Below are 72,089 nucleotides of genomic sequence, written 5' to 3'. Positions count from 1 at the left end.
ATAGATCATACAGAACTTTGTCAACCAGTGACATATAGCATGATCGATCATAAAAAATTAATTGATAAATCATACTTGTTATCCATTGCCATTAGGGATTCTGACCGATCGATCATTCCATACACATTGATCGATCAACTTAACTTGTCAGATCCAACAGAAGAATTTTGATCAATAATGTTATTTTAAGTATTCCATGGTAATTAGATTAACTCGAGGTAATGAAAGACACGAAGAATTGAAGAAGAAGAAGAAGAAGAAGAAGAAGAAGAAGAAGAAGAAGAGGGAGAAGAAAGAAAGAAAAGAGAAGAAAGAAGAAAGAAAGAGGGAAAACTTGCTTGAGAGAAGAGGAATGGACGTTGGGAAATGAGAGGATTATGATTGAGAGAGCATCACGTTAATCCTCCCCCTTAAGCTTTATTTATATTTGTAATGGAATAACAATTGCATCTATGCACTTGACCCTAAATAGGGCAGAATTATGACAAGAAATAAAGAACTTTTACATCAATGCCACTAGAGATAATTTTATCTTCTAACACTCCCCTCAAGCTCGTGTTGAGAAGTTGTCATAGATACCAAGCTCATAGTGGTCTGAGTCTTTGATGTAATCGGCTTTTTGAGAAAATCAACAACTTGCCCCTGAGATTAAACATGTTTGAGACATATAATGCAAACTTTTAATTTTTCCCGTGTTGAATTTAGGATCCATTTTCCATGATCATGAACAAGAGAAAGAAGAAAGAAAAACAAGAAAAGGGGAGGAAAGCTCTCGGTAGAGAAGAGAAAAAAATAAAAAGAGAAGAGTGAGCTGCGCCAAGTAAGGAGAGGGAGAGAGAGAACCAACTCGGGATTGAATGTGTGACTTGATTAATTTTGACTTACAAGACCTCTCTTTATAATAGAGGAGGAGGTTGAGTCCTTATACAACTTATCATTCAATCCTAATTACATTCCAACTCTAGCTCTTCAATATAAGTAAGTCTATTTAAACTAAACAACCAGAAGACCAACTTGTGAGTAGAACTAGGAGTCTTTTATTATTCACGTGAGGGGATTGGTTAAGCCAGCTCGTAGCCTTATCCTTGTGGGCCCCCCATGATCTCCCAGCGCACCTTGATAAGAGTGACAGCTTGTGAGATCTTTGTGGGTCCCACTTGATCTTCAAGTCTTCTAAATCAATTCAACTTTTACTTCTTGCTTCCTTAACTCGTGCTTGCTTTGGGAGAAGACTCTTCTTGGTGTCCCACATCCTCTAGGACTCTTCTTGATTACCTACGTCCTTATGGTGGGTCCTACCAGCTCGAGCACCATGGTGGGTCCCACATTGTAACACTCCCCCTCAAGCTAGGGGTGAGAAGGCATTATAAACGCCCAGCTTGCTGCATATGGTAGACATAATCTTATGAGTGACTGGTTTGGTGAGGATGTTTGCAACTTGATTTTGTCATGAGATGTGCTTCAGGGATAAGAGACCAGCTTGGAATTTTTTTCGTATAAAGTGGCAATCTACCTCAATGTGCTTTGTCCACTCATAGAAGACTGGATTCGATGCAATATGTATTGCTGTTTGATTATCACAGTATAGATCCATTGGAGCTTCTTTATAAAATCCCAATTCAGTGAGAAGAACCCTTGTCCATAAGAGTTTACTTACAGTGTGTGTCATGGCTCTGTATTCTGCATCTGCACTTGACCGTGCTACTACATTTTGTTTTTTGCTTTTCCATGTAACCAGATTTCCTCCAACCATTGTGCAAAAACCAGAAGTACATTTTCTATCATCTGGGGATCCAGCCCAGTCTGCATTCGTGAATCCCTCAATGTTGAAGTGACCATGTTTTTTATAGAGGAGCCACCTTCCAAGAGCCCGTTTTAGATAACGTAGTATCCTCTCAAGTGCTTGCCAATGACTAAGTTGTGGCTTGTGTATGTACTGACTTACCACACTTACTGCATATGAAATGTCTGGCCTCGTTACACATAGGTAAATGAGTCGTCCCACTAACCTTTGATATTTTTCAATATCGACATTTTCTCCAGTGCCTCCACATAATTTTGTATTTGCATCCATAGGAGTGTCTACCAGTTTGCATCCCATCATACATGTTTCTTCTAGTAGATCAAGGGCATATTTTCTTTGGGATAGAATAATCCCATGTCTGGATTGTAAGACCTCAATACCCAAAATGTATTTTAGTAATCCAAGATCCTTTGTCTTGAATTCAGCACATATTCTCTCTTTTATTTTCTAAATGCCCTTAGAATCACTCCCAGTTAAAATAATATAATCAACATAAACAACTAGAATCACCTTACCTCTCGTTGTGTTCTCAATAAATACTGAGTGGTCTGTAGAGCATCTGTAAAAACCTGCCCGTATGATGGCTTGACTACATTTCTCAAACCATGCACGTGGGGATTGCTTCAGACCATATAGAGATTTTTTAAGACTATATACAAACTCCCCTTCAAACACATATCCAGGTGGTTGTTGCATATAAATCTCTTCTTTGATATCACCATTGAGAAATGCGTTTTTCACATCCAGTTGATATATTGGCCATAATGAATTAGTTGCCAAGGATAATAATATACGTACCAAGGTCATTTTTGCTATTGGAGAGAATGTCTCATCATAATCAATGTCATAGCATTGAGTGTATCCTTTTGCAACTAGTCGAGGGGGAATGATTTTTTTGGTTGTTGAAGGGAAAAATATTAAATTCTGGGCGGCGTCTACCCAAAGTATAAGTGTTGCTACTAAGTCATTGCTGCAACCAGTTCTGCCAAAAGTGGCACTACTGAAAACAATGCTCATAGTTCCTGTTGCAGTCAACATAGTGGTCTCCTTTCATCACTTCCCTATGAATTTGGAACTTCATGACCAATTTCATCCGAAATGGATTCAAACAGCAGCGGTAGAGATTTCAACGTATGGGGAGGTGTTTTTTGTACTCCAGGATAGTGATCAGCAGCTTGTGCTGTCTTGATTTTTGAGAAGGAACAACTGGTTGGACTCAGGCAAAGTTGGGTTTTCCGCTGATGATGGTGATGAAGAAAAAACATGCAATGGGCTTCCTAGTGTTGTTCAGTTACCTGACTGCTCGTCTGAATTACAGGAAACATGTGGTCGGGCTAGTTCTACGGGGGAAGTGATCTTGCTCTTGGTACTTCACTATGAAATGGTTCAACCAACCATACATCGTCACCATGTTGATCCTGTTGTCTGTGATGGTTTCAGGCCTTTGAGTGTTTCAAGGTGCAGCAAATGGAGGGGGTTAGTGCTACGAAGTCTTCTCAATCCCAAGGGGCGGGTCATGATGTTGTTGCTACCATGCTAGCAAAGTGTAGGCAGTGCAACCTTGCCAATGGGGGGCCGCCGTGAGGGGTTGTTTCACACCGGTCTAGGACTGATGGAGGGCAGAGATGCTGCTTAGGGAGATGTAGCGATGTTTGGCACACATCCCTAAATTTGACCGTAAAAAACAATTGTTACTGGGGGGAATGCTCCAGTTTTGGGCGTCCATAGGGTTGACATAGCTACCACAGATGCTACTTGGGAACAGGTGGACACGTCGGCATCCAGACCCTGCCTTCGAGCTTGAGGACAAGCTCTTTCTTCCAGGGGGTGTAATATTATGTACGCAATAACATTATTATTATTTTTCTTTAATTTACTTTATTTTATTTCATTTAAAGTATTAATAGGCCACAAGGGGCATTTTTGGAATATTTTATTTATAGGGGTATTTTTTTAATATTTTATCTTAAACCTTGTAAAGGTGAACCCTATTTAAGGGGTAAGAGTAATGAGAAAGAGAAGCATTGAATTTAGGTTAAACAGAGTTTTGAGTTCTCCTCAACGATCTCAGGGTGTGCGTTCTCCTCAACGAACCTAGGGGTTTCAAGCTTCCCTTGAGCTTGATCTTCGTCTTCCTCTTCTTCTTCCCTACGAATCCATGCATCAGATCCGGGACCATAACAACTTGTGGTTATCTTTGTGAGTCCCACTTGATCTTCCAACTTATGTGATAAGGATGTCAGCTCGTGGTAATCATGGTGGATCCTACTTCTTATGGGTTTGGGTCCGTCTTACAATACTCTTAGATATGTCGACCTTCCTTGGTCGTGTAACCCATCTTACAATACTATTAGATATGTGGGATTTCCTTGGTCGTGTGGTTCATTTTACAATACTCTTAGATATGTGGGTCTTCCTTGGTCGTGTGGGCTTGAGCCCATCTTCCAACAAGGAGAGTGAGTAAGTACTCATTTGGTGTGTACTCAACTCACAAACTTAATAATTTAAACTAGAAACGAACTATAAAGAAAGAAACATATGCTTGAGAGAAGAGATGGATGTCCTAATCCATTGTGCCATTGAAGAGCTTTTGCTTGAGAGCTTGATGTAGTAATGAGTGTTGGAAGGTTCATATAGTAAAGTCTCAATTGTTTATGGCCTCCACCAATCACCTATTTCATCTCCAAATCCTTACAGATATAAGAAGCAGGAAAAGATAATGGAATAGCTAAATGTTTTAGTTAACTGACTCACTAACATGAGATTTAAGGAAAGCTAAGGAACAAAGAGGACATCTTGGAGGTGAATGGTAGGTGTAGCATATATGTACCTTGGTTTGGGGTCCATCTATTATAGAAACTAATTTTCCAATCATACAATGAGACAAAGAACTCAAAAGATTAACATTATTTTTCAAATGCTCGAAGGCCCAAGAATCAATGATCCAAGATGAAGAAGGTGAAGTAGTAGAGACCAAACCTGCCACAGTAATTGTTGCAATAGTAGTGGGAGAAGCCTTGTTGGGGGTAGGCACCATCATAATCTTTAATTTTTGAAGTAGTTCAAAGTCTTCATTTCATATGATCTCTTTCCTTTTTTGGGCCTCAAGTTCCCCTTCACCTTTGTCTCCACTATTTACAGACACCTAATTAGTCGTAGCTCAATCTAGTTTACCATGAATTTTCCAACATATGTCAACTTGTTTATTTAATTCCCCACAATAAGTACATAACCAATCTGCATTATCAGTTCTTTGAGAACTTTGACTAGCCCTACCATGTCTTCCTCGGCCACCTTTAGTATTTCTTCCTCGTCCTCTATTATTCAAGTTTCCTCCCTTATTATGTGAGTACATGGTCGATGATACATCAATATGTGAAGTGGAGGATGGATCCAGAATATGTAACATTGTGGCACATATATCATCAAATGAAGGAAGAGCATCTGAGCTAAGAAGTTGAGTCTTAGCCACTTCAAGGTAAAGTTTCATATTAGCAAGGCAAATAGAGGCCGCTGATGCTTCCCGTTGTTTTTCATGAACAGGTTATCTGTGGAATATGATTGTGCAATTTTCCATTCTTATATAAGTCCTCGAAATTGAGCAAAATATTCATAGAAGTTCTCTCCCTATTTGGTATTATACATTATTTTAAAAGCCTCATATAATTTTTGCAAGCAATCAAAACTAGAATATAACTTTACACACATATCTCATACTTGTTTGGTCATCTCAATATGGGCAACATTATTTGCAATGCTTTCTTCCATACTGTTGTTATGGTCCTGGGTTAAGTACTTGGATTTCTGCTACCTACTAGGCCAGTCTTTTGGGTAGTATGTTATGGACTCCATAGCAGATCGAGTGAATGGTCCTGGGTTAAGTACTTGGCTTTCCGCTACCTACCAGGCCAGTCTTTTGGGTAGTTTGTTATGGACTTCATAGCAGATCGAGTGATTAGTAGACGCCAGGGTAAATCATGTAATTTTCTCAGGTTTATGACTTTGCTATTTTAGATGTAATTCCTCTTAATTTTGTGGGCCTTTGCTTGGCCTATGCAGTGTACGACAACCCTAATCCTCTCTTATATGGAGGACGGGTGCGTGAATGAAAAATTAAGTATTGATCATTAGTTTAATCTTGAGATCAGATTCTCTCTTCCAACGAGGTCCAAGGTGCAAGCTTCCTTCAAAAGCTTGGTTGTTCTCTGCAATAGGGCATTCCAAAAATACCAAGTCTTCCTCAAGGTCATCCCAATCTAGAACCAAGAGGAGATCGTCGGGTGACTCGATCCATGGCTAGGGAGCTTAACAACGTGGTATCAGATAGGACCACCGTCGGCGATTCTTCTTCTCCAAATGAATTGTGCAATCAGATGGATGAAGTGCAGATTGAATCACAGACCATCAGAACAGAAGTTACGGAACTTCGGGAGATTGTTCTTCAACTCAGTCAACAAATGCGAGAGAGGATGGCTCGGGATTCATCTCTTCCAGGTAGCGCCAACCGGCCTTCCGACCAACAGCCCCCACCACCTCCATCTACACTGTCTCCTCTGCGTCCAACACATCATAGCCCTGGGGGGTCCACGCGCCTAGCCACTCCACCGTGCCCAGGTATACCAAACTCAATTTTCCATCTTTTGATGGCTTCTCTGACCCTTTAATATGGTTACATCGATGTGACCAATTTTTTTGAAATCAAAGAACACAAGCGGATGACAGGGTTCCTTTAGCTGCCTTCCACATGCTCGACGAAGCGCAACTATGGTACCATCAGTTTGACTCTGAACACCATATCCACGATTGCGATATTTTTAAGGATTATTGCATGTTGAGGTTCGGTCCACCAGCCCGAAGTAATCCTCTTGGAGATTAGGTGAACCTCAAACAACCGGTTCCATAGAGGTTTATCATAAAAAATTTCAAGAACAGCTGGCACGAGCCAATAGGTATGTGCGTCCTACTCAGTATATTCATTTGTTTACTGCTGGCCTAGTGGAAACACATAGCCTGGAAGTGGAATTACATGACCCACCGGACTTAGCACATGCTATGAATCTGGCTCGTACCTTGGACGCCAAGCAGAGGGTCTTGAAAGAATCTTTGGGGCATAGACCCCCATGGCAAGGCCTTGTCATCACTGGTGCACCCCACACCACTACCCTCCCTCTGCGCCAAGGCCAAAACACCTCTCCAACATCGGAAGCACACAAGTTAACACCATTGGCCCAATTCATTCACCGCCTTTCACGGCCAGAACTGGAACAGAGGAAAGAAAAAGGGCTTTGTTTGAATTGTGATGAGCAATACCTTCTGGGGCATCTATGCAAACGTTTGTTTTGGTTAGAGGTGGAGGATCCGGAAGACCCAACACTAGTTGAGGAAGAGGAAGAATCAGTAGTGGTCGAACCAGCAATTTCCCTACATGCCATGACAGGGTTGCAAAGTACAAACACTATGCTGGTTCGCGCCGTACTCCAACACCTCATATTACTGGCCTTAGTTGATTCAGGCAGCACCCAGAACTTCATCACCCAACCAGCAGCACAACAGCTTGGCTTGGCAATTCGGCAGAATTTTGGCACTTCAGTTTCGGTACCCAACGGGGAAAAAATTTCCAGTGCGGGATTTTGTTCAGCAGTCTCTTTTGTTATTGAAGGCCACCCATTTGTGGCGGATTTTTTGGTCATTCCATTAGCAGGATTGACTTGGTTTTGGGTATTAAATGGCTGCAGTGGTTGGGTCCTATTTTATGGGATTTCAAGTCCCTCACTATGAGTTTCACTTCTGCCCAGCAACCCATTATCCTTCATGGGACTCATGCACTGTTCCATTGCACTCTCTAGCATCTCCTAGTTATGGACTCCGAACGTTGTAAGTTAAACTCACTCATTACAGAATTTGCTAATTTATTTCAGGAGCTAGCAACACTCCCACCTATCCGAGCTTGTGATCATCGGATTCGTTTGAAAGTGGGCACTAAACCAGTAGTAGTGCGCCCCTAATGCTATCCCCATTTACAAAAAGATGAAATCGAGCAGCAATGTCAAAACATGTTGGCGCAAAGCATTATTCAGTCCAGGCGGTCACCATTTTTGTCCCCAGTATTATTAGTTAAAAAACTTGACAACACTTGGCATTTTTGTGTGGACTACAAAGAGAATGCACATACAATCAAGGATAAATTTCCAATACCAGTGGTGGATGAATTACATGGGCACAATTCTTTACTAAATTGGATTTGAGATATGGGTACCACCAGATTCGGGTACACCCTGCAAATGTGGAGAAGACTGCCTTCTACACACACCATGGCCACTTTGAATTCCTCGTCATGCCATTTGAGCTATCCAACTCCCCCATCCACATTTCAGGCCCTTATGAAGGAGGTATTTCGCCCTCTCTTAAGGAAGTATGTTCTGGTTTTCTTTGATGACATTTTGATCTATAGCAAGTACTGGGACGAGCATATTCTGCATTTGCACCATGTATTCAACCTCTTGCGTTCACATCATTTATTTCTCAAGCAATCCAAGTGCTCCTTAGGTACCACCGAGGTGGCATATCTAGGACATGTCATATCTGCCTCCGAAGTGAAGGCAGACAACAACAAAATTCAAGCAGTCGTCGACTGGCCCTCTCCACATTCAGTCATTGCTTCATGGGGATTCTTAGGTCTGGCAGGGTACTATCGGAAGTTTATTCGCAACTATGGCCTGCTTGCGGCTCCTCTCAATAGTTTACTAAAGCGGAATGCCTTCACGTGGTCTGAAGCCGCTGCCTCATCCTTTGCTCAATTGAAGCACGCCTTAGCCACAACTCTAGTGCTCCAACTTCCCAATTTTGAAGAGCCATTTATTATAGAATGTGATGCCTTCAGAGGTGGCATTGGTGCGGTCTTACAACAGCAAGGCCATCCCATTGCATATTTCAACAGGCACCTTGCCCCACACCACCACAAATTAGCCGTGTATGAACGCTAACTTATCGGCTTAGCCAAAGCCATTCAACACTGACGGCCCTATCTTTGGGGTCGACACTTCGTTATCCGCATAGACCACTGCAGCTTGAAGTATCTATTGAAGCAACACATCACCACTTCCCCCAGCAGCATTGGCTTAGGAAATTGATGGGCTTCGATTTTCAGGTGGAATATAAACCAAGACTACTCAACAGGGGAGGCGATGCCTTGTCTCGTCGGGAGGTGTCTGAGCCACACCTACATGCCATTAGTCAACCACAATTACTTTTGCTGGATTCCCTTCGGGAAGAAATTCAGCAAACTCCGGAGCTCATTGACCTGTTTCAGAGCATTGAGCAGCACACCATGGACAACAACTGGGCCATTCAAGACCGACTCATTCTTTACATGCATCGGATTTATTTACGTCTTACCTCAACCTTACTCCACACAATCATATCTACATATCATGACAGTACTCATGAAGGCCAGCAAAAGACATATTTCTGGCTTAGCCGTGACTTCTATTAGCAAGGTATGAAACGGATGGTGTCTAAAATATGTATCTGCGTGTCAAGTCTGCCAAAGGAATAAAACTGAGTCATTAAGCCCAGCAGGTCTGCTTCAACCTTTCCAGCTCCCTTCTAAGGTATGGGCGGATGCTTCCATGGATTTTATTGATGGCCTCCCTAAATCCTCCGGTAAATCTATTATCTTGATCGTGGTGGATCGATTTTCAAAATATAGTCACTTCCTTCCTCTATCACATCCTTACACGGTGACCCACATAGCTCAGATTTTTATGGACCAAATTGTCTGCCTTCATGGCTTACCAAAGTCAATTACAAGTGACCGCGACGCAATGTTCACTAGTACTTTTTGGAAGGAGCTTTTCAATTTACATGGCACCAAATTGGCCTTCTCTTCAGCATACCACCCTCAGAAAGATGAACAAACGGAGGTGGTCAATCGGACTGTTGAGATCTATTTGCGTTGCTTCATGGGGGATCATCCCAAAAGTTGGGTCTGTTGGCTCGCTTGGGCAGAGTTTTGTTACAATACCTCTTACCACACAGCACTCCGGACTACACCTTTCAGAGTGGTTTATGGTCGTGAGCCCCCTTGTCTCTTATCTTATGTGGCTGGCTCTTCTCGTATGGCTGCTCTCGACCAGACTTTGGGGGAACGTGATCGTATGCTCTACCAGGTCAAAGCTCACTTGCTGCAAGCTCGGGCTATGATGAAGCGCATCTATGACAAGGGCCATCGTGACCTCTCGTATGCTCCTGGGGACTATGTCTGGCTTCGTCTTCAACCTTACCGCCAGCTTTCAATTACGGCCTCCAAATGTCATAAACTGTCCCCTAAATTCTATGGGCCATTCCAGATTGTTGATCGTATGGGCAGCGTCGCTCATAAATTGCTACTTCCCCCGAATACCAAGATTCATAATGTCTTCCATGTCTCACTGTTGAAGACGTTCAGGGCAACTCACCTATGTTTCACACACCCTAGCCACAGTTAGAGGATGGTCGTGTTCTGCCCACTCCAACTCATGTTTTGCAAACTCGCCGTGTCCAAGGTTCGTGGGAGATTTTAGTCCATTGGGCCGAGACAGACCTTGCTGAAGCCTCCTGGGAACAGTTAGAAGCCTTTTGTTCCCTTTATCCACACTTTGAGCTTGAGAACAAGCTCTTTCTCCAGGAGGGGTGATGTTATGGACTCCATAGCAGATCGAGTGATTAGTAGACGTCGGGGGTAATTCATGTAATTTTTCCAAGTTTATTACTTTGCTGGTTTAGATGTAATTCCTCTTAATTTGGTGGGCCTTTGCTTAGCCTTTACAGTGTAAGTCAACCCTAATCTTCTCTCATATGGAGGACGGGTGCGTGAATGAAAAATTAAGCATTGATCATTAGTTTAATCTTGAGTTCAGATTCTCTCTTCCAACAAGGTCCAAGGTGCAAGCTTTCTTCGAAAGCTTGGTTGTTCTCAGCAATAGGGCGTTCCAAAAATCCTAAGTCTTCCTCAAGGTCGTCTCCCAATCTGGAACCAAGAGGAGATCGTCGGGTGACTCGATCCATGGCTAGGGAGTTTAACATAGTATTAGCTAGGTACTTAACATTTGGTATCAGAGCAGGCGCTACGTTGCGAGTTTGACTCCCGGTGTGGGTGACCACGTCGACCAAGATTTCGGTGACCATGTAACAATGGACCATGTCTCTAGTGTTAAGCCGTCATGGTCGACGGCTCATGAAGGTGGGTGTGATGTTATGGTCCTGGGTTAAGTACTTGGTTTTTCGCTACCTACCAGGCCGGTCTTTTGGGTAGTATTGGCTAGGTACTTTACAACTGTTAATCAATCAATTAACAACAAATGCATGCCACTTTGGGTATAAACTATCTTTTTCATCCACAAGAGAATGTGGCTTAGTCAAATGACCCAATAAGTCTCGTGTTGTAAGGAATCCCTTAATCGATTAAGATCAATTCATATTAGTTCAAATTCTTTCAAGGGAATAGTGGTGATTTTAAGCAAATCACTTTTACTAGCCATGTTAAAGCACAAATCCTCATCCGTGAAGTATTTTGGTAATCAACAACAAAATAGGAGATCAAGTAATTGCAGCACCTTTAACTTGTTTATAAGGTCTAATCAATTATCTCAAGATTGACTAGATGATCTCCAAATCGCTTGAGTGCAAGAATTATAATAAAGAGAAGACGCTGTACCTTCTTAAAGCAGCTTTCCCTTCCACACGAGTGTTGGAAATCAAGGTAGAGAGTAATAGTAACTTGAGTGAGAAAATCTGATTCTTAAAACAAGAGCCACGTTGAACTCACGTCTGCCATGCATGAGAAATCAGTATTCACCAGCCAAATTATAAGAAACCACATGCTGGAGCCTGCAGAATCTCAATGTGTAATTAATGGAAAGTTGCTGAATCAAAAGGAGGAAAGTAGCAGCAGGGGGATATGGACACGATCTCAGACTTGTCTCAGTTTTGGCTAGTTTCCCTTTTTGTTCGGATATCACCTTTTTCATACAAAAACTTATCTTCCAAACTAACTTTTTGAATTCAGATTGAGTTGAGGCAATTTCCTAATCCAGGCTCACATTTCCAATAGCAACTCAATGGCTGGAAACCTTTCTAATTGGAATACCAATTGCTGAACTTGAAACAGCAACGTCTGAAAACAGCAACTTCAAACCCAGAGTTCTTCCTAGATTAAACTCTACATCCAGGTAGATTTCTGAATTTCAGAACTCGAAAAAGGAAGGGAAACTGCTGCAACAATGAGGGAGAACCAAGGCCAAGCAAGAGAATCACCGGAATTTTTTTTGCTGTTGTTGCTTTCCTGGTTTCGGAAGTTTACAGCATGAAGCAAACCAGTTTGTTTGTTGTAGTTTCAACGGAAAAATCTGAGGTAGATCAATTCTCAAACTTCAACACCATAAAGTTTGTCAACGTTGCTTCTTAACGAATCAGGTTATGGAGAAAAAATAAGCAGCGAGGTGCATTGAGTTGTGAATATTTGATTAAAATCTTATTATTCACCGCGAATGATGGTGAGGGTGAGTATTCAATTTATACCAGTTTAGATTACAAAAATTACAACAGAAATTACAGCGTAATTTCTTCAATTTGCTGGTCTTCTGTCATTGGGTGTCCGTGACGGCTTATGTTACTCCTTTGATGGAGTCGGGATATCCTCTATGCCGTTATACCTTTGATGGAGTCGTGATATCCTCCCCCTTTTCCTCTCCCTGTTAGTTGGATTGGAACATACATGAAGTTTGGAGCGAAAAAATTCAAAAAGAAAACCTAAAATATTTTTGGTGAAAATGTCGACAACCTGTAGGTGAGATGACACATACTGCATGTGAAGTTTGTCAGTAACAACAAGTTCTCGAAGGAAATGATAATCTAATTCAATATGTTTGGCTCGCTTGTGAGAAATTGGATTAGTGCTCAAAAAGATTTCACTTTGTTGTTAAGACAAGAGGTCATTGTGGAATAGAAACATGAAGATCACAGAGGAGATGCGTAAGCCAACAAAGCTCGGCCACAACGTGCGGAAGAGTACGATACTCAGATTCACAGCTAGAACGTGATATCGAATGTTGATTTTTAGCACTACAAGAAATCAAATTGTCTCCAATATAAATAGAGTAACTAGAGGTAAAGCGACAAGTGTCAAGACAACATGCCCAATCAGCATCAGAGTAAGCAATTAGAGCACCAGGAGTAGCAGATGGTTGAAAGGTAAAGCCAAATTGAATGGTGCATTTGACATAGCAAAGAATATGCTTAACAACAAGAAAATAATCTTCAATGGGAGCATGCAGGAATTGGCTAACAAAGTTGACCGCATGGGCAATGTCAAGCCGCGTGATGGTCAAGTATTAAAGTGTGCCAACAAGAGACCTATAAAGAGTGGGTTCCGAAAATAGAGGACCATCAGCGAACAGATGATGGGAAATGACCATAGGCATATGGGTAGGTTTGTTGTTAAGTAACTGAGCTCGAGTAAGAATATTCCTTGCATATTTGAGTTGACTGATAAATAGGTCGTCACTAGTTGTTGAAGCCTCAAGGCCAAGAAAGTAACTAAGGGGACTCGAATCTTTAGTGGCAAACTCATAATTGAGCTTAGGAGTGAAACTGTTAAAAAGAGTTAAGTTGTTGTCAATAACAATGATGTCATCAACATAAAGGAGCAGATAGATAATGACATAGTGCTTCTGGAAGACAAATAGAGGAATATCAGCACGGTTGCAGGAGAAACCAAATTGAGCCTTCTGCAACTGAAAAATATGATGAGGGAAACAGGGATCAATATACCCAGGAGGTTATTCCATATAAACATTTTTAGTGAGAGTACCATTGAGGAAAACATTTTTGACGTCAAATTGTTGAAAAGGTCATTTGTTTGTGACAGCAATAGAGAGCACAACTCAGACAATGGTAGCCTTCACAATAGGGCTAAAGGTGTCAGTGTAATCAAGACCAAGTACTTGAGGGTAGCCCTTGGCAACAAGGTGTGCTTTGAGACATTTGATAGATCCATTAGGTAGATATTTGGTCTGAAACACCCATTTGGAGTCCACGATATTGGTGTTAGCAGGTTTAGGGACTAAAACTCCATGGCAATAAGCCAAGCAGGATTTATAGCAACAGATTTGAGTCTTTGAGGCGTAGTAGAGACAAGGAGAGTGGAGAGAAATCACAGAGATCCCACGGTACCTAGGTTGGCCGAATGGCGAGTTTTAAAAATGTTAGTTTTAGCTCGTGTAAGCATAGGGTGAGGGCCCAATGGAAGTGTAGAAGCAGGAGCAGGAGCAAGGGGAGTGATTAGTGTCTCAGTAGGTTTTGGATTTGAAGTTTGGTGCGGTGATTAGGGACATGGAAAAAATTTAGTGGCCTACATGGACTCATCAACTGGATCAGTACAAATAGCACATGGGGTGAATCCGATTGAGTAATAGGCAAAGAATGGTGTGCAGAGGAAGGAGGGGGTTTTGTATGGAAAAGACTACGTTCTATAAAGTTGGAAAAATGGAGAGAGGAAGGGGGTTGAGCTTAAGATGTTTTGATGAAAGAAAAATTGTATTCATCAAATTGAGAATGGCGGGTGATATAGATTCGAGAGGTGATAGGATCAAGGCATCGAAGGGACTGTAACCCAAAAAAATGCAGGGAATACTGTGAGGCAAAACTTTATTAGATATATAATATCATAAGCAAGGATAAACATGACAACCAAATGATGAAAATTTTCATAGTTCGGAAAAGAACTATATAAAAGTTCAAACGGTGATTTACCTCCAAGAAGTGATGTGGGCAAACAGTTGGTGATGTAAACTGCAGTGTCAAAGGCTTCAATCTAGAAATGAAGTGTTGAAAGCTTCAACTCAGAACTGTGAAGAGAGATGGGAGTGAAAAAGAAGTGTCAAACAAATCTCAGTCACATGACAATGTTTGCATTCAACATGATCATTTTGGGCAAAAGTTTATGGATAGGAAAGTTGATGATGAATGCCAAAGGTACAAAGATGAGTTTGGAAGCAAGTGCTAGTAAATTTGCCCTCGCATCACTTTGGAAAATTTTAATACAGGCAGACTATTGTTTTTCCACAATTTTTTTGAAATTGTGTAAAGACATTATAAAAATCAAATTTGAATTTCAAAAGATAAAGTCAGGTGAAACGTGAAAAATCATCAATGAAGATAATAATAAGCAAATCCTTAATGGGATTTGACAGGTAAAGGGCCCCATATATCACAATGAATAAAATTTAACACATCAGATGACCTATGTTCGTGACGTGGATATGGCATACGATGATTTTTCGTAAGTTGACATGTACTACATAATGATGGAGAAGGGAATAAAGATGTAAGATAAAGATGTCCTTATTTATGTAAAGAAAAAATAACAGAATGATTTACATGTCCAAGGCAAAGATGTCATAAATCATAAGAAGCATGTAAAGATTTATTCTTAAGGACAAAAATAAGGGTAGGGTTACCACACTCTAGCACATATTAGCCTTCATCTCTCTTACCGATTGCCACCACTCTTCTTGTGAGACGATTCTGAACAGTGTAAAGATTATTAGTAAATGTAACGGATAAAGGAAAATCAAACGTTAATTTACTAATGGAGAGAAGATTTATGGTGAGATGTGGAACAACGAAAAACATCTAACAACTGAATATTTGGGATAGGAGAGAAAATACCAATGTGTGAGATAGGTAAGGAGTCATCATTCCCCACAATTATAGTCCTAACCCATGTAATGAGTGGATTGATCCAGGATGGATGGGTCATTGGACATATGAGAAGAAGTCCCAATGTCCAAGAACCAATCAGAGGACGCAGATCCATTGAGAGAGCACGATCCAGTGAAAGCCTTAGCAAGATAGGTACGAAACTCACTGGACTCTCTACGGCCATAATGCTAGTTGCAACGATCAACATAGTGACTATCAAGACGGCATATCTAGCAACGTAGAGGGCGGCGCCCTTTACCAGAATGAGTTTGGTCTTGGTTGACATAATGGCAGCCAGAACCATTGGTTCGGCCATAGGTTCGATCGGAGTCATGGCGGGTCGACCAGTCCGAACCACGGGATGCAACAGTGAAGGCAACAACGGGAGAAATAGAGCTCTTGAGAGATTTATGGAAGAGCTCAAAGCTATCAACTTTGGAGACGAGGTCTGAGAAATAAGAGAGAAGCGTGAGGACCATTTGTGTGATGGAGAAGGTGAAGAAATCGGCTCTAACTCCATGGAGAAACCAATGAAGTTTGTCAGTGCTATCGATAGGTATGTTGATCGCATGAAGCTAGTCGCAGATACCCTTGAAAACACGAGTGTAGGTGGTAATAGATTGATTTCCGTGCTTCAGCTACTGGAGGTCGTCCTTGAGACGGATTTCGTGAGCCTTTGACCAGTGCCTGAAGGCATTTTCCAAAGAAAGCCAGATCTCACAAGCAATGGAGAAGCCAACGGCTTTGGCCATTGCTTCCTAAGGGAGGAAAGGCGCTGATCCATTGCTAAATATTCAAGTAAATGGAGGAGGTGGCACTAGGGTTTTGTCAACATAGCAGAAGAGATTCTGACTCTCAAGAAGGAAAAAGTCGGCTTTTCCGAAGGAGGTAGGTTGTGGAGGAGAATTTAATTGGTAATCATATAGATTAGGGTATGACAGGGGGAAGAGGAGGAAGAGAGATAGGTTGTGGAGGAGAGTTTAATGGTAATCGTGTGGATTAGGGTATGCAAAGGGCGAAGAGGCGGAAGAGACTCACCGGCCATTTTACCTTTGAGATCAATGTCTTGGATAAGACGGAGAGACGAGGGAGTAGGTGCCTGAACGGTGGAGGAGCCATTAAGGTAAACGCCGTTTGATCGTAGTGGTTACGGCAAGGATGAGTGAAAGAGACGAAACAGAGAGACGCCTAGGGTGGGAAAAAAAGGGTATCTCGACGAGGACGAGTCAGAGACGTTGTTTTTCGGTCAGGAGACTGATTCGGTGCTGAAGCCGATCTGCGAGGCGCAGCTCGCTCAGAAATGAAAACCCATCAGGCGAGTGAAGAGGGGAAGGCGACGGAGCGAGGGGAGAGGATGATTTGCCGGGGCCAAGAGCCGATGCGCAGCCAGCAGAGTTGCAGTGGATGCATAGCTGGAGGAGTGCGACAGGGTTGTTAATGCTGCGACATTGGTGATGAAGTACTGATGTCGAAGATCCACGGCTGACTACAGCAGCGGAAGAAGGGCGGAAGAGGGTTCTCCGTCGGAAAAAAAGAAGAGAAATGCAATCAGAGAGACAGGATCAAGGGCTGATATCATGTGAAGATTTGATTAAAATCTTTTTATTCATCACGAATGATGGTGAGGATGAGTATTCAATTTATACCGGTTTAGATTACAAAAATTACATTCAATTTGGTCGTATTCTACGTCTGATGCAGGTGACTGGTCTTTGGGCGTCCGTGACGGCTTCTATTACTCCTTTGATGGAGTCGGGATATCCTCCATGCCGTGGCCTTTGATGGAGTCATGATACCCTCCACATAAGTGTGCTGTAATTTATAGTTTACAATAACAAGGAGAAACCAAAAACTTTTCATGAATAAGTATGTTGTAGCATGTAAGGTAACAACATATAAACTTTATGCATGAAGAGGGCACAAAATCACGTCTTCCAAGGGTCAATGGAGACTCAAAGATTCAGTAATCAAATCTGGAAAAAATGCTTACCTCGTTGGCTGATTTGGCTCCTACTAACGAGTACATCAAGGCATGTTGTGATCAACCGAACAAGGAATGAAACATTCAGAAGAAATCCTAAAAATATTGCTCGGATATCATGTTATTTTTCAGGATTCTACGATAGAAATGCATATAACATGAGGTAAAGGAAGTTGGAAAGAACAAGAGGAAGAGAATGAAAGAGGGAGAAAAAGGAGTGCATGAGGTAAAGGAAGTTGGAAAGAACAAGAGGAAGAGAATGAAAGAGGGAGAAAAAGGAGTGCAGGAGAGGACCACTTGGTTAGAAAGAGAGAAGGACCCACTTTCCACTGATGGGAGGTGGATCAATTTCCTTTAAGAAGTGACATTTGGTGTTATAGGAAAATACCACCTAAGATATGGAGGTGACAGTTTCAAATCCCATGAGAAGATCAATATTTTCCTCTCACGGGAAGAGTGTTATGCCAAGTAACTTCATCCCTTTCCATGTAAAATTTGTCAAAGGGGCAAGAGAAGGACAAGGGAGAGAAAGGTGAACCACCTCTACCATCTAATACATACATTTCCCTAGCCGTTGGAGGTAATTAAAGAGTCACCCTAAAAATACTTTCAATTTGTTGAAGCCTTATGAAGAAATTCCGAGTTCCAAAAACTGCATAAAGAACTATCTTCAGAGTTGTGGTAACTAGTATATTTCTTATCGTCAGCATTTCACACTTCAAATTGGCCACATGTAACGCGATAGAAAAATCTGCTCGTACAACAGTCAAAGAGAGACCAACAGGTACTCTAAATCTACTCCCATCTTTAGAAGTGTTTAGGGTTAAGATAGAGGACCTTAGATCATTTCAATTCCTACTTTTTACTCGCAGTTTCTAACAAGAATTTTAGTTTCAGAAATTGATTTCTGAAGGAAATACGTTTAAGATCAACTCACCTTAAACCATAAGCACTTACACAAAAGAACGACCAAATATGCTAAAAATAAATCAAAAATGCATTTGAAATCACCGTTCAAACAGAACAGATTTCTTATTCTTCAAGCATTTGCAATCCGAGTAATATAACACCACCAACCACTCTAATATGCACAGATTCAGTGACTTTCAGTTGATTGTCACCTCCTAAGCACAGAAAAGGTAGTACAATACTTAGATCAAGTTCAACCCGTTAATGCCAGATATGTGTCCTATATCATTCTGATTGAGCGCTGGCTGCCTCCATCATTCCGTTTCTGATCTGGTCAGATATGTCTCTTATATGACCAGGGCCGTGAGGTATAAACACTGTGGTATTCTTTGATGAATTACCCAGGTCTTTGATGGTATCGAAGTACTGAGTCACCATAATCAAGTCCATTACCTCTTTTGCTGACGTACCCTCAACTTTATGAGAAAAGTTTAGTATGTTCTCCCTGAGGCCATCTGTTATCGCTTGCCTCTGTCTCGCTACTCCAATTCCACCTAGGTACTTGGCTTCCGCCTCTGCTTCAGCCCTCTTCACCTGAAGAACCTTCTCAGCCTCCCCTTTGTACACACTAGCGAGCTGAAGCCTCTGGGCTGGAACGAGAACACAACACCAGCTGATTAGAAACACCCACACAAAAGCACAAGCCTCGATTCTCAGGCAGCATCTAGCCTTTAACAAGATCTCCAAAAAAAAAAACCAAAAAGGTACCTGCATTTATCTCGTTCATGGCCTTGCGCACAGATGCATCTGGTATGATGTCAACCATCAAAATCTGCTCTATGTTATACCCATATGCTTCCAGCACCTGACACATCAATTCACGATACAACCTATTAACATACCGTATAAATAAGGATGCCTTATTAATTTGTGAATCTACAAAGAGAAATCACATTAATTTGTGGAAGAAAAAGAATATGGATCAGCAGGAAAAATGTATATACGAAAGACAAAAACTACAGAAAACACTGTACAAGTTGAAAATAATAATAAAATTATTATGGGAGGTGAACAAATGGACTTGAAAATCTTCAGGGATTAATAAACAACAAAATTACATTTAAAAAGATTAAGATTTTTAGTCATTATCACAAGTTTGGATTAGCATTATTATCACCAAGTAGACAAACCTCGACAGCAGAATAAACATTCATTGAATTGACCTATGCTTCAAATAACAGAAAAATGTTCAAAACAGTCATAATTGTAAAGAGGCCACCCTGAAACAACTGCAGACAGGATACCTTTTCAAGTTCTTCTAATACAGCTTTAGCTACATCATTCTTCTGCTCAAAGAGCTCATCCAGTGTCATTCTTGGAACGTGAGCTCGTACAACTGATCATAAATCAGAGGATGCTCAAGGCATAAAATTGCTATCTTGTAGGTAAAAGCAGCACTTAAGAAAAACTACAATAATTCAGTGAATTCAGTGTTACCATCAAAAACATATGCTTGAATCTGTTCTTTGGGATTTTGTAGCTCATAAAATGCATCATCAGCATTTTCTCTGATGACTCTATACTGAATAGAGCAAAGCAACTGGACGAAAACATTATCCTGTAGAACAAAATAAAACAGGACAAGTACCCAATTAGACATCATAAAGCATCAAGTCCATAAGAGAACAAGTAGAAAATAATTAAGCAACTGCGAGGTTAAATAAACATCCATCAAAGGTTAGATCGATCAAGAAAGAACATTTTGTAAGCATACAATATCGCTGCAATGGAATGTCTAATACAAGGACTGAATCCATGACTATGCCAAAGATGTCCGGTGCACATCACAATAGCATGGTCAAACACATTTTGGAGTAGGACAATTGGAGAACAGTGGGTATAAATAGTGCCGGAGAACTTGGAAAATGATTAGCACTTGGCTGACAACATGTCAAGGGATACACGACTCATCAACGCAGCATGTCTTTGCAGTAGAATTACATTGATGCAATTAATTTATATTGTTCTCTTTGTATCCACCAAGATGAAAGTCAAGATAACACCGACAAGCACAGATTTCTCACGGTCCCAGGTTTTTGACACGCCTAGAATTCATAACTTCCCGTAGTCGGCAAAAAAATCATCATATCACCGAGTTATAGTTCTACTCAATCACCTTCTTCAAGAGATGAAAAGAATGATTTCCTTCTCGGAACCTCTGGATGAAACACAATGAGCGCAAATCATTTGAACCAATCTGGAAAATTGTTCTTCCAGAAAGAAACAGACAAAGGGGAGACACCTTCGAATCTTATCTAATAATAATTGCATCGCTAGTCAAACCTAAGGAAGAATAATGATCGTTTACACATGAATTCAAGTAAAAGGAACTTGGACCTTAGTTTTGGTCTCAACGCGGACGTCGAGAGAAGAAAGCCTGACGGAGAGAACGCCGGCCAACCACTGGCCCAAGAAAGGGTTGAAGAAGTGGAAACCCGGGAGAGCCACACCCTCGAAGCGACCCCATCTCTCGACGATCCCCACACTCGCCTGATCTATACACGCGCAAAACAAGAACGAATTTGTCACCATCTCTTCGGCCGGTTCCTTCTTTTAGATTTCCTTAATCGTTGATTCAAAAGAATTTCTCAGAGAATTCCTCTACCTACTTGTTCTTCCTCCTTCCAAAGTCCCCGTACATAAATACCAAACACAAAACGCAACGAATACGCCACGACACCAACTTCGGCTGGAGACGCGTAGGGTAGAATTTTAGAGCAAACCGGTTCGACTAATTTGTTGTCTTCCCACTACTGTATCGGGTCCAAAAGTAGCGGTTCCGGAAAGTGTCGGTTCCCACACCACCTCTTTTTCTGTCCTTTCTCCATCCGCGGTTCAGATCATCCAGATCTGCGGTCCTCTTTTATAGGTGGCATCTGCACCCTACATCGTAGTTTCCGCTACAAACATCAAGTGCCTTTGGGGCTGAGATCCATCCAAACCTATCTTGCTTCTGCCCGTTTACAGTTTGCATCAAAAGGAACATGTCTATTTACAAAGGAAATATGTTCAAGCAGCGTTTGGTTCGTATTTTGGATGTTCAGTTCAAGTTTTACTCTTGACATTCATAATCATATAGGAAAGTTGAAATTTGCAAAATTAAATTGAGAATTTCTGCCAGCAAGAATAATTTTAAATGAATACATACGACTTTTAATCTTTTAGGGTCAGTTTGGAGCCCCTAGAAAAGAAAAGAAAGATAAAATAATAGGTTTCTTTTATCTTGTTTGGATACCTATGGAACATAAGATAGAAAACAAAAGACAAACATGGTTTCTCTTATTTGGATGTAGAAGGAATATAGAAAATAAAAGAAAATTGAATTTTTATTCCATTCAACCAAGTTGGAAAAGTATTTGGGTAAACTCATGATACATTACTGTTTGATCATATGTAACTTATTTCTTGCCACCCAAAGGGATGATCAACTGTTACTTGAATTTTTTTTTTTTTTTTTATCCATCCTAGCTATGGATATTGTGTATCCTAAATTTAACATTTATCTATTGTAGAAAAAACTTTACTTGCGTGGAATTCGTAAGAAGCATGCACCTCTCCCTCTGTTGACATCCATGCCCACTTACAACGTTGCCGCCACTACCTCCATTTTGATCCGTACAAAAACCTACAATGAAGGCCCCACGCTCTAAAAACCAAAGCTCAAAACATTTACAAACATGCTTGTCTTTTTAGATTGATCCATCTATTCATGGCTACCGATGAAGGATTAAAATAATACTTACTGTGCTGGTCTTGTGTTAGGTAAAAGGGTTGAACTTTCCTCAGGAAGTAACGACAAAAAGGGATGACAATAATGTGTCATTGTTGTGATTGCATCTTGCCCAGATGGACAAATGGAAGGAGGCGCATTTCGTGATGTCGTTGGCAGCATGGGTTGGAGATATTCTTTGGTTTTGGGGGAAGGGATTCAGTGAAACATGCATGATGGGTGTTGCCTGATTGAGGTAGTACTCATTAGAAAAGAGTAGAAGAAACAAAAGTCAAAACAAAGAATCACTGTCTGTCCAACTCGGAGGGGGCAATGATGGTTTAGACGGTTGAGTTTGGCATAGAGAGTGTCCTAGAACCCACAGAGCTCACAGTGGAAGAAGGTTGATCGATCCAAAGAGCACATCATCGTTACTGTTGGAGCATCAGAGGTGGTTGTATTATCGAAGGTAATATCAAAGGGGAGGAACCCATCTCCTTGCACCATTGCACATTCATAGAAGATACCAGGGCTAATGTTCTAACTAGCTTTACAAGAAACTCAGGACGCCTACCTCTCCATGATTTATAAACTTCACCTACTTCCACAAGTTGCGGTTCCACCTTGGGGATGGTTAAAATTTATGGGATGGTGGAACTTCTTGGAAGTGTGAACCAAACAAACACATGTATTGTAGCTTGCAAAACAATTGCCTCTGATCTAAGAAGAATTTAGTTCCTGCATAATTGAACCATAACAAGGGGCTTATACTTATCAGCCTCGCAGGGGTGGTTGGGACCACATACGCCTTATAAGACTTACTATGTATTGTAGCTTGCAAAACGGTTGCCTCTGATCTAAGAAGAATTTAGTTCTCGCATAATTGAACCATAACAAGGGGTCTATACTTATCAGCCTCGCAGGGGTGGTTGGGACCACGTATGTCTTATAAGACTTACCATGTATTGTAGCTTGCAAAACGGTTGCCTCTGATCTAAGAAGAATTTATTTCCTACATAATTGAACCATAACAAGGGGTCTATACTTATCAACCTCGCAGGGGTGGTTGGGACCATGTACGTCTTATAAGATTTACTGATGAGCGAAAACCCTTTTTTAGACGTGATTAATGAAGAAGACAAGGATGAACGAAGACAGTAAAGGATTATTTACGGTGGTTCGGCAGTGTGCCTACGTCCACAGGAACGACGGCAGAAAAATCCACTAAATTTCAATTAGGCTTACATAATAAATATTTATATTAAAACCCTAGATGTATTTATGTATAAAATACACAAATTCCCTAGTACATAAATACCACCCAACCTATATGAGCCATATACTTCAACAATCTCCACCTTAGCGAATATCCACCCCTTAGAAAAAGAAAGCATAACCTAGGAGTCCACCTGGAACAATAGGTTGGGGCCGTCTATCATCTAGCAACTGGAGACATTTATCAAGTCCAAGCAATGTTTGAACTTATCTGTAATAACAGGTTTTGTCAACATGTCTATGGCATTCTCAGAAGTGTGAACTTTTTCAAGCAATAGTTCACCTGATGAAAATCAATTCCCTGATCCTGTGAAACCTCACATCTATGTGTTTGGTCATCGCATGATACACTTGGTTCTTTGCCAAATAAATGGCAATGTGACTGTCACAATGCAACTGAACTCTACCTTGTTGGACACCCAGCTTCTTGACCAACCCTGTACGCCACAAAACCTCCTTGACAGCCTCAACTACTACCATATACTTTGGCTCAGTAGTAGATAGTGCAACTATAGACTGTACCATGGACTTCCAACAAATAGGCCCTCCGACAAGAGTAAATACATAACCTGTGGTAGACCTCCTATCATCCAAGTCCCTTGCATAGTCTGCATCCACATATCTCACAACTGAAGGAACATTCTGTTGATTGCTAAACATGATGCCATAGTCTATATTACCTCTCAAATATCTAAAAATCCACTTGACTGCATCTCAATGCTATCGACCCGAATTTGAAAGAAACTTGCTAACCACGCTGACAGCTTGTACCAAATCTGGTTTTGTACAAACCATAGCATACATTAAACACCCAACTACACTGGCATATGGGACTTTGACATGTCATCAACTTCATCATCTGTCTTCGGGCATTGAGGGTAGACAATTTGAAATGATTCGCCAAAGGTACCCATGTTGAACTTGTTCAACACCTTCTCAACATAGCTATGTTGAGATAGCCAAAATCTCCTGTAAGTTCTGTCCCTGGGTATCTTCATCCCAAGAATCTTCTTGGCCGCATCTAAATCCTTCATGTCAAATTCTCTGTTCAACAAAGTCTTCTACTTGTTGACCTCACTCATGCTCTTTGCAGCAATCAACATATCATCCACATAAAGTAGCAGAAAAATAAAAGAATCATCATCAAGGCTTTTTACATAAACACAACAATCATACTCACATCTTTTGTAGCCAATCCGGATCATGTAAGAGTCAAATCGCTTGTACCACTACCTCAAAAACTGCTTCGGTCCATAAAGTGATTTCTTCAAATTACAAACCAAATGTTCCTGTCCAGGGTGACTAAACCCTTCTGGCTGTACCATGTAAATATATTCCTCTAAGTCATCATAAAGGTAAGTTGTCGTTACATCTATATGCTCCAACTGCATGTCTGAATGTGCAACTAACACCAACACGGCCTTGATGGAGGTGTGTCTGACTAAAGGGAGAAGACCTTATCATAGTCAACCCATTTCCTTAGTGAGTAACCCTTTGCTATTCGACGATCCTTGAATGTGTCCCCCTCTTTTTCTGATACAGCTTATACACCCATTTTCACCCTATCACTCTCTTCCCCTCGGGAAGCTCCACCAACTCCCACTCCCATGTCTGGTTTTTATGCAGAGACTCCATCTCCTCCACCATAGCACCCATCCATCTACTTTTCTCTTGGTTTTGTATTGCCTCTTAAAAAGTGGTAGGATCCCCGCTACTAGTAATAAGCGCCTAAGAAACCAAATCTTCAAAACCATAATTGGTAGGTGGCTTGATAGTGCAATTGGGTTTGTCTGTGGCTATATGGTGAGGTTGCCGATCACCTAAGCTAGAACTTTCTGCATGTTGAGAATCCTCTTCTCTACCATGGTTCTCTAGCTCCACCTGCACCACATGATCGTTTCTGCTGCCATTTTTCAGCACCTGTTTTTCTTCTTCCTGAGTACGCTACAACATGGCTTCTTCGACAAAAACCACATCTCTATTGATCACCATCTTGTTTGCCTTCGAATCCCAGAGCTTGAAGCCTTTCACCCCTTTCTGATAGCCCAAAAAGATACACTGTCTAGACTTCGCATCAAGCTTCGACCTCTCCTAACTAGAAACATGTACATAGGCTAGACAACCAAACACTCTCAAGCCAGAGTAGTCTACCTCACTGCCTGTCCACACCTCCCTTTCTACTTTCCCATCTAGTGTTGCTCTAGGTGATTTGTTAATTAAGAAATATGTCATATTCACTGCTTTTGCACAGAAGCTCTTTGCAAGTCTTGCATTCAAACTGAGACATCGAGCTTTTTCAGTTATAGTTTTGTTCATCCTTTCCGCCACTCCATTCTGTTGTGCTGTCTTGCGTACTGTAAAGTGTCTCTTAATCCTATGTTGCTCACACAACTCCTTGAACTTTGAGTCTGTGTACTCAGTACCATTGTCTAACCTGAGGCATTTAATCTTCCTCCTTGTCTGGTTTTCTACTTTAACTTTCTACAACTTGAACTTGGCAAACGTTTCTGATTTGTATTGCATCAAGTACACCCAAACCTTTCGTGAGTAGTCATCAATAAAGGTCACGAAATACATGTGTCCTCCTTGGGATGCTAGTCTTACTAGCCCCCAAACATCTGTATGAACATAGTCAAGAATTGCCTCTGTCTTGTGTGTGGCTGCCTTGAACTGCACCTTATTCTGTTTTCCAAGAACACAAAACTTGTAAAAATCAACCTTGCATATTTTGACACCCTTCAATAGATTTCTCTTATGAAGATCCATCATCCCATGCACTCCCATATGACCTAACCGCATATGCCACAAGACTGTACAATCTAACTCAGACACTACAGCTGCAACTCTACCTACAATTATGGTACCTTGCTGTGTATAGATATTTTCGGATATTTTATGTCCCTTCATTACTGTTAAGATACCTTTACTCACTTTCATTATTCCACTTGGAGACTTGTAACTATATCCATTGCAATCTAAAGTGCCCAATGAAATCAGATTCTTTCTTAAATTTGGTATATGTCTAACATCACACAACGTTCTAACCACACCATCAAACAATTTAATTTGTATAATTCTTATTCCAACAACTTTGCATGAATCATTATTACCCATCAAAACAGAACCAAAGTTTACTAATTTGTAGGTGTGAAACCAATCTTTATTTGGTGTCATGTGATAAGAGCATATCGAATCCAGAATCCAAGAATCTCTGACATGATCTGAACTGGATGAAACAAAAAACATATCCTGGTCACCACTCTCTAAGTCTTCTTCTTCCACTACATTCACGGACTTTGATGGACCCTCTTTGTTCTTTGCATTACTTTTCTTTTTCTCTAGACAATCCCGTTTTATGTGCCCCTTTTTCCTGCACTTAAAACACATGATGTCCTTCCTCTTCCTGGATTTAGACCGAAATTTTTTGTTACTCGATCCAATCCGGGACTTGTTTCTTCCACGTTCCTGGTTAACCTTTACCATAAATCTTTCACCTTGTGAAGTCTCATCACTGGCTTTATTCCTCTGATGGAAACCTAATAGAGCATTTGTGATATCCTTCAATTCGAGAGTTTTTTTTCCCCACATCAGAGGCGTAACCAAATTTCGTACATAGGAGAATTCAGTAGGGAATTCAACAACATCACTTATCTTTATCTTCAAATTTTACATCAACCCGCTTCAAATCACTAATGAGCTAATTAAAAACGTTGATATACTGGCTCAGATCCATATAGTTATGTTTAAGATAGAGTTTGTTCGTCAACGACTTGGACATATACAAATTTTCCATATAGAGTTTATTCATCATCAGCCAGACAAAGCGTAATAGTCGTCATAGCCTTCACTTCCATTTCTTTCTAACCTATGTTATCCATTTATGCGGGTTGTTTTCCTTGCAACACCTTTAATAGCTATACTAACATGTTTTTCATTCTCGTATGTCATAATCCGAAATTTCCAATTGCAGAAAAAACCCGAATGAAATCTGAATTTCGAGTTCGGCGTGAGAATCTCTCGACGTTGCACCTGACCTCGACGGATGCGCCTCACGGTTACCAGTGCGCCAGACGCGTCAGGCCCTCGTCAGGTGCCCCCTCGCGAGATACGTATTCCGGATTTCCAAAAGAGGAAATCATTCCTTCCCCCCCGTTTCCGAAATCCAGAGGAGGAGATTTCCCTCTTCCTCCTGCTGATGCGTCCCCCAATTTCCGAATTTCAGAAGAGGAGATTTCCCTCTTCGAATGTTTTTTTTTTCTCGTCGTCCTGCGTGACGTTCTCTCTTCGGCGATTTCTCATAGCGGCCCCGCGACACGAGATTTCAGTCGTCCCCGTCGTCCCCGGCAGCGGTAAGGTTGAGGAAACTCCTCGGCATTTGGTAGTTTTTTTTTCGAATGACGGGCTTTCCTCTTTCTGCGATTTCTCTCAGCGACGATTTCGCTGTCGTCGGCAGAGAAAGGGTCGTCAGCGACGCTGCAATCTCCTGTTTCCAAAAACAGAGACTCTTCCCGGCGCGTCGTCGCCGAATTGGAAGTCTCCCTGCGTCGTCGCGGAACTCCAGTTCTTCAAATCGCTCTGATACCAGTTGATGAGCGAAAACCCTTTCTTAGACGTGATTAACGAAGAAGACAATGATGAACGAAGACGGCAAAGGATTATTTACGGTGGTTTGGCAGTGTGCCTACGTACAGACGTGATTAACGAAGAAGACAATGATGCACGAAGACGGCAAAGGATTATTTACGGTGGTTCGGCAGTGCGCCTACGTACCGAAGCGATGGCCGGAAAATCCACTAAATTTCAATTAGGGTTACATAATAAGTATTTATATTAAAACCCTTATATATAAATATCCCCAACCGGCATATACTTCAACACTTAAGAGCTGCCAAACGGTTGCCTCTGATCTAAGAAGAATTTAGTTCCTGCTTATCGGCATCGCAGGGGTGGTTGGGACCATGTACGCATTATAAGACTTCCCGTGTGTAAACGCGTCCGAAGTGGGTTTGGTGGCTACCACCGCATGGGTATTCTTCCAGTGGACCACCAATCTTGGCTGCTTGACCAAGATCCTTAACGTGTTAAAACCAAATTTTCTACGTAGTTCGACCAGTTGAATCCCAACAGTCGAAAGCCTTAAAGAATGAAGTCGTCTTCACTATAAATAACCAGGTCTGGGCTGCGAAGTTCATAGTCGAGATCTCGAACAAGAACTCAAGAGCAGTTTCCTCCGAGGCTTTTCTCTGCTTAGAAAAACAGAAATGGCTCTTGAGATAGTGAACAGCACCGTCTTGAAACCATATCCTTCATCCATCCATCGATCCCCACACAAATGTTACAATTCCTCTTACGATCTTCGACCGCGCAGCCTTTGATCTCCATGTTAGTATTCTCTATGCTTTCCACCCAGCCATGCCATCCAATGTAGCTATGATGCAAGGTCTCGCCCAAGTTCTGAATATCTACCCTCACCTAGCTGGACAGTTCACGGTCGATGAGCGAGGCCGGCCCTTGCATACTTCTCAATGGCGCTGGAGTTCCCATAGTCGAGACCAGAATCGGGACAACATTAGCTGAGAGCCTGAGAGTCTCCCCTTCGAGCCATCGCACGAGCTAACAAACTTGCACCCTCCCATTGAAGGAGTAGAGGAGCTGCTCCAAATCCAGCTGAATCCTTACACTTGCTAGGTTGGTGCGCATCATCGGGTCGCAGATGGCTAATCCATGAGTTATTTCTTACTTGCGTGGGCGAGGTCAGTTTGAGGCCTAGACGTCGAGATTCTTCCCTATCACAACCGAGCTGCGGTTTCCATTCCCATAAGGGATTTTCCCTTAAATACCTATTTAAAATATAAGATTTTCAAAAATACCGACGTCATTAAAATATTTCTAAAACTACCCAACTTTGACCGGTCAAATGTCTATGTGTGCAGTCAAAAGCGACACGTAAGCTTTGACTGATTATGTATCGCCACATCATCAGTGCACTAAACATAGATCGACACGTTATCTGCCATGTTATTATTTTACCATGTCATCTACCACATAAGCTGCCACGTCATTAAACAAAAAATTAAATAATCCTCACCATATTCCACCGCATTGTTTTTCAAAATAAGTTATTTTAAATGCCTTATGTGTCCCCTCTCATCTTTCTCCTCTCCTCTCCTCTCGCCCCTTCTCCTCTCGCCCTCTCGTCGCCGCTCGGCCTCGGCCTCTTCTCCTCTCTTCTCGCCCCCTCTCCTCTCGCCCTCTCGCTGCCGCTTGGCTTCGGCCTCCTCTCCTCTCCTCTCCTCTCGCTATCGTCGCTTGGCCTCGACCTCCTCTCCTCTCCTCTTGCTCTCTCACAGTCATTCGGCCTCGACCTCTCTCCTCTCGCTGTCGTTGCTCAGCCTCGGCCTCCTCTCCTCTTCCCTCTCGCAATGCCTACTACCACCGCTCGACCTCAGACCTCGCCCTCGACGCCCCCCTCTTAATTAAAAAATTAAAAAATATTTTAAATCAATAATAAAATATGTTAAATTAGTAAGAGTAAGAATTTTTAATTAATTATATATTTATTTTATTTTTAATTATTTTAAATATAAGGTAATAATAAATTTGAAAAAAACGTATTGATAAATTTGATTTTTACACTAGAAACTAAAATTTTCAAAATTTTTTATTACAATAATTTTTAAATAATAATCAAAAGGTGTTAAAATGGTAAGAGTAAATTTTTTTATAATTTATTATTTTAAATATAAGGTAATAAAAAGTGAACCGGTACATTTATTTTTTAAACTCAAGTAAATTTTTCATATTTTTTCAGTTAATAAATATTTTTAATTGATAATAAAAGGTGTTGTAAGATTTTTAATTAACTAATATATATTTTTAATAATTTATTATTTTGTAAATAATGTGATAAAAATTATACAAATAAATTGTATTTTTAAACTCTAAAATAATTTTTAGGCTTCAAGACATAAAAATTATTACTTTTCCCAAGGATAAATGTCCAATATTGTAGATATTAGGTAATAAAAAATGTATCTGAGTTTTTTATTTTTAAAAAAAAATTATTCAATTTTTTCATTTAATGCCATGGCAGCTTATGTGGCAGATGATGTGGTAAAATAATGACGTGTCGATCTATGTTTACTACACTGATGACATGGCAACACATAAGCAGTCAAAGCTTATGTGTCACTTTTGACTGCACACATAGCATTTGACCGGTCAAAGTTGGATAATTTTAGAAATATTTTGATGACGTTGGTATTTTTGAAAATATTTTATTCTAAATAGGTATTTAGGGGAAATTCCCTTCCCATAAACCTCCCCATGTGCGAATTTAACCACACGGCCATTGAGTCTAAGGAACACAAGGCTCCCCCTGTTTCCGCCTCCATCGTCAACCTTGTCATTCACTACTCCGCCGAGTTCGTAGCTCAGCTCAAGAAACAAGTTTGTCAAGGTGGGTGGGTCACGTTACAACACCTTCGAGTGTCTCCACACACATATATGGAAGAAGATGACCCTTGCTCGAGGACTCGGAGACGATGAGATGAGCCAAGTGAGGGTCGCAGTCAATGGCCGCGCCAGGATGAAACCGGCGGTGCCCTTGGAGTATTTTGGCAACCTTGTGTTATGGGCATATCCAAAACTGAGAGTGAAGGAGCTGGTGAGCGAGAACCACGCCGTCGTTACCAAGGCGATCCACGACGCGGTGATTCGGGTAGATAACACTTATTTCCAGTCGTTTATCGACTCGGGAGTTGTCGAAGGGGGAAGGGCTGGTGGAGTCTGCGGCGGCGATGGGAAATATGCTATGCCCAAACTTGGAAGTTGATAGTTGGTTGAGATTCGAGTTCCATGAACTAGATTTTGGTGGCGATGCTCCTTGTGCTTTCCTTCCATTGGAGCTACCTGTGGAAGAGCTGCTGTTGTTTGTACCTTCGTACAAAGAGAAGGGTTCCATCGATGTTTTCATAGCTGTTTCTGAGAATCATGTCGCCTCTTTCAAACGAGTCGCTCATTCATTAGATTAAGCTGCATTTTCATATATACCTGATCAATTATCCCATTCCCAATGGTTTTATGTATTTTGCACTTTCAGATAATTTCATTCCTTGTATTAAGAATTTGTGGTTGAAGGAATGATAAATCTAAACAATTTTTTATTTTTATTTTTACTTTTATGGCATCGAGTAGCATTTGATGTGGATAGCACTACAAAGAAGAACACTAGCTACTTGCTGCATCGCATCACCATAGATGACAGATCTAAACGAAATATTTCTTTGGATTCAATATTATTTATGTATTGCCCGTATACATCCAAAACTTTATCTGTCCTCTTACTATTAAGTTGTGGAGCTTAATCAACGTTTTACGTTGATCTACCTTCGTGGTAAGGTTGGCAGGGAGCCCACGATAAATTGATTGTTGTTTCATTAAGGGCATCTTGGAGATTTCACTCTTGTATTACGGTTACCCTAATTTTCTCTTTATATTTGAGGGGTGGCGCTATTAGGGTTTGATTATCACCATAGAGAAGGATCTTGTTGTAGCTTGAGAAAGGTTAGAAAAAAACACCTGTAAATTGTATGCGATTTCTCTTGTTAATTATTTTATCTTTATAGTAGATTATTGCAGCGGTAGAAGACGGGACGTAATCTCACCCTGAGGCGAATATGTATAAATCTTGTATTTATTTCGTTTTTTTTTTCTTCTTCCGTGATTATTATTATTGCTCTTGTTAGTTTAAAATTAGGGCATCTAATTTATAACACTTACTTCTATGAATACTTTTACTTTAGTATGTCTCTGTTTGATGGGTATTTTTTAAGCCAATCAATGTTGACTACTGATCTTTCACCATTGTAGAATGAAGGAAATGGTGAGCTTTTGTCCAAACGGAAATCAATCAAATAATCACCATAAGCCAATCTTATCATTAACGATTTCATGTCATGAAGTCTACAATTTCCATGTGCATCTACACAAGAGAAATCATTTTCCTATTTTCCCCCTCTGATTTCTCCTTTTAACCAGCAAAATAGAAAAGAAACCTCATTTTATTTGTTTCATTTCTCCTTCTCCTTCTTCTACTTTCTTTGTTACCCTAATGTCCTAATGTCCTAATGTTTCTCATTCAATTATAAGGTTTTATTTGGTTCAAGATAACGTATTGAGGCAAGCAAAGAAAATGAATGGAAAATGAAAGGAGAGGAAAGGGAATACATGAGGAAGTAACTGTCTTTTGCGTTAGTGGGGTTAGTGCACTTTAAAAGTGAAAGTGAAATTACTTTTTTGTGTTAATGTGAACAATAGAGAGTATAGTGAAAAATAATTTTTATGTTAGGGTATATTGAAACGTACAATGGAAAGTACATAATAAATTTATTAATAAAATATTCTAATATATTTATCTTTTATAAGATATTTTTATTTAACTTTTCTATTAATAATTTAAGATAGATTTTCACTTGTTTGAATTATTAAATAATTAAAAAATAATTAATTAATTAATTTAATTAAATATAAACAAATAAAATATTTAAACAAAATTTACTTTTAGAATATCCAAATTCTTAAACAAAAATTTAATTTTTAATATCGAAATTCTCAATCTTAAAATATTGATTAAATGTAATATTAAAAATCATAAATTTATGTAAATAAAAAAGAGGGTATTTTCTTATACAAAAATTAGTTTTATAGATTTAATTTTATGATATAGTTTTATTTAACGAAACTAAAATATATTTTGACTTTTTAATTAACAAATAAAATTAAAATAAATTAAGATTATTAATTTATATAAATAAAATCATTAAAGGAATCCTTAATTTTAAAATATCCAAATGTTAATCAAAATTTTACTTTAAAATATCTAAATTCTCACTTTTAAAATAATCATTAAATATAATATTAAAAATACAGAATTTATTTAAATACAAAAGGGTTTTTTATCATATAAAATTACTTGAATAGATTTAACTTTTATTTTAGATATTTTTATTTGACAAAACTAAAATAAATTTCAATTTATGTTAAATTAATATAAAATTTTAAAATTATGTTTTAAAATTAATGAAAAATTTTTAAAAATAATTTCATCTAGTTTTAAATTAATAAATATATTTAAAAAATAAATTAATTATTATTTAAATATATAAAAATAAAAGGATCAAACAAATACTTACTTTTATAATATCCAAATACTTAATTAAATTTTTAACTTTGTAATATCTAAATTCTCATTCTTAAATTAGAAATAAAATATAATATTAAAATCATGAATTTATGTGAATAAAAAAAGGTATTTTATTATATAAAATTACTGTTATAGATTTAATTTTTTATAAGATAATTTTATTTAACTATTTTGTTAATAAAATAAGATAAATTTCAACTTGTTTAAATTAATAAATAATTAAAAAATTAAATTAAGAGTTTTTAAAATTAATTAAATGTATAAAATAAAATACTTAATCAAATGTTTAAATTTTTTATATCTGAACAGTAGAGTGAGGTAGAATCAGTAGAACAAGCCTGAGGGGGCAAGTGAGAGAGCAAGTGAAAGTGAATTCACTAGCCTTAAAGGAGTGATTTTACTTTTTACCTAGGTAATTCACTTTTACTCACCACTTAATAGTAAACACTAACAGGTACTTTTTGTAGCAAAAGTACTTTTCACTTTTATTTTCATAGTGCACTATTTATGAAAAAGTTCATTGGCAAAATTATCATATCAGTCTCGTGGTTAAAATGACAAAAACAAAGCTTTTTAACTCCGTTATCAATTGATTCTTCTATTAACCCTGCGGTATTAACTCCCATTAGAAAAAATAATAAAAGGACAAAAATATTCTTGAGCACTTCTATCCATCATCATGCAATCACGACTAAGGGTGGCATTGAGCCGAGCCGAGTTTGATTTAAATATTTTTAAACTCGAGTTAGAGCCGAGCTTAGTCTCGAGCCTAAACTTGTAATCGAGCTCAAGCCCAATAATTTTTGTCAAGTTTGAGTTTGAGTTCGAGTTCGAGTTCGAGCTTGAGCCGAGTTCGAGTTCGAGCTCAAGCCGAGTTCGAGTTCGAGCTCAAGCCGAGTTCGAGCTCCAACCTACATTTAAAACTCTGCATAAAATACAAGTCAAATAAATTGTATATAAAATTATATATACATTTTACATAAAATTGGACATAACCTCTGTATATTAACTTTGCATAGAATTATCTATAAACTATGCATAAAATTATTTATGAAAACTGCATAATTATGTATAAACTTTATTCAATAATCAAACACAAAAACATTCCTTTCAAAAGAAGCGCCAGTTTTGTCTATTTGTACTCAATCAGATCGTTCTGATTCAAGGACTAGAAAATTAGATCATGGAGACAGATAAAAAGTTTAAGAAAAATGGTTTTGGATGACTTAATCGTGTGCCCATTTTTTTTTTTTAGAGCATGGATTCATTCTACAGCAATTCTAGAATGCTACCAATATGTTTTTTTTTCTAAAAAACACGAGTGGAGTTAGCACGGGAGTTCAAGAAAGAGTTTTTTTTTTTTTTCACTTGCTTATGAAGTTGCACGAGCGAAAGTCGTACGTGTGAAATCGCACCTTGTCTTCAAGCATAAGGGAGAAAAATTATTTCTCCCCTAACTTAGGTCTCTGGTTTTCTGCCGAGATGATGTAGAGGGAAGGGGGTCTAGCAGACGAGGACCTATTGTCGGGGCTGACGTCTGTGACCAAGGCGACAACAAAAGCAGCGAAAAAGGCAAATAAGAGGAAAAAATTGAATCGAGCAACAGTGAAGGCGGTTAACGAACAACTATCGATAGCGACGGAGGCGGCCACAACAACAAACTAGAGGGGCTCAACGGTGACGAGGGGAGAAAAAATTTCCCCCACCCCGTTCTTGCGGGCTTTCAAACCGAACCGTGGTTCTATCAAACTCAGTCAAGATCCAGATAAATCGAATCGAACCAAGCCGAGCTCAAACCGCTCACGAACTAGCTCAATTCGATGCCACCGTCAGGTGAGTCTAGAAGAAGAACTCTAATACCACTTTATTAGTTTAGGTTGCGATTGAAAACTCTGCATCCTCAGCTGATCCGGGAGAAATGGCAGGCTAAATCTCAACCATCAGTTTATGGACACGTACTATATTCTGTGTATTAAATTGATGGATTAAGCTGTGGGTCTTGCTGCAGCAGAAAGCGTTCTCTACTCCCACAAACTGGGCTCATGGCAATCTACGAAGACCCGCCTTGTATCAAACATCATTTTCAATACTGAACGTTGAGGAAGAAGCAATTATATGAGAGGAAAAAAGGGCTTGGGTCCAACAAGCAAATGCAAAACAAGACAAATGTCGGATGGAAATTAGAAGGGCATTGCACAGGTGGACAAACAGAATTTCTCCGGAAAACTTCTGTTTGGATAGGGAACATATTCTTTAGCACAGGTTAAAAATTTATGTATATTGCACAAGTGCTGAAAAGAAGAAATAAGGGCTTCTCGCTCCCATTAAAAGTGACAACCAGATTCCTCGCTCTCAGGTAATTCTTGCTAAGAACCAACTGAACATGATAGCCATTAAAATAAACAGCAAAAAATCCTACCCTCTTTAAAGGCCAATCCTTCGTGCTGGCCATAAATAGTAGATCAACATGGGCAAGCTGAAGTTGAAAATCTTCCAAACCCACGTTCGAGACTAGGGAATTTACAAACTCTCAATACCTCCACATGGGTAACAGCTTGAATAGACGCATCTGAAAGAATAGCAAATTACCTTCAGACAAGATGTGACAAAATCTCGCTAATCATTCAACAGTCCAGTTGCTTTGGCAGCGCTAGTAATATGGCCTGCGAGGTGGATATGCCCCACCACTTGGAGGATAGCCTGCATTGCCTGGAGGATAAGCTGGATTGCCTGAAGGATATGCTGCATTGCCCGGTAGATATGCCGAGCCATTAGGAGGGTAACCACCACCACCACTTGTTGCAAAAGCATAGCCTGCCTGGAAGAAAAAACAAGCGTAGAAAAATTATTAGAGGAGAAACTTGGATCTTGCATTAGTATTATATACAAGCGTTTGTCTTAACCAACAATGGCTAAGCCACAATCATCTCATTTTCCTCTACACAAATCATGCAAATATGGACAGATAATTGGAGAAGTTTAACACATAATTGTAATGAGACAGAACTCAATTGCCGATGCTAGTTGTGGTTCCTCATTTCCATTGCAAGTTTCTATTTGCTTGTCAGTGTTCTTTTAATGGCTTTCTTTTTTTCTTTTTCTTTTTTGCCTCCTAGCCTCCTTTCAATGCTCTTAACTGTTACAGCCATTTGATATCTTTTGTCACCAATCTTACCAAACCTGGACCAGACCTGCCAAGTTGGACTGGAACCAGTCCTGGGTCAACAAATTATAAGACCCAGAAATGGGTAAAATCCTAGTTGACTACACAGTAGATTTTCCAATGAACTAGTTGACCGAGCCCAATAAACCAGGTCACTTGCCACATGGGGGAGGGGTGGAGCCCCAGATCTGTCTTTTCTTTTTTTTGGGAAATGACTTTCTTCTATTTTAAAAAAAAATGGCATCATACAACACCATCTTAAAAAAAGAATATGGCATCATATCCAGGTATAATAATTTGATTTATGGACAGCATCATTTTGGTAAAGTTGGTAATGCCAGAGGAATCATTACCCAGGTTTAATAGGACCCAATCACCATGCGGCTCAGGTTTAATAACCTCTTGTCACATCTATTAAAACCACTAAAAAAAAATAGGATTGAAGCATGCCCAAATCTCTGCATGCATTTCCAGATTCTTCAGATGGACAAATACTACAACCAGCTTTTCATCAAATGAAGTACCATGATCTGGTCACAGGTGTGTTGTGCTAACAAATCTTAAACCCATGTAATCCAATTTGAATTCATTCAAACAGTTAATTGTTTTGCACCAATTTTCTCATATATCCATGAAAGTTCCACCGAATGCAAGTGGAATTCAGTCAATTTTCATGAATATGAAAGACCATAAAGCCACATAATCTACCATCAGAATAACATAAACTAAGATTTCAATACCAATGATATGTTAACAACCTCCTCTTCTTAATAGTGCTATGAAGTCTCTATGCTTGTCCTAAAAAAAGTTGCCCTGGACTTCTTCAAAAGCCACTTTTTTTTTTACCTAAATGTTCAAAAGCCATATTGATAGTAATCAAAAATCTCTGCATTATTTCAGTTAGCAAACAGCCACTCCTAAGCTGTCATACATTTATAGATTAATTCCTTTTAAGAGTTGTTCAGCTTAAGAAGCTGATTCATTTCAGAATAGAAATCAATGCAAGAAAGATGGAAATATTAGTTAAATTTATAAGCTGAAACTTACTTGATATTCCATAAGTATTTGGGAATGGCCGATACACGGACATTTTACCAAGGATCAAAAAATGAAAATAACATAAAGACATAGAGAACTCAAACATGAATGTTAATAACACAAAGAGAGAGAGAGACAAAGAGAGGAGGGAGAAAAACAAAGACAGAGACAGAGACAGAACCTCATAACCAGGATAGCTTGAATACTCAGAACCATAGGAAGCTTGGGCTACTGATCCTGCTGTAACAGAACAAAATGTTAGTCAGAATCATAAAATACTGTGATGGGCAATGAAACATACGTATACATAACAAGCTTCTTTTTTGCCCTAGGTGAGGTCAACATATCATGTTTGACACAACCAAGAAGCCTAAACAAAAGAACATATTGGGCAAAAAAAGCAAATAAACTACTAACACAAAAGAAAACTAAGACAGGGAATACAATTATCTGACAGCTGTAAGGTGCTGAGGATAGAACAGCTCCATCTCCAAAGATAGTTTTTTAAACACAAATAACATGAGAACACTGCCCAACAAGATGCAAATTTCTTTTGAAAGCATTCAGTAAAACAAGGGGCTTCCAAATCAGTGTTTTTTTCATGGAAAATTCACTTCCTCGTTCCTTATCTAACCTAGGAATCCTCTAGTATCTTATTCTCCCAAAAATCAATAACTATTTAAATGAAAGGGAACCAAGATTTGATGTCCGTCCATGTGATAGTAAGATAGCATGAAGTAAAATGAGAAAGAAGAGACTATACACGCCAAAAAGATCCCAACATGAAAGGTAAAATTCGAAACAAAATGCAGAAGAGTCCATAGGCACCCCCCCCCCCCCCCACCCCCCCACCCCCTAAAAATAAATAAATAAATAAAAAGAAAAATGGAAACGACATGAACACTGGCAACAGAATCTTCAGTGTTGGCCCCAAAAGCCGAGATTATAGTGCCAACACAAAAGAGTCTGTTGCAAGTGTTCATTTTTCCCAGCAACTTTTTACTTTCCATGACTTCTATATATGGAATGACAAAAAGTTGATACTGCTCCAAAATGAGCTAACATACAAGCAAATTTCAATTTGCCAGCTTTTTTTCCTTGTTACATCCATAATACCCTTTTCCCACAAGTCTATTATAGTTAAGCTCAATGTATCCAATCCCATTTACTGGAACTAGACCAGTTAACCAAAGTTCTTACACAGACCAACACCATTGCATCAAACAATGGCACATACTGCATTGAACTCCAGAGTATCTCAATCCTAACAACACTCATATCTATTTATGGAAATGTAAATGAGGTAACGGCAAATGTAAAAAGTTGTTGCATCAAGTTTGAGAGAGAGAGAGAGACCTCCAGCATAACCAGCACCAGTACTTCCATGGTACCCACCAGCACTAAATCACAAGGGGAAACATCACAAGTCAGCTAAGCAATTAAACATTCACATGAAGAAAAGATTATCAAATTGCAGAATAGATTGACAAAAATTAAGATCTCAGCAGTCGGATTAGGCAAACCTTCTCTGCCCATAACCATAAGAATCGTGCTGGCTTTGTTTGGGTGCAGGTCCAAGGTATCCAGCATGAGGTTCCTAATATGCATCACCCTCATTAGCCAAGTGAGTTATACTAGACAAAAGAAGAGGGACAGTGCACCAGAAGAGAAAATACCATATCAGAATACTGACGCTTAGACCCTGAGGTTGCACCATAACCACGACCAGGGTAGCCAGGAGCAGGTGCACCATATCCTGATGCATATGGATCCTTATATGGAGAAGGACGAGAAGGGTAGCCTTTTGGCTTTCCGAACCGGGAGTTTCTTCGGTTATCAAAGTCATTGCTTGGCCTATCATGCATGCTTCCTACAAGTTCATATAAATGCCAAAATTATTTCCAAGGTCCAGAACAGGGACAGAGGAAGATCAGGTCCATGATAAGAATGGGGCACTGAAATGAGCATTTTATATAACAGATTGCAACTCTACCCTTGGCTTATTCATCATTAAATGAAAAACAAATAAGAGGACTCTTATAAATACCCCGTGCTTTCTTTGATGGTCTTGAATTATAATCAGGAGCACCACCTCTCCCACCACGCTTCCCACCTTTGAATTGTGGTTCTCTTCTTTGGCGATCCTGAATATGTACACCTCCTTGACCACCACTCCTACCATGGGGCCTCAAGGGTTGACCACTTCGACCACTTCTAAAATTGCTGACTCCCTTACCTTTTGCCTCGGAACCCTTAGATTTGGTATGGCTTCTTGCCTTCATGGAACGGCCAGCTTCTTCTGAGCGATCCCCTTCCTTCCTGACCTTGAAGCCCCCCCGAGCACCTTGTTTTGCAAGGCGACCCTTGTTCTGAGGCTTGGCAAGGTTTGCTTTTACCTGAAAAAAAAAAAAATACAGCAATGTTTCTAAGAAAATTCAACCAAAATAAACTAAAGTTAGAGACCTGAATGTGACTACCTTATTCTCTCCCTCCCCTATCTGTGCATTATTTATCCCCTCAACACATGCTACAGAACTTTCACGTGACATGAATGTGACAAATCCAAAATCTTTGCGCCTAGCTGTAGTGAAATTCCGAGATAGCTGGATTTTCTCTATCTCACCATATTGTTTGCAATGCTCCTTTACTTTTTCTTCGTCCCAAGACCCAGGCACAGACTCTATATACACAGTTTTCACCTGAAACGAGACAACAAAATATTCTCATTATCAATTCCCAGTTTATCTCTGTCATAAAAGAGTTGTTAACGAACCCAACATGGAAAAATTTAATAGAAAAGAGAAAACAAGAGAGAAACAAACTCTTAACCTGTGATAAAGCTTCCTCACTTGGGTGCATCGATGACTGAGCAAAAGAAACCCTGGCACTCCTATCACAGCCGAAAACAGCATCAGGCTTTCTCAGTCGCTGGAATGCTGCCATAGCATCTGAGTGTGTGCTGAATTCTAGGAGAGCAAACCCCTTGCTCTTTCCCTCATTCTTGGGATCCTCAGGTAAATATATCTCCTCAATTTGTTCAACTCCATAGCCCTTCAAGGTCTCAAGAACCTTCATCAAAAACGAGTTACTGTCAGTACCAGACTTTTTTTCAGTAAATAACATCAGAGCATGGCTAATGACAGAAATGTTTGAAGCATATCAGAACCAATACTATATTAAACAAAGAAATATTAAGAAACTTTACATGATCCTTTGTCCATGTCTTGCAAATATTCCCCATATATAGGGTGTCATTGTCCTGACTAGCTGAGATGCCCACACGCTTTCCTTTCACCTGATAAAAAAAGATTATTCAGATTCTTAAGTTAGAATCAGGCCCGAAAAAGAGATATCAAATTGCAAAGGCTAAAAAATGTAGATGCTTCACCTCTGCTCCATCTTTCAGCTCCAAGAGAGCTTTCTTGGCTTGCTCAACAGTTGCATAACGGATAAATGCAAATCCCTTACTTTTCTGTGTTGTTGGATGTTTTACAATTCGAGCTGCCTGAATTTCTCCAAATTCACCAAAAACTTTTATCAAATCCTCTTCAACTGCTTCTTTATCCAACCCACCAACAAAAATTTCAAATTCTTTCTGTTTCTTCCGATCTGATAGAGGAGCATGCATATAAACAGAAGGATCTTCATCTTCCTCCTCATTCTCTTCATCCTCCTCTTCGTCATCACTCCCACTCTCATCTCTGTCTCTCACCTTGTCACCACCTTCAGTTCGGCCAACACCATCAACCTCACCTCCTTCGTTGGCTTGATCTTCCTTTAATGTCTCTTTAGCATCAATCTCCTTATCGGCATCTGAAGCAACCAACAAGTATTAAACAACTGCCTACCCAGAAATATCAAACAGGAATCTGTGTGTGCAGTCCTTTACACCAGCAGAAATTATTACTGAACCAACAGCAGTATTACTCAGCCAGACTAAGCTATTGAAAATGTACAATAAGAACTGAATTCAATGACCAAATCATAAGCCCCTTGCCATTACAATGTATTGAGAAGAAATAGCAAACATCAAGACCAATGGACACTAAAATGGGCCTTCATTGTGTAGAAAAATTCCTCGAAAGAAGGCCTAGCCTGAGCCTCTTCCAAAGTATAGTCAAAATTTGGTGCCACCAAAAGCCAAATTGATTGCTGAAAATATAAGACACTTCAAAAGCTTCCAGGATAATTATTCAGACTTAAGTGCTTTCCATCTTACCCAAGAGATCAAAACTTTTTTTGTAACACAACGTCTCTCTTACAATTGATATATAACGTCAAAATTATATTAAAGAAGTTCAGGTTCAAATTCAATTTCTTCCATATTATGGCTACTTGCAGACATACTTAATGCATCAAAATCTAAAACTGAATCCTAATAATTAGATTCTCTTTCTAAGACTAACATTAATTGTGTTTCTTCACATCACAAAGACACTCACGCACACGTACATATATATCAAACAATCCACAAAAATATAAAGATATCATCATACATCCTTGAATTCTAAAGAAGTGCAGATTTTGTGACTTTCCCATTCCAACTACCAATGTGGATATTTCATGCAAGTTTAAAGAATTGTATAAATAATTTATACAAACTTGATTAAAGAATTAAACAGAAATCTATGAAAAATACAAACATTGTAATCAACTTCATCACAGAATAAAGCTTCAGATAACGCAACATACTCATCACCATCATCATTAGAGAACTGCCCAATGTTAAAATTATTAAATAAAAAGAAATGGCAGACTTCAGGGGAAGCCATCACTTATCAAGGGTGTTTTTGATAAAAAGCATGAGCGGACGAGCAAAGATAAAAATACCATGTCAAACTAACCATATTAGGTCGATCAAACCATCCCAAACGTAGGACATATGGCAAGAAGCATAGTCTAAAGGAGGTATAGGCAAGGTGGATACTGATCCTAGTGGCTTTTTGCATGTCTCATGTGGGAAAGTATTTAGGTCCAAAGTTGTTCTACAACCAATTAAAATCAGTAAAAACAGGCTCAAAAACCATCACTGAACTCCAAATATTGTTTTTTGTTTTTTGACAATCAAAAAACCTGATGCTTTCTTAAAGAAAAGTTCATATTAAAGAAGCATTTAGCTTAATTTTATTGGATCAAAACTTTTACCGTTTTTGAAAGCAAAAACTTTGAACCTTTTTTGAAATAAAAAACTTTTACACTTCTGATAGCTCTTCAGGGTCATTGCAGTTCGCCATGAATGTAGAACATATACAATAACTTATGAAAACAACTAACAGATACAGATATGTGAAAGCAACACTAAATTCACTGGCATTCAATGATGTCAAAGTGTTGCTAAAGTAGACGGGATATTTTTAATCTCTACAGAAGTCAATTCAGATGGCAAGGGACGAAAAGAAGTCACTCTAATTCCAAATAAATCAACTATTTTTTTTCTCTTTTTCTTTAAACAGCCAGAAAAACCAGTAACTAAAGTCGCTAAAAATATAACCAGTAATATAAAGAAGAATTCAAGTATTTGCAGAAAAAGAAAAAAAATCGACAACAAAATTGGAGCTTTTATCAAGTTCGTACCTTCGTCCTGTTCCATAGGAGCAGACTCACTCTCGCGCCCATCCATAATTTCTTCAGGGTCTTCAAAATCACCATCATTTTCCACTTCAACAGGTTCTGCACTAGGACCCTCCGCCCCAACTGCAGCTTCCCCCAGTGCTTCAAAACTCCCAACATCTTTCCCCTCCCTAACAGGTGCTTCAGTGATATCATCGACACAATCTTTCATTTTTTCTGGCTCTCTAGAAATATTCTCATCGTTCTCCCCATCCAGGGGTTCCAGAAGTGCCTCCGCCTTGCCTTCTGCAATCTCTTCTGGCTCAGTAGGAACACCGTTCTCCTTCTCCTCGTTCACACTTTCCGTCGTGCGACTATCCACCAATTGCATAAGGGTTATCTCTTTAACCTCAACTGTTTCCACAGACTCCATCTTCACCTCAACTCTATCCTCCGATTTCATTTCATTTATCTCCGCATTCACATTGGCAGCCTCTTCTGCGTTTGCATCCTCCGTCATAGTAACAATCGTCACTTTCTTCACATTTGCAGCCTGTTCCGCGTAGGCATCTTCTATCTCCTTCCTCTCGATTAAAACCTCCTCTTCTACAACAGTTTTTTCCTCTACAACAGTGGGTAAACTTACGGGCTCCGAAACGGTATTATCTTGAAGGGAGACCACGGGAACCTCCGCCTCAGAAACGCTTTTCTCCTCTACAGCCTCCGCTTGAGCTTGAGCTTGAGCTTGAGCTTTTGTTCTGGGCGAAGGGTTCTTACCTTTCGGCGTAGTTTTCTTTCCGGTGCCTTTCCTCCCTCGAGGCGGCATCTCTCTTCACGGCCTGGACGAGCTTAGGGTTTTCAGGGAAAACGAGGGCAAAGATGACGAGGGGAGAATTTGTAGCAGCAGCGAATTTGCTCGCTGATGAAAGAACTGAGAACAGGGGTTTCGTCTCTGGAATGTGATCTGATGATGGAGAAATCAGGGATAGCTAGGGAGAAATCGAATTGATCCCAACCGAAGATCGCACGAGCAATCGTTGTGTAGCGGTTGCGGCTGAGCGCGTACACGTATCGAATTTTTGTGTAAATTTCTACAAACTATACTTCGAGGACGCCTCAACGATGTATGCAACAACATCATGGAACAGAACCCGATCCGGTCCGGTTCGTACCGACAGCTTAGAAAGGAAATCGGTGCTTTATAATTCAGACATAATTCCACCATAAGGTTTGCTAAAACAATGACCCTGGTATAATTATTTAATAATTTTTCTATTTTAAAGTATTTTAAAACTAATTCTCAATTATAACCTTTCATTTTTGTCTTATTCAAGATATATATTCATTTAGATCTCATATCTTAGAAAATATGCTTGCATAAGGTGTGTTTGGAAAGTGCAAATGAAAGGTTTTTGTTTGACCGAATTAGCCTTGTATTTGTGTCATTTTAGGAGATATAACCTTTTTTAACCCTTAAGGAGTAAAAATAGATAAGAAAATGAGTTTCTTATGCTTCAATAAAGATAAATGAAAAATTAATAAAAAAAAAAATGCACAAACAAGAAATGTATTTTGACTAGAAAACTGATCAAAGAGAAGCTAACGGGGGGGGTTAATCCAAAATTAATCAGACATGAATTACTCCAACATTACTCAGTTCATTCGATTAGGCTATTAGTCCAAAATGATCTCCTATTCATTTAAATTGTATCAGGTAATATGTTCAGGCAAAAATGGTGGAATTAGGTTTCATACCTATTTTACAAATCATCCCCATGAATCGCATGCGGCACGCGTTTCTCCCTCACCCCGAAGGAAAAAAATTCCCACATTTCGCTTCCTCTCCCGATTTTTTTTCTCCCGCTCGGCCTTCCTCCCCCGATATTTTCCCCTCTCGGCGTACCGTCGGAGCGCTGCCTCTGTCGTCATTGCCTGTTGGCCCACCATAGTCTCCCGCCATTATCGGCGTTGTGAGGAAGATGACGCATCGGCAATGGGGGCGCCGTGAGAAAGACGAAGCTAGTTTAATTTTTTCTAAGTTAGAAAAAATTAAACTAGCGTCATAAAAATAATAATCCATATTTTTTATTTATTCATTATATTCATTTTATAATTACTGTATTAAATTAGTGATTTAATAGTCATAATTAAAATATTGTCAAAATAAATATTTGATAATTTTTTTTGGGTTTAATTATCCCATTGCTATAATTAATTAAACCAATGGTTTTAAAATTTGAGATAATATATTATTAATTAATAATACGTAAAATATATATTATGTTATTGTTAAAATAATATATTTATTTTTTTATTACTGTATTAAATTAGTGATTTTTAATGTTAAAATATATCTTATGTTATTAAAAAAATAAATTATTTCTTTATTATATTCGATGTTGTTATTTTTTACTTTTTTATAATAATTTATTCTAATCACACGTAATTATTAAATTAATTTATAATAAACTGTAATCATTAAGTAATATAATATAGTCTTAATTAGTTTATTAATATATTTTAATACTACACATTAAATCACTTATAAGTGTAGTAACCATGCTTATTTTGGTTAATTATCTGTTTAGGTATATGTTCTATTTAAGTATATTACAAAAAATTACTCATTCTCTTGTTTATATCATATTTTTCATTTTGGGGCACTAACACTAGAATTTGTTTTCCGGTGCACTTGAACTCGTCTATACTAACACCCAAGAATGAGTTCAAGTTGAATCAATTCATTTAAGATGAATTGAAATCTTAAGTTAATAACCATTTTGGTTTGGCATTGCAAATTTTTCCCAACATAAATAGTTATTATTGTTGCATACGTTTGTGATAGAGAGAAACTACAATCAAACTATAAAAAAAGCATACATAAGAAACTAAAAATCGAAGAGTATTCACAACTCTAAATCAGTTTAAGTCTACAATTCAATAGGAAAAATTAAAAAGAAAAAGGTAAAATATTTTCTAAATAGAATTTTTTTTATGTTTATTGGAAATTGATGATTAGGGAAGGAGATACAGAGTTGAAAATCTATTGATTACCTAATCACACAACTTTTGAAATTTTAGTGTGACTATTTCTATAAATTTAATGAAAAAAAAAACAAATTAATGTCTTCCACATTCCTAGTTCACATGATATTGAATAAATATCGTGTTTTGTCCTTAAACACTAATTTATTCATTTACATTTCTTCGTTTTCATCTTTGAGGCCTAGGATGAGGAGTTTGTTTTTAGTTTTATGCTAAGGTTCAAAGAGGATAAAAACTGGTTTTAGAGAGGATAAGGATTTTGGCTTATGTATACATTCCTCTATTTTGTTTTATAAAAACCATTTTTTGGTAATAATGGTTCATCATATGAGACATTTAATTCATCAAGTGTGTCAAATTCCTAATACAAGAAGGAAATAAAGTAGTGGAGTTGTTATCCTCTTCGACCATTCTCTCTTTCAGAGAATAAAACAAAAGCTTAAGAGAAAGAAATTGTAGGTGATTGTTTAGAAAATGAATGGAAAAACATAAAATTAAAAGAATACAAGGCTCACACATTTACCATGTCAATTTTACCCATTTACTCAATTTTCCATTACCATTCATTAAACAAAATAAAATTGGAATAAAATTCTCATCCAATTAGGCATTCAAGTTACTTTATAAATTACCCATTTATATAAAAGAGTAATTCCGTAAGAGTAAAAGGCAAATGAAAAAGAGTTATTTCATACTAGATTAATCGATCACCCAATTATATATAAGAGTAATTCCTTAAGTTTTTAATTTGAGTGAATGTATTTTAAGATAAACATGATTTAAAGTAACTTATAATAAAAATCCTTTTTTAGAACATTGTTCTTAGGCTTCTATAAACATGATAATATTTTTTTTAATATTTTATGATTTTAAAAAAATTTAACTTATTTTTTATTATTCCATTTACCTAGGGGTGGCATCGAGCCGAGCCAAACTCGAACCTACATATATTCGAGTTTGACTTGATTTGAATACTTCGAACTCGAACTTGACCATACCTTCGATCCTAAAATTAGAATCATGCTTGAGCCCAAGAATTTTAATTGAGTTTGAGTTTGAGCTAGAGTCGGGTTCGAGCTCCAACCTACTTTTTAAATTTTTCATAAAATATATATCAAATAAATTATACATAAAATTATGCATAAATTCTACAAAAAATTGTGCATGACCTCTAGTATAAAATTATACATAATATCTATTTAAAACTATTCATACACTGCATAAAATTGTTCATACACACTCATAAAATTATGCATAAACTTTGTTAAATAATCAAACATAAAAATTTAAATGAAATATCAATATCAAACTATGAGGAGTGGACAACGGTTGACAAAAAGCTCACCGGTAGGTTATGGTCGAAAACATATACCAAGCTTGGCTAGACTCGATGCCACCCCGAGCTTTGATAAGTTGATTAAAAAATAGTTTGTGTAATGGGATGACGATGATGGGTATTTATTAAAATAATAAAAGAGTGAAATTAAACTTAGTATATTAGTGATATAAAAATCATAATTTGCCACTCACCGATTGAACTTAGGTTACTTGATTTTGACCATTTCTTTACTAAATATGACATCAATAAGTGATCATAAATTTAAAAATATAATTAAAAAGTTAAATTAAGGAATGACAGTAGAGTACCCTGCTAGATACCAATGCCCTGACTATTGAAGCGGTTCTTGGACTCCGAAAAGAAGTAAGGGTTCTTCTCCTCATTACTCATCCTCCAATCTCAGTGATTCATCCTCCGATGTTGAAGATAATCGTCATTGTTAGAATGGTAACAAAAAATCAACATGGTATCAGAGCGTAGAAGTATCTGAGGTAGAAAAGGAGAAGAAGATGGAGAAGAAGGGGAGGAAAAAGAAGAAGAAGAAAAAGAAAAAGAAAAGGAAACAAGAGGAGTTTCTCATTTTTCCTTTAGTCTTCTTTTCCAATTCATACATGTTATTGGATTTTTAACTCTCATAACGTATATTTAATATATAAAATTATATACCTTTGGAAATATATTTGAGTATAGTTTCCAAATAAAGAAGAATCCTTTAAATCATATTTTTCTAGAAAGAGAAATATACATATTAAGAAGCAGAAAGTTTTCGTACAACAACAGAAAACTTCAACTTTTGAGCCGTTTTATGCCATCAAGAACGAGAATTTATATGGAGAATTATATGTCACAAGAAATATATGTAACTCTATTTTTCTTACCTATTTATCCAATTCTAAATATAAGTGTTTTTATATGGAGATATTGATCTCGAAAGAGTCAATGGTCATGTTAGCCAAAGAAGAAATAGTACTCAGTTCGGATAGATTACAGAGTCCGAAATCTATCTGATTATTTATTAAAGAGAAGTTATACTTGGATGAAAGGTATTTAAGTCTAGTTTCAAAAAGAGAAATTTTCATGTCAATCTGATCTATATTTAAGGAGATATTCACATTGGAAGAATCAAAGGTCATGTTAGTATCCTGTTGCATGCAAAGATCCGAATTTAAGTAAATTTTTTTGCTTTATTTTTTGAGTTGTTATTATTGATCAACAATATTGGAAAAGTATCTCATGATATACCCTTGGAAAGTTTCTATTTTTTAACTAACAATATCTAGAAAAAAATCTTTAGAAGATCATCTTATTTTCAAAAAATTTCCTTGATTTATTTGTCAAAGAGAATAAGCGTTCCTATTCTAAATTATGGCAACTTCCAAAAAAAGTAGTTACTTGATTTAATGCTGCAAATTATAGAAGTATCTCTATGTAGGGAGATTTTGATCTAGGATGAGATTCAAAACGTGTGTTTCTTCTCTGGTTATGAGAAATCCTAGCAGCATATTAACAACATGTTGGATCAACACTAGATGTACTTATCCCCTTATGAAGTGAGCAACCTCACTTAGCGTGATATCCTTTCAAGCTATAACTGGTCTAGCCTCAAGATTTGCCTTCAGTTTTTTATCTTGCCTTTCAGAGTTGGTTTCATTATGTAATTACATATCTAAGTGTGGACTATATTTAGAAATAAGACACTTATGTCATTTGCTGCTAATTAACTGATTTAATATGGCTAGCTCTCAGTTTGGTATCTGAATTAATCACTGATGCAATAAGCATGAAAGCAATATCCATTACTATTTTATTCACTCTTTTTTGTTTTTGAGAAGACCGTGCAACTACTCTCGGAACCAATAGCACTCAGTTTAATTATTCTTTTTGAACACTCGGTTCAATTGATTGGTAAGTTATTACTCGGTTTCAGCTTATTATTTGGTGTACTTCTTCCTTATCCAAGGATAGACTTGTTGTAGATTATCTAATGATGCCTTATTACTCTTAAGGACTTTTACTATTTAACGATTATCTACTAACACCAGAGGACTACATACTCACCTCGTCTAGAACTAAAAGTGTTGCTTTTTTTTTATTAATTCATACAGATATATGGGGATGTCTCAAATATTTCTTGAGTCAAGTACTTTATTATATTTATTGATGATTTTACTCATTCCACGTGGTTATTTCTCGTTAAAGAACGTTCTGAAATACCATCCATATTTAAATCCTTTCATGCTATGATACTCACTCAGTTTGGTCAGAAAATAAAAGTACTTCGGTCTGATAATGCCAAAGAATATACTTCCAGAGACCCTAACTCCTTTTGTCAAGAGAATGACATTATCCATAAAAAATCATGTGCCTACACCCCTCAACAAAATGGTGTAGCAGAACGGAAGTATCGTCATCTTCTTGAGGTAGCTCGTTGTTTACTGTATACCACGAAAGTCCCATACTATTATTGGCCGCATGCCATCCTTACTGCATGCTTTCTTATAAATAGGCTACCCTCTTCCATTCTTGGTCATAAATCCCCATAATCATTATTGTTGCCAAATGATGATCCTTTTTCACTTCCTTTGAAAGTCTTCGGTTGTCAATGTTTTGTTCATATTACCTCCCACAACATAGTAAACTTGATCCCAAATCTATCAAGTGTATCTTCTTAGGATACTCTTGCACACAGAAAGGTTACTTGTGTCTAGGGATATAACTATTTTTTGAAGACTCTTCATATTACTTTGACAATGATCCTCCAGGACTATTTTCAGTACCAACTTCTCCTAGACCGGTTATGCCCCATGCTACAGAATTTGTGCAACCCCCAAACACACTAGCTGACACCACACCTATTGAGTTTACGGATCCCACCTAGGTAAGTCCATCTGCTCCTGTTGTTTTTGGCCCACAATATGATACTCGTCCCATGGCCTTGCGAAAAGAACCCAAAACTTGCACTAGGCCCTCTACTTCTTACCCCATATCCAATTTTGTGTCTTACCATCATTTATCTCCTTTATATTATCAATTTTGTTCATCTATCTCTTCCATATCAGTCCCATAGTCCTATCAGGTGGCTCTCAAACATCTAGTGTGGAAGGCAGCAATGGACGAAGAAATGCAGGCACTCTAAGAAAATCATACATGGGCTCTTATTCCTCTTCTATCAACTAAAAAACCAATAGGTTGTAAGTGGATTTTTACTGTGAACCACAATCCGGAGGGTCCGTGGCTCACCTTAAGGCTCGACTCGTTACTAAAGGTTATACATAGTGTTATGGAATTGATTATAAGGAAACATTGTCTCCGGTGGCCAAAATGAACTTGGTACGTATTTTATTATCTCTGGTCGCTAATTCTTCTTGGCAAGTATATCAGCTTGATGGAAAAATGCTTTTCTTAATGTGGATATCAAGAAATAAATTTATATGCAACATCCACCTGGATTTATGGTTGAGGGGGAATCGGTATGTTGATTGAAGAAATCTCTTTATGGTCTGAAACAGTTTCCTCGTGCATGGTTTGGTAAATTTAGCCAAGCACTCATATGGGCAGGATTTCATAGATGTTCTGTAGATCACTTTGTATTGATTAAAGACACACTTAAAGGCAAGGTGATTTTGGCAGTACATGTTGATGATATTGTCTTAAACGGTAGTGATCCCGAGGGCATTCTAGAAACCAAGGAAAAAATATGTACAGAATTCAAGACAAAAGATCTTGGACTACTTAAAATATTTTTTGGGTATTGAAGTACTACAGTCCAAATATGGGATTGTACTATCTCAAAGGAAGTATGTCCTTGATCTACTAGAGGGACATAAAAGATGGGGAGTAGATTAGCAGAAACCCATATGGACTCAAATACAAAATTATCTGCAGGTACTGTAGAAGATGTAGATATTGGAAAATATTAAAGACTTGTGGGAAAAATCCTTTATCTTTGTGTAACAAGGCCGGATATATCATATGCAGTAAGTGTGGTGAGTAAATACATGCACAAGTCACAACTCAGTCACTGGCAAGCACTAGAAAGGATGTTGTGATATTTGAAAGGAGCTCCAGGAAGAGGGTTCTCAATAAGAACCATGGTCACTTCAACATAGAAGGATTCTCAGATGCAGACTAGGCTGGATCCCTAGATGACAAAAAATCTACTTCGGGATATTGTACAATGGTTGGAGGGAGCTTGGTTACATGGAGAAGCCAAAAGCAGAATGTAGTTGCAAGGTCTAGTGTAGAAACATAATATAGAGCCATGGCACATACAATTAGTAAGCTTCTATGGACCAGATCCCTCTCACTAAACTGAGATTATATAAAGAAACTCCTATGGATCTATATTGTGATAATCATGTAACAATACATATCACATCAATGTCAAACAAGTTGCTGGAGAGAGCAGCAAAGATCACTAACGATGGCTGATAGAACAACCAAGAACGAGAGTCTTAAAAATGGGAGAATGCCCCTCTTTTTATCTTTCTCTTTTCTATTTAAACATAAGATTAGGTTTAGGTTACACAAGATAGACCATGGGCTTAATTACTATCTAACACATATAACTTATTAACCTATATACATGTAAATATCTAAACAACTAACATTAATATAGATACCAAAATATGGTAACATCCCCCCTCAAATTGATGTGGGTAAGTCAACCAACAACAATTTGCCCACCAAAAAATTATGGCGGTGTTGAGTCATGGCTTTGGTGAAGACATCAGCCACTTGGAGATCCAAAGAGATGTGTGGAAGAGATATCACTCGACGCTACAATCTGTCACGAATAGAATGACAATCAACCTCAATGTGTTTGGTGCGTTCATGGAAAATAGGATTGGTAGCAATCTGAATAGCACTAGTGTTATCCGCATGAAGAGGTGTCAAGGTGGTCTGAGGAAACTCAAGTTCTACTAGGAGATCGCAGATCCATATAATTTTAGAACACACAATAGATATGGCTCAATACTCTGTCTCAGTAGATGATTTGGACACACGATCTTGTTTCTTACTTTTTCCAAGAAATCAAGACATCCCCCAAAAACATACACCAACTTGTAGTAGAGTGAAAGTATTAGGGCACCCAGCCCAATCAGCATCACTATAGGCAACAAGTTGAAGAGACGAGGAGAAGACATAAATTGACTGACCTGATGAAGAATAATGCATTGGACTGCAACAAGATGAAGATGCCGAGGAGAAGACATAAATTGACTGACCTGATGAGCGACATAGAAGATATACGGGCGAGTCATGGTCAAGTAGATGAGACTCCAAACTAAACACTGATAGAGAGTAGGATCATCAAGAAGGTCCCCTTCATCTTTTCGATATTTCACATTGACCTCCATAGAAGTAACAACAGAAGAAGTGTCTGCCAAACCAACTAACGTAATAATATCTTGGGTATACTTGTGCTGATTTAGGAAAATAGCTTTGTCCCGATGATGTACTTCTAGTCCTAAGAAGTATGTGAACTGTCCTAGATCTTTCTTATGGAAGGTCGAATGCAGAAACTGCTTGTTAAGGATAGTCCCACATACATTAGTGAGTATAAAGGTCTTGCATTTATTAGTTGACAGAAGAGGTTTCCTAAGTGGCTAGTCATTTTGGGATAAGGCCTTTGACCCAAATTTAACATGGTATCAGAGCAGGTTCTGTGAGTTGACTTGGTCAACCCACAGAGATAATGAGATCCTTTTTTCTAAACCCTAAACCCTAAACCCTAAGTCTATGTTTTTAGTTATTTTTTTCAGTCTCTACACCTTTAGTTTTTTTTGCATTTTTTTACCTCTATACAAAGTTTTTAATATTTAAAATTATATATTTAAGGAAAGATATTTGAGTGTACTTTCCAAATAAAAATTATTTGTTCAAATCGGAGTTATCTACACAGAGATATCGATATTTGAATGAGCGAAGGTCAGATTGCAAAAAAGTTCAAGCAACAACAACAATCTTCAGATTCCAAGGTAATTTTTGTTATCAAGAACTAGACTTTATATAGATAAATATATGTAAAAATAAATCTCTATAAGTCTATTCTTTTACCTATTCAACCAATTTTTTATCTGTGTTATCTACAAAGAGAAATTGATATTTGAAGTAGCAAAAGTCAGATTGAAAAAGAGGTTCGAGAGGGAGTAGAAAGCCTAAACTTCCGAGGTATTTTATACCATCAAGACAGGCTTTATATGGATAATTATATATCAAAAGAAAGATATGTAAGTCTAGTTTCTTAAATATTCAACCAATTCTCGGTATGATTTTTTTTAAGGAGATATTGATCTTGGAAGAGTCCGTGGTCATGCTGGAAAAAAAGGAAAAACAGTACTTAGTTCGGCCATATGACAAAGACCGAAATCTATCAGATTATTATCTTTTGATAATTATATTTTATGAATTGAAGTTATACTTAGATGAAAGGTATTTAAGTCTAGTTTCAGAAGGAGAAAATTTTATGTCAATCTGATCTATATTTAAATAAATATTCACATTGGAAGAATCAAAGGTCATGCTAGTATTCTGTTGTATTGAAAAATCCGAATTTATGCCCATTGTTTTGAGTCACTTTTTGATTTGATAAATCAAGAAAATATCTCACTTCTCCCTATTTTGAGGGCTTATTTATACATCTATGTTAGTTTGGGCTTATTGCTACATCTATGATATTTGGTTCAAGCTGGGATCACTGTCATTACTTCCCAGCTTGAGGGGGAGAACTAGAAGAAGTACAAGAAAGATATTCTTTATTCCTTATGTTGAGGATAAGTTTATGTGACCAAAATATTTAAGAAAAGGGGACCACAAAAGATGAAGCTTCTACATTTAAGAAAAAATATTTACATCAGATTATGATTATTTCATGGGTCCTTTTAAAAATTTTATTATTTGGTTCGTGTTATATGTGTTGCAAGATTGTCATGTTATATTCAACTTCAGTTATTATGTCTCTTTGGGGATATTATTATTTAAGAAGAGGTGGCCTCAGTACCTTTTCTCATACCACAATTTATTTGACTCTAAAAAATAATCATGGTTGGGACACCATGAGAGTCAGTCGGTGCCCGAATTTGGATACCATGATAAATTTAACTCTAAAAAAAATCACGGTTGGGATACCATGAGAGTTGGTGTTTGGATTGGGACACCATTATAAATAAACCCACTACCCCCCTTGTAATGGCTTTTATTACTCCTACCACTTGAGAGTCGTTGTCATGTGAAGGGACACGATGATGAATGAGTTTTTTACTATTACACTTGCGAACAACGTATAAACCCACTACCTATAGAAGATAGGAGTCGCACTACCTATAGAAGATAGGAGTGTGCCGAACATCCATCATGAGTTAATTTTCTGGATTAAAGAGCAATGTCATAAAACTAGAAGTGATTTTTACTCTCACTTATATTATGCCAGCAAGGCCTCATGGGAGGATGCAACAACGTGAGGGGGAGTGTTGGAAGATGAAGGCATATTGGAAGATGTGCCATTTTATACAAAATGATTCTATAGATCATTTGCAGCAAGATGGGAGTTCTTGATGTTCTCTCACCCCCAACTTGAGGGGGAGTGTTGGAATATAGGGCCAAGAGTCAGTGCCAGTAAGGATAATATCATCCACATAGACCAAGAGAAGAACTATGCCCAATGCCGACTTGTGAAAGAATAGAGAAGAGTCATACTGGCTTTGTTTAAAGCGATGGAGAAGAAGTGTATCACGAAACTTCTCAAACCAAGCCCGGGGAGCATGTTGAAGCCCATACAGAGGACAGAGTAGCTCCCAGACATCCTGAGGAGAAGAAGTAGCTGTCATATGTTATGGACCAAATAGTGAACCAAGTCAGGCTGAGACGCCATGACTGAGTCAATTACCCTGACTGAGTCAGTTAAGTAGTCATTTAGTTTATTTTATGTTTTATGCTATTTGGGTTTAAATATACCTCAGGGGTATTTTTGTATTTTTTGCCTAAACTCTTGTTGGCGTGAACTTTTTGTATGCATCGTAAGGTAATGAATGGGGAAGAAAATTTAGTAGGTTAAACAGTAGATTAAACGAGGTCAAGTTTTCCCTCTCACGAGGCCTAAGGAGGAGCTCCTTCAAAAGCTCAAAACCTCACAACGATCTTTCCTATTCACCGTCTTCATCCCTGTGTTAGATCCGGGTGTATCATCTGGTATTAGAGCGGAACACGATGAGCCAAGAAGAATGGGTGGTGATACACAGAGAAATATCCCTAGAAGAATGCACGGTGGACGGGAAACGAAGCGAAAATAAGGGAAATGATGCGGGGAAATGATGCGGGAATGGAGTGTAGCTTACATAAAAAACAAATTTCCAGGAAGAAACTGACTGTCTCTCCAGTGGCTTTTTTTGGACTCTACCTCTGACGGGCAGGAGACCCAAAAATGGATGTCGGTGGTCAAAAACTTCAGCGAGCGCACTCTCTCGCCAGCGGCTGCGACATTCAACATCAGGGACTTCGCTATTCCGAAATTGGAAGTGTATTCAGTACCATCTTCGTCGGTCCAGGCTGATTTGGGTTTACCCTCCCAAATTCCCTTCTCACGAACAACAAAAATTCTTCCCTCACCGCAGAAGGAAGCATTCAACCCTTCTTCTGTTCATCCTCTCGAAAATACGACGTCGGACATCTACGAGCTCGTTCTCTCGGAGTATCCCATCTCGGACCAAATCACAGCAGCGACGTCCGAAATTGAAGCTCTTCGGGATAAAGCCTCCGAGCAAAGGGTCTCCATTGCGGAAGAAGACGTTCGACCTCAACGCTCTTCGTAAAAGCCTGATTCTGAAGTTGTTCTACCTCAACCCTCTTCGGAAAAGGCCGATGTGGATTCACAGGTCTTCGTTCGACCTAAACCCCGAGCGGAAAACCAGTGTTGTTCGGCCAGATGTGAACAGAACCGCACCAAAATCCAGAATCCGAAAGTTCAAAATCGGGGAGCCTACCAATGACTGCCAGCCCTATTCAAGACATCAGCCCCGATTTGCAGCTGTTCGCCGTCGGGAACAAGCCAACTACCGCACGGATTGACCATTGGCCACCTGAGTATGGAGGCCACCGTGGGAATCCGACTGGAATACCACTGGTGGTAAGTTCTTTAGCCCCAATTCTCCAAAATTTGTTTTGCCCGTTCCCAAATCCCCCCAAATTTTAAGAAAACACTCTACGATGGCATTGAGTGCATTTAGTTGGGCTCAAGTTTTGGTTCCACATGTCACTGCCATTGGGTCTTCTTTATACACCAAGTTTGAAATTGTGACTTGGTGGTATCTTCAACCCGGTGAAAATGATCCCTTCTATACTCCACAGAATCCTCCTTTGGCCGGAGGGCTACCTTCATAAGGGCACTTATGCTTTATGGTTACGTTATTCCAATCTCTCTCTATGTCTCTCTTGACAAGGTCAAAGTATTACACGTTATGCTCATCAATTGGGATGTACAACTGTTTGATGAAGACATATGCAGCTCTGTTAGAGTTAACACTTCAAACTTAAATGAAGAGCTAGGTCAGGTTGAGATGGTTTTGTCTGACAAAACTGGCATACTCACTTGTAACCAAATGGGGTCTGCCTATCAGAAAGTCTTTATTGCTTTCAAGTCCACCAAAGGAGGCAACCATCCGACTGTGGCTTTAATCTTTGTTCGTTTAGCAGATTTATATAACATGCCTGGTCAAATAAGGGAGTCAAAATCTTACTGTGAGAATGCTCTCTGCATTTACAGTAAGCCTGCCCCTGGGATCCCTGGTGAGGAGATTGGAAGTGGTCTAACTGATGTTTCTGCCATCTATGAGTCTATGAATGAGCCTGAACAGGCACTCAAGTTGCTTGAAATGGCTTTTAAACATATACACCAATGCCCCAGACCAGCAAAGCACAATTGTTGGGATTGAAGCACAGATGGGGGTTGTGTATTACATGATCAGGATGTATTCAGATTCTTATTTGTCCTTTACGACTGCTATTAAAAACTTCGCACTAGTGGACAAACGAAATCTGCATTCTTTGGCATTGCCCTTAACCAAATGGGGTTAGTATGTGTACAGAGATATTCAATAAATGAGGTTGCAGATCTTTTCGAAGAAGCCAGGAGCATTTTGGAACATGAATATGGACCGTATCACCCAGCGACACTAGGAATTTATCGCAATCTCGCTGGTACTAACGATGCAATGGGAAGATTGGATGGTGCGATTGAGATATTGGAATATGTGGTTGGAGAATTGGAGGCATTCCAATTGACGTTGTAGGGTTTAATTTTCTGGATCCCATGTATGCTATTCAGCCCCAAATTTTTTTTTTGGATGTTGTTTTCTTTCTATACGGCTGAGACCAGCCGCCTTGTGTGTCTTTCAATTTCTACTGCCCACAGGGTTGAACAACATGTTTCATATTCTTTCTTGAAGGGAGATAGAATTCTTTTGGGTAGTCAATTTGACAACAAGGTGCTGACATTTTGTTTGTGGAGGATTTATATCCATTTTGCTGGGCCAAATTGTTTAGTTGTGGATGAACACTGCATCATTGTGGCTGTTTCTGGTCATTGCTCTAGCAGTAACAGTCCCTTTAAACTAGTTGTGTTAATTTTTTTGGATGAATTGTATGATGCTCGTCCACTATTTCTCAAAATTCTTCCACCAGTGCCTGTTGCAAAGAAAGAAAGACCAGCACATGATCATACATTGAAGTCTTCTGCAAATGTGGTTCATAGACAAGCTGAACAGCCAGCTAGGAAGGCTACCCCTGAGAAGAAGCGTCCACCACTGAGAGGGAAGAATGCCTCTGATCCATCAGAAAATTCAAAACCCATTGAGATTTCACAGAACCTAGTAGATCAACATAGGTGGCCAAGCAGATTGAATGGTAAAGTTGGTGTGGGTGCCTTAACCCAAAGCATGGATCTATCTAATAGAGCTTCCAGGAGTGCTTTGTCATTTTCAATGCGATTTGTTAATGAACGTGCATAAACAACACTTACTATCCAGAGACTAATGGTAGAGGATCTTCTCTATAACATGTGGCATGCTACTTCAGAACTACGAGATTCTGTCACCATGAAGAGGATCACCCTCCAGCAACTTAGGTGGGATATGAAGTTGGATTCACTACTTATAGAACAAATAACCTACCTTGTTGATTGGGCTGTAATGGATAGAGAGCATTCAATGTCTTTGGCTGGGGCTACTGCCACATGGGAACCATGCAGTCTCCACCTTCCTGTCAATGATGGGGCGAGGGCAGATGTACAGATGGTGAAGGATTCAATTAGTTCAGCTGTTGATGTTATGCAAGCCATGGGTTCCTCAATGTATCATTTACTGTCAAGGGTAGAGAAGATGAATTCTCTGGTGTTATGATAGGCAGAGAGCTGGCATCAGTAGTGTTAATTTTTAGATTTTCATCATACTTTTTGACATTGCAAAGAGACATAGCAGTGTTGGTCATATGGTTAGAAGCTCCAGAGTCAACATATCATGGCCGAGTAGAAACTTTATTCTTACCTGAGAGTCCAAAAGTAGAAAGGGTAGAAATGATCATATGTTGTACCATCTCAGGAGTGAGTGTACTCGGACTTGTGGAGACTATAAAAATAGTATTCGGAGTAACTGGCATGGCGTGAGGCAATACAGTAGAACTAAAAGCACCTGTGGAGGCATGATAAGCAGTGCCCTTCTTCCTTGCTGGGTGAATAGGACAAGCGTGAAGAGATGACCCGTTTGCTTGCAGTACCGATAAAACTTCTTAGTGCAATCCCAAGAAAAATGACCAAATTCTTTAAAGTTGAAGCACTGGACATACTTCATGTCCCTACCCTAATTTCTCCCTTGTACGACATATGCCACATGAATAGGGGCATCGGTATTAGCCCGATGTTCCATGCCGGCCTGAGTGGCAAGACGTTGTTCCTCCCTTAGAAGCTCACTCAAACAAGTATCCAAAGACTGTACAGGATGACGATTCATTAGATTGGAACGGGCAACATTAAACTCTGAATGGAGCTTCATCAAGAATTGATCTCTCTTGTTTGTCTCATGGACGACATGAACAGTAGAGAGAGTAGCAACTGGAAAATTCTCATAAAAGATCTCGACATAATCGGCCCAAAGGTTTAGAAACTGAGAATATTATTCTTCAATAGATAGGCTGCCTTGTGTGAAATTAGCCATCTCATACTCCGATTGAAACCTCGAGCCGTGCTATTTTAGTTGTAAATCTTGTGGAGGTAATTCCACATATTAGCTGCATTTCTATAGGGCCGCAAATTAAGAACAAAATGTGGCTCAACAGAGCCAATTATCCAGGTCATTACCCGAGCATCCATGGTTATCCACTTTGACAAATTTGCGGCCTCTCGAAGCGCCGCATCACTTCCATCTATATGACCCCATACCCCATAACTCTTTTCCCATAACAAATAAATGGAATTGAAATGCCCATGTAGAGTAGTTCTTACCCATGAAACGAATAGGTAAAACATCTAAGTTGTCAGATGACATGATGAAATACAACAAGTCACACAGAGACACAACAATTCGAGGGCAAACCTTGCTGAAATGCAAGCCTTGAGGCACCAAACTTTCTAAAAAGAAACTGAAACCCCCTTTGCCGAAAACACCAACTCAGAGTCCAAAATCATAACTCCAACCCTGAGTTATTTTTATGGTACTGCTGGCCGGTCTGGTTTCAACAGGCACAGGCAGCCGGTCCGGCTTGAACAGGCGCAAGCTTGATTAGATTTTCCTAACCTAGGAAAATCTAATTTTTCAAGCCGAAACTCCTTCATCCCTGGCAACGGCGGAAGACAGAAGAGTCTCCTTCTTCCTTGGCAAAGTCTCCTTCTTCTCCGACAACGGTGCTAAAAACCTTGGGATCCTTCGTCCTCTTCGCACTGAATGACTCGAAAGATAGTAGAGTCTCTTCCCCGGCAAAGTCTCCTTCTTCTCCGGCAACGACGCCAAACGACTAAAAAAAACGTCTCCTTCTTCCCCGAAAATGACGCTAAACAACTCGGGATGCCGTGGCCTGTTAAGCACCTAGCCAATACTACCGAAAAGACCGGCCTGTTAGGAGCAGAAGGCATAGGTACTTAACCCAGGACCCTAACAGAACCCCACCCTTCCCCGAGCCGACGATCGCGGAGGCTACCACAACAGAGCAACCGGAGCCGGGTCGAACCTGGGTCAGTCCAGGCACGTGACCACCCGCATCCGCCTTGGGGGCACCGGGATTCGAAGTCGGGATGCAGTGCTAGCTCTGATACCAAATGTTAAACACCTAGCCAATACTACCCAAAAGACCGGCCTGTTAGGAGCGGAAGGCATAGGTACTTAACCCAGGACCCTAACATCGTCCTCTTTTCCATGACGACGAATAACTCTCGACAGTAAACAGTCATCCACGATAGAACTCTCGACAAAAAAAAAACTCTCATGGCAGAGGAAGGAAGACTCTGGAAGAACAACACGTTGGCTTTGATACCTAGTCAAACAAGTTGCAGAAGAGAGCAACAAGATCACCAATGATGGTTGATGGAACAACCAAGAACGAGAGTCATAAAAATGGGAGAATGTTCCTCCTCTTTTTTCTCTTTTCTATTTAAACATAAGATTAGGTTTAGGTTATACAAGACAGCCCATGGGCTTAATTACAATCTAACTCATATAACTTATTAACCTATATACATGTAAATATCTAAACAACTAACATTAATATAGATTCCAAAATATGGTAACAATCAAATCTGGTCTTCCATGAGAGAACAAAGCACATTGAAGGAGATTGCCATTTCATATGAGAAAATTTTCAAACCGCCATATTATCTCTCAAACATATATCCTCACTAGCCAAGTTGCAAACATTCTCGCTAAACCAGTCATTCATAAGATCTTGTCCACCATTTGCAGCAAGCTGGCCGTTTACGATGTTTTCTCACTCCCAATTTGAGAGGTAGTGTTACAATGTGGGATTCACCACAATTGCATGAGTTGGTGGAACCCCCCATGAGAATGTGAGATGCCATGATGAGTCATCACATGAGTTGGCATGAGTTGGAAGATGTGAAGCACGAGATGGAATGAGTTGGAAGATTTGAAGATCAAGTGGGACCCACAAAGATAACCACAAGCTGGTATCCTTATCACATGAGTTGGAAGATCAAGTGGGACCCACAATGATAACCACGAACTAACATCTTTATCATAAGATCATGCCCTCATAAAAGAGTTTTAGTTTGAGTTATGTTAGTCTTCTAATTATGTTGAGTTATTTTATTATGACAGACTTATCTTTAAGAGTTATAGTTTGGATGTAATTAGGAGAATGGTAGTTTAATTATACTTGCATTCTACTACTTTCCTCTACTATAAATAGAGGTGCATGTACTTGAATTAACAATAAGAAGGTGAAGTAGTTCTCCACTTCTCTCTCGTGAAGATTTCCTCTCTAGCATAAACTCTTTTTCTTTTTCTCTCTCTTCTCTCCTCTCTACCCGAGAGCTCTCTCTCTCTCTTTCTTTTTCTTTCTCCTTCTCTCACCTTGCTCAAGATTTAAGTAAAGGGTCCTAAATTCAACATTATTCATATCTTCCAACACTCCTGCTCAAACTGGGAGGTAATGACACTGATCCCAACTTGAAATAAATAACATAGATGTCATAATAATCTCTTCCATCACGATGTCCCAAGGATAAGTATGAAATCGGACATAGACTCTCAAAAGGTAGAAATAGGTGATAAAACATAAGTCGAAACCAACTTCAAATGATTTCAAACAAATATAGTGGTAATAATCACTAAAGTGGGTAATGCCTGTCATTCACAAGATGACGATAAAAAACCCAAGGGTACTAATAAAAAGTCTCAATGAACTTAAAAACACCCATATATATGAAAAGGACCAACCAAAGCAACGCACCAAAAGGGTGCATAGTAGCAAGAGGAATCAACACAGGAAAAGTTCCTATTAAAGATTCCAAAAAAATTATAGAATTATCCAAAAATATTGGATATTCAGAAACCATCATAGTTGAAGAACTCGACCCAAGAGAATTAACTTGGCCTATAGAATGGGTAGTTCAACCCAAGGGACCAAGACTTTTACGTCTATCTCGAAAAAAAATAAAAGAGATAAAAGGAAAACTGGTTATCACCAACACCAGAAACAATTTTTTCTCTAACCTGCTAGACCCTCTACTAGTTCTAACTTCGAAGGGATATCAAACCCTCGACCAAATGCCTATTTTCCTCTACATATAGATGAAAGAACATAGTGGAAGCCAATTCTCAAGAGCATTGGCTCCTATCCAAAATAGTGAGCTACAAAAAATAGTCATTTATTCCCAACAAACGTTAGAATCTTGTACCAAGATTTTAGTAAAAAATGGAAGTTGCAATACAACATATGCAAAAAAAAATAAACTTCATATATGACTCCATTTGACACGAAGAAATTTTAAAATATAAAAAAATTTAGGACAGAATTCTAGAAAAGATAGATGAAGGAAAGAGTCCTATTTTCTTTAAGGAATTTACAGAACTCAAATAGAGTTTAGAAAATCTAAACAAAGATAAAATGCAAATTATCTTAGATGTAAAAGAACATTTAGTTCATGAAACAACAATTTAAAGGTATAAAAATCCTTTTACTCTTTGGATTTCGGAACATGAATGAGGTTTTCTACTTAATTGAATTAGAAACTCCATTATCTTTAGGTCTTCCTGACATAACAGGATGGCTTAAAAAACTCATGTGTATAGCACCACGAATAACACCATTTGAAACATCAAATTACAGAATGGTGTTAAGTATAACCTCCACTTCAGAAGAAGAAATTGATTATTCAAAATATAATACATTTGGTACAAAAGCAATCTATTATGTTCAAGAGGAAAAACCATCCTCTAATAAAGGAAAAGTTAAACAACAAGAAAGTGATCCAAAGCCATGGGACTCTAACAACGTTGCTAACAAAATTGCCAAGAAAGGACATTATCAAAGGGAGAGAAAAGAGCTTATCACCAAGGAAAATGTAAGAATATGGTGTCTTGTTAATAAGGTAACAGGCAGTGAGGATGCCATGAGGCCAATAGATGGGAGGCACATGCATATGATGTAGGGCTCGGGCAACCTCAAGAAGGTATCTATATTTTCTTTTAACAATACCATTTTTTTGTGGTATATAGACACACGAGGTTTGGTGAATTATGCCTTTTTATTGACAAAAGGATTGGAAGTTTGTAGACAAATGTTCATTGGCATTATCATAACGAATAATCTTTAGGGCAATATTGAATTGACTAGACACCATGGCACAAAAGGACTTAAAAAGAGGTAAGATTTCTGATCTCTCTTTTACGAGGAACAACCACGTTGCTCGAGACTAGTCATCCACAAATGTAACAAAGTACTTTGACCATGAAACTTTGGAAATGTTCATATGGCCCCATATATCAGTGTTAACTAAAGAAAATGGGGCAACACTTTTGGTTTCACTGTGAGGAGAATATGTACTCCACTAGTGTTTATCATTTGATAGTCTTTGTTGTTGAGACTTGAAATAGACTGTAATGTAGGAATAATTTGTTAGGTATTAGATGCCCTAATTCCAAAATATTAAGAGAAATAATAATAAACGCGAAAGAAGGGAAAAAACTAGCACAAAAAGGTACACCAAAATTTATACAGGTTTGCCTCAAGGTGAGACTACATCCTATCTTCTGCCGCTGCGGTAATCCACTATGAAGATGAAATACTTTACACGAGAAATCGTACACTTACAGGTGCTTATCACTAACCTCTCGGGCTGAAACTCGACATGCTCCTTGGTATAAGGTGATAAAACCCTAATAGCGGTGTCTCTCAATTATAAAGAGAAAATTAGGGCAACCACATTACAAGAGTGAAATTTCCAAACTGCCCTTGATGAAATAACAGTTAATATATCATGGACCGGGCAGGGGCTTAGCCCCCTACACCCTCGAGAGGAGGGTTGTTCGTTCCCCTTCCAACCCCCATGGTGACCTGACTGTGCAGATCGAACTACGACCAACTCAGTGTAGGGTGTTAATTAGGCTCCACAACTTAACATAATCTATTTGAGAAATTGAAGAGATGGATGTCCTAACCTATTGTGCCACTGAAGAGCTATATGTTGAGGACTGGTGGTGGCTGTTAGTGTTGGTGAATCAAGATAGTATAATCTCATTCTTTCACGACCTCCACCAATAATTTGTTTTGTCTTCAAATCCTGAGGGACACAGGAAGTAGAAGAAAAAGTGATGGAACAATTAATCCTTTTTTGTAAGTTGATTAACGGATAAGAAGTTTAATGGAAACTCAGGTACAAAAAAGACATCTTGTAAATGAAGAGTAGGTGTAGCAAATGTGGATCCCTCCCACGTACCTTGGTTAGGGATCTATAAGCTATAGAGACAAAATTTTCAGGTAAACAAGGAGATATAGAATTCAGAAGGGTACCATTACATGTAAAGTGATCAGAAGCCCTAGAATCAATGATCCAGGATGGAGAAGTAATTGAGACCATACCTTGTATAGGAGTAGCAGTAGAATGAATATTCTTGTTAGAGGTGGTCTATCTGTTTATCAGATGCTTTATAGTATGAAATAGTTCAATTTTTTTGCTAGAAATAAGCTTCATTGTAATACAAGCTGAAATATCTCAGGGTACCAATCAAGCTTGAGTCAAGAAGGTGAGTGACGGAGTCAAGAGAGACCGGGTGGAGAGAACTGAGTTGACTTGTGAGTTTGAGTAGATCAAGTTGACCGGGCCCAAGGTAGACCTTGCTGAGTTATGCTGAGTGAACTCAGCCCGAGTCAGCGGATAATGTTGATTTTCAGGACTCCATGAATTTAGCTCATGGAGAAAAGGGAATGAAACCCAATGGAAAAAAAAATAGGAGGAAGGGTTATGGAATTGATTATTCCCCTCTCCCTGAAGCTCTATTTATAGGTTATGAAACTACTATATTACAATAATACCCCTGAACTTAGGGTTTAGGGTTTTAATCCTGAAACTTTAGCTTAATTACATTAATGCCATTTCTATGAGATGACCCTCTATTTACCATCCCGCCATCTTGTATGTGGGCCTATGGGCCCTTCTCCTTGATTTGTGGGCCTATAGCTCGTCTTCTACATCTCTTAGATGCATGGGTCTTCCTTGGTCTTATGGGCTTGGGCCCATCTTCTAATACACTTGGATATGTGAGCCTTCCTTGGTCGTGTGGGCTTGGGCCCTGTCTTCCAACACTCCCCCTCAAGCTGGGGGTGAGAGGACAATATGAACTCCCAGCTTACAACAAATGATGTATAATTTTTTTTTTTTTGTATAATATGCCTTCATCTTCCAACACTCCCCCTCACGCTGGTGCTCTCGTTCATGAGGCCCAACTGGTATAATATCAGTGAGAGTAAATCACTCCTAGCCACTTAGACATTGCTTTGAAGTGTCCACCTCCACCACCGTGTCCCTCCACAGGACAACGACTCTCAAGTGGGAGAGTAATATATGATATTAATGGGGGGAAGTAACATAAATATAATAATAAATTCCTGCCTAATGGACGTCCAACCACAAAAATTTGATATTTTTGACGGGGATGAAGTTCCTCCGTCGTGGACTTCCAACCACAAAATTTTTGATATTTTTGACGGGGATGAAGTTCCTCCGTCATGGACTCCCAACCACAAATAATTTTGATATTTTTGACAGGGATGAAGTTCCTCCATCATGGACTCCCAACCACAAAAATTTGATATTTTCGACGGGGATGAAGTTCCTCCGTCATGGACTCCCAACCACAAATAAATTTGATATTTTTTACGGGGATGAGGTTCCTACGTCATGGACTCCCAACCACAAATAATTTTGATATTTCTGACGGGGATGAAGTTCCTCCGTCATGGATTCCCAACCACAAAAAATTGATATTTTTGACAGGGATAAAGTTCCTCCATCATGTACTCCCAACTACAAATAATTTTGATATTTTTGACGGGGACATAAATAAATAATGGTATGAGGCTACCTCTTCTTCAATAATTATGTCTCATCAAAAGAGACTGTTGGAAGATAAGCTCAAGCCCAGATGACCAAGGAAGGTCCACATATCTATGATTATTATAAGATGGGCCACACGACCAAGGAAGGCCCACAAGATGGGCCCAAGCCCATAAGTACGACCCACAATGGTTACCATGAGCTAGCATCCTTATCACATCAGTTGGAAGATCAAGAAGGACTCACAAAAGTATCTTTATCTTAGGGTCACAACCACTAAGAGTTTTAATTTGAGTTATGTTTGTCTTTTATCAATATTGAGTTATTTAATTGTGCTAGGACTTATCTTTAAGTGTTAGAGTTTGGGTGTAATTGGGACAAGGGTAGTTTTAATGTAATTGGACTCTACTACCTTCCTCTATTATAAATAGAGGTTCATGTACTCTGATTGCAACAAGTTATCGATGTCAATAAAGTATTTCACTTTTCCATAAATTCAACAGAGACACAATAGCAGCAACTGAAATGGGCTTGACTTGGGTCCATTTAACACGACCCAAAATAATCCTTGTAAAATGACCCATGAAATAATCCAATACACATATTTGTTCTAAATAATATGCTGACCAAGAATAATCTATCAATTCTTCAAAAATAATAATCCAGCCAGAAAAAAATTTATCGAGTCGCTTAGCATCAACTACCAAGAAGAGTTTTAGTTTGAGCTATGTTTGTCTTTTATCAATATTGAGTTATTTAATTATGCTAGGACTTATCTTTTAGTGTTAGAGTTTGGGTGTAATTGGGACAAGGGTAGTTTTATTGTAATTGGACTCTACTACCTTCCTCTATTATAAATAGAGGTTCATGTACTCTGATTACAACAAGTTATCGATGTCAATAAAGTATTTCACTTTTCCATAAATTCAACAGAGACACAATAGCAGTAGCTGAAATGGGCTTGACTTGGGCCCATTTAACACTACCCAAAATAAACCTTGTAAAATGACCCATGAAATAATCCAATACACATATTTGTTCTAAATAATATGCTGACCAAGGAATAATCTGTCAATTCTTCAAAAATAATAATCTAGCCAGAAAAAAATTTATCGAGTCGCGCTGAAATCTTGGGCACGTATACCAAAGCAAAAATTAAATGGCCCGAGTCAGGTTGACCCAGACCCGAGTTGAACTAGACCTAGTTGGTCCAAGTTGACTCATTCTGGAACAGAAGTCATGCGAAAGCTATTGAGTCAACTCGGTCAGGGTGGCAGTAGAACCAGCGCAGGGTTAACTCGGCGCTCAAAAAAAAAAAAATTCCTAACTTAGGAAAATTGATGAACAATGCTTTGTCTTCCTCTTCTCGGTGCCGAACAGTTCGGGAGATCAACTTCTTCTTATCCTCCTCGCCTAAGCAGTATTCTGAGCTAACTCAGACTAGGTTGAGGCGGCTCAGGTAGAAAAGTTTTTTCAGCAAGATGTTGTTGTCTTCGAATAGCGCAGGTTGTCTTCTCTGACAACGACAACTCGGCAGGCGATCATAGAGAAGACCGGCCAAAGAGACGAGAAGGGACGAGCAGAGGAGTGCTCCAGGCATGGGTAATGCAAACCCAGATCCAACATCCGATGAGGGAGCATACGATTGCAAGGAGACAGCGTGACTAAAGCCGTAGAGACGTTGCTTAAACGGGACTCTGTAATCGTCTTCCAACTTCTCCGTTTTTCGTCTAGGATAGGAGTAGTACGCCTCTTGTCTCTCCTTTCTACCTCAAACCTGCGTTTTACTTGTCGATTGTAGAGCCTGAGATGGCGGAGAGTAAGACAGTGCTAGATTGATGAGGATTGAACGAAAGAGGAAGATGACAGAGGCATTGTTTATCTTCCCTGATATTGCTTCCCTCTGACATTGTCGACGTAGTTGGGCTGTCATACATCATGTCTGGGTTCACCTTTGATAATGGAAAAAAGAAAGGAGGAACCTTCCCAAAAATAAATTAAACTAGAGCGGAAATCTTCTTGAATAAGCTCATAGACAAAGACGCCGTGCTGGAACTTTGTTGGACTGTGGTACCAATCCCGGAAATTTTTTGGAAGTTCTCTTGATTAACAACAATGTGATGAAGATAGACTTCTTCTAGTACAAACACGAAGAAACAGAGAACGAAGCAAAAAATAAGACACAAGACAAAAAATAAAAGGAAATAAAAATTCTAACAATGTTCAAGAATAAAACTTAAAAAACCATAGTCAGAGTCTTGAAAATTAAAGCTCTGATACCATGTTGATTTTCAGGACTCCATGAATTTAGCTCATGGAGAAATAGGGAAAGAAACCTATTGGGAGAAAACAGGAGGAAGAAGGGTTAGAATTCATTTTTCTTTACCCTCGCCTTGAAGCTCTATTTATAGATTTTTGAAACTACAATATTACAATAATAGCCCTGAACTTAGGGTTTAGGGTTTTAACCTTGGAACTTTAGCTTAATTATATTAGTGCCATGTCTATGAGATGACCCTTTATTTACCATCCTGCCATCTTGTATGTGGGCCTACGGGCTTTCTCCTTGATTTGTAGGTCTATAGCCCTTCTTCTACATCTCTTAGATGCATGGGTCTTCCTTGGTCTTATGGGCTTGGGCCCATCTTCTAATACACTTGGATATGTGAGCCTTCCATGGTCGTGTGGGCTTGGGCCGTGTCTTCCAACAGATAAAAATATACTTGGATAACAATCCCTCTCTTGTTTTCTGGTTCGAGCAGCTATGATGAGTCAGCAACTCACAATTTTCTCTATTCTTAGCAACTCAAATAATTATCAATGTGCATAATCACTTAGCAAGTCTGAGCCTGGAAGAAATCGACAAGCAAATAATAGAGAGATATTCGATAGAGATACTCGGCAAGCAATTGGCGACAACAAAGGAAGGTCTGAGCTTGGAAGAAATCAATAAGCATTAACCAAAGAGATATTCGACAGAGATACTCGAAAAGCAATCGACAACAACAGAGGAAGTTCGAGCCAAGTAGTGAGCAACAGTAGAGCAAGAAAGATTTCTGACGCTGGAAATACCAAGTTGATGAAACCAGCTGGAAATTCTATGTTGTTAATCATTGAAACACCAAGAAAGGAGAGAGTTCCAATCAACCAGAGATCTCGGGAATAGCAGCAGCATAATGGTCCCAATATATGATGTTGTGTTTGGCAAGATGATAGCAGTAACAACAACAAAATCCATTTGATCAGATATGATACGTTGACCCATGAAGATCCTATTATGGACTCCATAGCATCCACAGTAATCAGTAGACGCAGGGTTTAATTTATGCAATTCCCAGTTTATGTTGATAGGAGGGTTTTATTGTAATTTCTTTCAAACTCGTGCCCACGGGTTGGGCCTTTGCTTGTATGCGTTCCCTAATCTACTTTATAGGGAGGTCGGGTTGAGTAATGAATTAAGCATTGATCAAGACTAGAATAGTGTAAACGAGATCGGGTTCTCTCTCTGACGAGGCTTAAGGTGCAAGCTTTCTTTGAAAGCTTGGTTATCCTCACGTCTTCTGATTCGGAACCAGGAAGAGATTGTTTGGTGGCTGATCCATGGAAATGGGGCTTATCAACGTGGTATCAAAGTTGACCACCGTCGGTGATTCTTCTTCTCTAACGGATTGTCACAAGCAGGTCGAGGAATTTTGGAGTGAAACACGGACCCAATACCCCACACTCCGCATTGATCTTAAGGAGTTCAGGGAGATTATTCGTCAATTCAATCTTCGATTTGATGCATATATTTCTCGGACTTCTGCTATTCCGGGTAGTGCCGAAGAAACGAAATCAGAGAAATCTGTGATGCAAGAAATCAGAGAGCCCTATCTCTCTCCAACAATGATGACATCCTCAAGTGGGAACTCCCAATGTCCGAAGTCGGAAGGATATTCAGCACCACCAACGTCGAAAAAAATGGAAGGAGGTTCACCATCTAAACATTTCTCACTGGATGCCATAGGTCTTCCCAAACAACAGACGCATCTAATCGGAAAGCTCGCTGTCTCGAAAAAACTCCCCGAACATCCAAAATCAGACGGTGAGGCGACCTCCAAACCGAAGACCTACTCTGCCATAGCGGAACCAAGACACATGTTCGTCGAGAAGCAGAAATGTTCTCAATTTTGGCCACTCCTTCATGCTGTTCGCCGTCTACCACATCTCAAGCTCGATGGGTTAGAAGTTGGCAAGGGGCATGAAAATTCTAGACAAGCACCATTGATGGCTTCTATGAACCGATAACCACCAAAACCCAGAGATTTTGATTTCGAGGTTGAAATCGTGGCCCTGTCGGAAGAAGAATGGACTCACACATAAGATTTCGAATTGAAACGGCTTCAACAAGATGAGGCCCCTGTTCGTGGTGCTGTAAACGCCCTTCCATTTGTGGTTGCTAGGCACCAACTTAGGTATGCCATTGCTGTTCCACACTTTCTTACTGTGAAGCTTGCATCCCTCTTTCTCTATGAACTTATTTCTCCATACTTAAATGGGGCTCCTAATGTTGACGAGTTGTTCAAAATAATGACTCAACGTGATGTTGTTGGCTGGTCGGCAAAGTCAATGTGGTTAATTAATCTTTCGGGCATCATGGCCATCTTCCACTTTAAGCAGCAGAGGGCCTTAGCTATGTCTTCCGTCACCATATTTTTTTCACCAGAGCAGGGGACTTATTCTATTATGGGGAATGACTACAGCAATAGGGTGGCTGTTTTATCTCATTTTTGTAGCAGTAATAGTCAATCTAAACACCTTGGGTTTCATTTTTTGGATCCCATGTATGCTGCTCGGCTAGATTTTTTTTTTTGGAGGTTCTTTTATTTTTCTACGGCTGAGCCCAGTAGCAATGAGCCTCTTCCAATTTCTGCTGTAAGCATGGCTGAAAGACATCTTTCATACGTCTAGCAATGACTCTAGATGCTCTGATACCACGTTGATAAGCCCCATATCCATGGATTTGCCACTAGACGATCTCTTCCTGGTTCCGGATAGGAAGACGTGAGGATAACCAAGCTTTCGTAGGAAGCTTAAACCTTAGGCCTCGTCAGAAAGAGAACCCGATCTCATTTACACTATTCTAGTATAGATCAATGCTTAATTCATTACTCAGCCCGACCTCCCTATAAAGGGGATTAGGGAACGCATACAAGCAAAGGTCCAACCCGAGGGCACA

At 39.0% G+C, this 72,089-nt stretch overlaps 2 protein-coding genes and 1 pseudogene across 3 annotated transcripts; 1 reads left to right on the top strand and 2 right to left on the bottom strand.

The window, feature by feature from the left end:
- Positions 1-18,501: 18,501 nt before the first annotated feature.
- Positions 18,502-21,151, bottom strand: LOC137948245 (hypersensitive-induced response protein 4). The gene is made up of 5 exons (XM_068794254.1): positions 20,832-21,151; positions 19,932-20,052; positions 19,739-19,830; positions 19,203-19,299; positions 18,502-19,084 (listed from the first exon to the last, which is right to left on the bottom strand). The coding sequence occupies exons 1-5, from the start codon at positions 21,024-21,026 to the stop codon at positions 18,720-18,722; spliced, it is 870 nt and encodes a 289-aa protein (XP_068650355.1). The 5' UTR covers positions 21,027-21,151; the 3' UTR covers positions 18,502-18,719.
- Positions 21,152-28,739: 7,588 nt separating this feature from the next.
- LOC137947778 (tryptamine hydroxycinnamoyltransferase 1-like) lies at positions 28,740-31,511 on the top strand (annotated as a pseudogene).
- Positions 31,512-35,974: 4,463 nt separating this feature from the next.
- On the bottom strand, positions 35,975-44,411 carry LOC137948090 (heterogeneous nuclear ribonucleoprotein Q-like). 2 transcript variants are annotated; one of them, XM_068794034.1, is made up of 11 exons: positions 43,458-44,411; positions 41,272-41,696; positions 41,089-41,178; positions 40,713-40,952; positions 40,361-40,582; positions 39,931-40,279; positions 39,560-39,753; positions 39,407-39,480; positions 39,240-39,283; positions 38,065-38,123; positions 35,975-36,500 (listed from the first exon to the last, which is right to left on the bottom strand). In XM_068794034.1, exons 1-11 carry the CDS (start codon positions 44,257-44,259, stop codon positions 36,333-36,335), a joined length of 2,667 nt encoding a protein of 888 aa, XP_068650135.1. In that variant the 5' UTR covers positions 44,260-44,411; the 3' UTR covers positions 35,975-36,332. The 2 variants fall into 2 exon arrangements, with proteins under 2 accessions (XP_068650135.1, XP_068650136.1); XM_068794035.1 differs by having other exon boundaries at positions 38,065-38,120.
- Between the last annotated feature and the right edge of the window lie 27,678 nt (positions 44,412-72,089).

Source organism: Aristolochia californica, unplaced genomic scaffold, assembly GCF_029961685.1.
Source record: "Aristolochia californica isolate CCGP_79_NKW_82.1479 unplaced genomic scaffold, dmAriCali1.0.hap1 SCAF_13, whole genome shotgun sequence".
Classification (NCBI taxonomy): domain Eukaryota; kingdom Viridiplantae; phylum Streptophyta; class Magnoliopsida; order Piperales; family Aristolochiaceae; genus Aristolochia; species Aristolochia californica.
Note: the sequence above shows the minus strand (reverse complement) of the source record. Positions and strands in the feature narration are given on the sequence as shown.

What these genes read in the sequence shown, in the direction of transcription:
- LOC137948090 (XM_068794034.1), bottom strand. Translation starts at nt 44,259, where the DNA reads ATGCCGCCTCGAGGGAGGAAAGGCACCGGAAAGAAAACTACGCCGAAA. An exon ending in TCCTATGGAACAGGACGAAG is followed by an intron (nt 41,697 to 43,457) that starts GTACGAACTTGA and finishes TGGTTGCTTCAG; the next exon opens with ATGCCGATAAGGAGATTGAT. An exon ending in AGACATGGACAAAGGATCAT is followed by an intron (nt 40,953 to 41,088) that starts GTAAAGTTTCTT and finishes TTTTTGATGAAG; the next exon opens with GTTCTTGAGACCTTGAAGGG.
- LOC137948245 (XM_068794254.1), bottom strand. Translation starts at nt 21,026, where the DNA reads ATGGTGACAAATTCGTTCTTGTTTTGCGCGTGTATAGATCAGGCGAGT. An exon ending in TATTAGAAGAACTTGAAAAG is followed by an intron (nt 19,300 to 19,738) that starts GTATCCTGTCTG and finishes TTGATGTGTCAG; the next exon opens with GTGCTGGAAGCATATGGGTA. An exon ending in CATGAACGAGATAAATGCAG is followed by an intron (nt 19,085 to 19,202) that starts GTACCTTTTTGG and finishes TTCTCGTTCCAG; the next exon opens with CCCAGAGGCTTCAGCTCGCT.